Source organism: Sarcophilus harrisii, chromosome 4, assembly GCF_902635505.1.
Source record: "Sarcophilus harrisii chromosome 4, mSarHar1.11, whole genome shotgun sequence".
Taxonomy (NCBI): Eukaryota; Metazoa; Chordata; class Mammalia; order Dasyuromorphia; family Dasyuridae; genus Sarcophilus; species Sarcophilus harrisii.
Genome location: NC_045429.1, coordinates 20,775,547 through 20,847,635, shown reverse-complemented (window position 1 = coordinate 20,847,635; position 72,089 = coordinate 20,775,547).

Here is a 72,089-nt window from a genome sequence, read left to right as displayed (position 1 = left end):
AAGCAAATCATTCTACTCTGCCTCAGTTTCCTCATCTGTAAAATGAGCTACAGAAGGAAATGAAAAGACCACTTCAGGATCTTTGCCAAGAAAACCCCAAATGAGAAGAATTGGAAATGACTGACTCTCTCTCTCTCTCTCTCTCTCTGTGTGTGTATATATATATATATATCTCCAATTATATATTTACTTCACATTCATATATCTACCTCTAGTTATATATTTATTTCATATATACATACATACCTATATTGTGTATATGTGCATATAAGTATACACATGCAATATATACGTTTACATATGTACATACATAAGCATTGTATATATACATATGTATGTGTGTGCAAATATATATATATATATTTGTTGACATAGATGGGTCCTGGGTCTGATATTGATTTCACTAGTTTCCTAGCTCTCTCCTCCGTCATGTGGTACAATGAGCCTGGTAGAAATTTATGCCTTCTTACACAATTCCCAAATCCTCCCCAACAGGTCTTGAACAACCATATATAACTTAGCATTCATCTTGACACAGAGACTAGATGAGTTAAAAATCCTAGTTTTTCCAGTTGTGAGAGCTTAGTGCAACCAGTTTCCTTCTCTTACAGTAGTTGCCCCAAGGATCAAATGAGAGCCGGGCTATCAAGCTAGTGTAAACGTGAGAGTAACACAGACGTTAGCTCTTACTCCCAAGGTGTCATAGGGACTTAATAAATACTCCTTCCACAACCCAACCCCTTTCCACAGATAAAAGAAGAAATCCTCTTCACAGTAAACTAAGGCTGCATGATCCCCGCTGTGCTCACAGCCTCCAGGCAGGGCTCCCAAGAAGCCCCCTGGCCCGGAGCGGACCCTTCCCCCTCTTCTCAGTATTCCTCAATTTTACCTGGTGTGCTAGGCTAGAAGGTGTTTTGTTTCTTTGAATGATTTCAACTAAGGACAACATCCTGTTTTCCAGGAAGAGAGGGCTTTAAGAAGTATTTTTTTGTTTCAGAGAAGCAACAAACTCTTTCAAAATCACATTTTGAAGAGTTAAGTGCAAATGAATCAGAAACAGACGGCTTAAATTTTCCTTGAAATTCACACAGGCTGCGAATGATGGGAGGGGGGCTCTGAAGTGAAGGCGATACGAGTTTTCCAGCCTTTTGGGTTCAATAAAATCTGCACCGAGCGCCAAGCTGCAAGTGGGGCCAGATTCATCCATCCTTTCCAAAAGGCTCCAAGGGGCGGCTGTGTCTTGGAGTGATAGAATCACACAATGTCAGGCTGGGAGGGGGCTTAGAACAGGGCATGTCAGGGCTGGGAATGACCTGAGAATGGAGCATGTCTAAATGGACTGACTTGCCTTATGGATCAATTCATCTCATCCGTGGCATCCTTTTGGGGACTATCAGTTCCAAATATGTGCTGTCTTCCTCTACTGTTATGTAAACTCCTCGAGGACAGGTCTTGCCTCACATTGGTAATTGAAGCACCTAACATAATGCCTGGTATACAGTAAGTGCCTCCTTAATGCTTTTTCATGCACTCATTAAAATGCCACTTTGTCACCTGTGTCCCCTTAGGTCAGTCACCTATAACCCTCATTTCTCATCCACAAAATGAGGTTGGGCAGTCCCTTCTAGCCTACAGCTTTGGTCTCATGATCCCACCATCAGAATCTTTCATGTCTAAAACCCAAAGGATCGGTTTCTTCCCCCTTGCTTCCCATAGTTCAGTTGGCGGAGCTCCCAGACCCACACTCAGAGAGCCTGCATCTCTCGGATCTGGAAACTGGTTTTTTCTTTCTTTCACCCCAGGCCTCAGCCCCCCCTTCCCAAGTTTTCTCCCCTCACCCTCTCTTCCTTCTCCAGAGCCTCCCTGCCTCCTGTCCGATTCCTCCATGGCAGCCTCTGGCCTCTCGCCTTTCCTATCCTGGATCTATCCCGAGCACAGCTGATGAAAGAAGCCCATCGTGGTCCATTGGTCTGATCTCATCCCACTCCTATTCCAAATGCTCCACGTGAAGCTCCTCCAAGCGCTGTGAATATCATTCAGCCTCGCTGAGGTCCCCCTCAGAGCCACCCCTTGTGGCCATGTCTGGCTGGAGCTATCTCAGATTCCAAGTTCCCTTAAAAGACTCCGAGGTCCTTTCCTTTTGCCCCCATTGCCTCCTGCCTTGTATCATCGATACAGACACGGTGTCCCTGTCCCAATGGATGAAGCGTCCCTGCTCCATTAAACTACAAGCTTCTTGAGGGAATTCCTCTCGATATTCAGGGTCCCTCACAGAGGAGAGAGGGGGTCCATGTTCGGGGAGTGCAGACTAGAAGGGACCCTCTAGACACAAAATACAGGGATTTATCCCAGGCCCCTCAGTGGATGGGTCTCAGAGTCAGGAATAGCATCCTCTCCCCCTTCCTGCTGGCAGACTTGAACTGAAAGGAATAAATGTCCCACTTTCACTGCCCCCCTTGAAGCTTCTCCCACCCCCTGTTTCAAAAACCAGTTCAAAGTTAATAAGTTTTGGATTTTTTTTTTATGAAGTCAGCCTTGGAAGTTCCTAAAATGCCAGAAAATAAAAAGTGGGGGCATCTTGTCGGGGAGGGAGAGAGCCTGGATTCTGAAGCTGCTGTATTTGGGGACCCTTCCTTTGTGCCTTTGGTGATGAGGTCTCCCCCTCTCTGCTGATCTCGGTTCCCTTTCTTTCTCTGAGGGACTGTCTGGGGCCTTCCTGGCTCCAGGGGACCATCCTGCTGGCCTTGATTATGTCACTTCCTACAGCCAGAAGAATAAGGACAGTTTGCAAAGGAAAGATGTAATTAAAACCAATTAACTAGCAAGTAATTATTAAAGGTTTACTATATACCAGACACTCTGCTAGGTTCTGGGCATACAAATACCATAAAACTACACACAAACAAAAATCAAAATGCACAACAATCCATCCTCTTCTCTCATGGGATTATGGGATCAAAGATCTGGAGCCAGAAGTGACCGCAGAGATCCTCAACTTTATAACGGGGGATATGGAAGATCTGAGGGCCTTTTGAAGAGGCTTGCCCAAGGTCACACAAGGAGAATCAGAGGTGAAATTTGAACCCAGACCTGATTCCAACCTGAAGTTAGCTCCCTCTTATGCCCTTGGAAGGGAGTCATTCATATGTTGTCAATATGCTGTATAACAAATAAGAATAAGAGGCAGTAGGGGATGATGAAAAGAGAGCTGGACGTGGAGTCAGGTACCCCTGGATTATATCAAATGAAATTTGAAAAATCTACTTTCTACCTTTTCAGGACTTATGGAATGGGATGCAGGGAGAAGTGGGCACCAGTGACTTGGGATCCCATTATTTGCCCCCAAATCAGAGCTTCTCCCAGTCATTCTGCCCAAAGCACCTCCCTATTTAGAGTCACAATCTGATCATCACTTTCACTCCAGCTTTCCCTCATCCCCTTATCCCTAGATCTAATCTATGGCAGTAGCTCCTAATCACTCTCCCTGGTCAGGTCTCCCCACTTATTCCTCCACTCAGTTGCCAAGGTGATTTTTCCTAAAGGTGAGTCTGGCCCCGTCCTTTCCCATCTCATATGCTCCAATGACTCTCTCTGTCCTCGGGAATGGAATATTGTTTCATTTTTATTTCAACCTTTTCAATGCTCTCTTTTACATTGTTTAGCTTTCCTAGTTATGACCAAAGTAATAGGTTCCCATGATTTATAAACCGGTAAATATAAAAAAGAGAAAAAATATATAACAGCCATAATGTGATTCTCCAGCAGCCTTAGGAGAGTCTTGATTTCCCTGTTGAACGGTTTTCCAAGCACTGACCTCAGCTCTCTTGAGCCCTGGGAGCAGGAAGGGTGGGCGTATCCCCAAGGCACTTTTGTGCTCCCACTGAAAACATCCTGCTTTGCCTTAACAAAATCCATTTGTGGACCCTTTTCATGCTCACTAATTCAAAACGCATTTTGATTTTATAAGGAAACTTCTTTGGGAATGGTTGGAAGGAGAGGCTTTCAGGAGCGCCATCTGACTCAGAGCTACATCCCCAGTCTTTGCTCTGCTCTCTGAGCCATCTGGTCCAACTCCTTGTCTTCTTGGACGCCTTCCGTGCTCCTCCCTCCAAAGTTTGGTATAAGTCATTGCCTGCCTCTCGTGCCTTCCTTCCTTCCCACCATAATTATTTCTAAATGGAAATGATAGTGGGATTCAGATGCTTCCTTCTACTCAAAGAAACCCTTTGGCCCAATGAGTCACTTGTATTTACCTAATATCAAAAAATCATTGATTGTAAAATCTTGATGAGTTGCCAGACTATATGTAATAACAACTGGCTCTTTCCTGGGCTATCAACAGCCTTGTGGACATGTCACACTTGATGGCATCACAAATTCAACATATCTAAACCTGAACTCAGTATCATCCTCCCCCTTCTGAAATTCCCTATTCTGAATTCTGAAATTCACGACCTAGGAATCATCCCTGAATCTTCATTTCTATCCCCTCACATCTCCAGTCTATTGTCAAGCATCTACTATGTATGAGCCCATTTCTCCAATCCATCAGCCGCCACCCTAGTCCAGCTCTCATTTCTTTGATTATTACAGTTACCTTCTCATTGGTTTCCCTGACTCTCCTCCAAGGCCCAATTCAAAACCTTCTTCCAAAGTGACTTTGATTAAGCAGAGATCTGATTGGGTCATCTCAAACCCTTAATCTATAAACTCCCATGGCTCCCTATTACCTCAGGAGAAAGTCCTCTGACATTTAAATTTCTTCAGTCTGGGCCCTTCTTACTTTTCTGCAAACACTTTGTGGCCCAGTTATAATGGGCTCTTGCTCCTCCTAGGCCAGGGCATTCTCCCTCCTGTCTGTGTCTCTTCCTAAGCTTCCCTTCAAGCCTCCAAATGCTCTCTTGCCTTAAGTTGGGATCTTCTTTTCTCTCTTTCTTCAATTCTTAGGCCAAATTTCATTTTCTGAAGGAGACATATTCAGGTTCCCTTACCAGTTAGTGCCTTCCCTCCAAATTACCTTTCTGCCCCTTGTATAAATCTATTTATTTTTCCAAATTACCTTTTATCAACTCCACCTCTTTTAAACCTATTTATTTTTCCAAATTACTTTCTTTCAACTCTGCCCTTGTATAGACCTATTTATCTTTCCAAATTACCTTCTATCAGTTCCACCTCTTGTACAGACCTGTTTATATCCCTATCTCCCAAGATTAGACGGTGAGCTCTCTGAGGGCAGGGACTTCTGGTCCCTTCTTTGTATCAATGGCTTGTATATAGGAAGTGTTTGAGAAATGTTTCCCAAATGAGATTAGGAACCTGTTTTCTTACATTGTCCTCTGGGAGACTCCCAGTAGCCTATGAAATAAGACATGGAGAGCCGGCTTCCTGATCTGCAGTGAGGATAATGAGGTACTGAGAAGTGAACAGTCTGTCCGCGGGCACCCAGCTATCCAGGGCGGACTTGGCTTGGCATGTGTCCTCCAGACTTTGCCACAGAGCTTTTCTTTTGTGCCATGATCCCCCTGGGTGCTCAGTCTGGGGAAACCCAGATTTAAACCTGACTTAAAGGCATAAAGTAAAACATGGAGGATGAAAAGGAAACCAATTATGTTGAATCAAAACACCAGAAATAAAACAAATTCATGGACTTCAAGTTAAGGTATCCTGCTCTAAATCCCAGGCATTGCCCATCAAACTATACTAACTACGCAAATCCCATTTATAAATTTTGTAGACAGAATTTTGTAAAGTGTCCCCTTCACATGCCTCACACAACAAATCTGTGAATTGGGTGCAATATTATTTTTCATGTTTATGTTACAGATAAAGGAAATGTATCTCAGAAAGGTTTTGTGTATCCTCTACCAAGTCCAGGGCTTTATTCACTCCCCTCCGTCCTCCAGCTGCCCAATAATTTTCCATGGACTTTTATTAGAAATTCTTGGAGATGGTTTGCCTTGCAGAGCAAATGGGGGTGGGTGGAGGAGGAAAGAATTGGCTCAAAAATATAATTTTCTGATTAATATCACATATTTTAAGTGTGATTTTACAAGGGGAAATATTGCATCATTTTATTATTCTCGCAAATTCGAAAATAAAATTTGTTAGGGTTATTTTAACCATTTTCAATAGCCTCAGATCTTTGGAGGGATATTTACAATATCCCATACACAAACACACACATACACATGTAATTTTATATATTTATACACACACACACACACACACACACACACACACACACACAGATACTAGCATAAAGCTAGCAGCCTGGCATTTAAAGCTCACATGGCTTCTGCCTACTTTTCCAGATTTATTATACACAGTGAATTTGAGACAAGCAGGCTCCCTAGCTATTTCCTGACTTTCTATTCAGTTCAATTCAAAAGAACCCATATTGAATTCAATTTTTTCTTCAAGAATCATTTACTGATGTACCAATCATTGCGTGAGATACTGCTGATACAAAGATAAAAATGAAGGTGTCCCTGCCCTCAAGGAGCTTCCGTTCTACTGAGGGGATGTGAAATATACACAGATCAGTAAATACAAAATAAGCTGAAAAACATGGACATTTTGGGGAGGTGTGGGAAGTGGTAAATAAATGTACAGGGTCACCTTTATGTCGGACCATGAAAGAAAGTACCAAAGTGTATAATGGAAACTGTGATTCCTAATTAAGAAAGGAAAGTGACCAAAGGATGTAGACTTCTCAGAAGTCCCTTTCCCGTCTATCAGGAACTCTTTCTTCAAGAAGAACATGAGAATACTGGGAATATATTGGGTTTGGCAAATTGCAAGCTACAGATACTACCAAGCACATACATACATACATAAATAAGCATTTATTAAGTGCCTATGTCAGTCGCTATGCTAAGCATTTTACAAATATTATCTTATTTGGTCTTTATATTTAAAAATTGTATTGATATCTTTTGTATTAATATCACTTAATATTATCTTTTGCATCCCTTACTCTCTCACTTCTTAGAAAGCTTAGAATAAAGAAAAAAAGAAAAAGAAAAGCCCCAGAGAAACATACAATAGCAATGGCCAGAATTATTTATTTTTTTTATTTTTTTAAATAACTTTTTATTGACAGAACCCATGCCAGGTAATTTTTTACAACATTATCCCTTGCACTCACTTCTGTTCTGATTTTTCCCTTCCCCTCCCTCCACCCTCTCCCCCAGATGGCAAGCAGTCCTATACATGTTAAATTGGTTACAGTAGATCTTGGATACAATCTATGTGTGCAGAACCGAACAGTTCTCTTGTTGCTCAGGGAGAATAGGATTTAGAAGGTATAAATAACCTGGGAGGAAGAACAAAAATGCAAGCAGTTTACATTCATTTCCTAGTGTTCTTTCTTTGGGTGTAGCTGCTTCTGTCCATCCTTGATCAATTGAAACTGAGTTAGATCTTCTCTTTGTTGAAGAAATCCACTTCCATCAGAATGCATCCTCATGCAGTATCGTTGTTGAGGTATATAATAATTTTTTCTTCTGCTCATTTCACTCAGCATCAGTTCATGTAAGTCTCGCCAATCCTCTCTGTATTCATCCTGCTGGTCATTTCTTACAGAACAATAATATTCCATAACATTCATATACCACAATTTACTCAATCATGCTCCAATTGATGGGCATCCATTCATTTTCCAGCTTCTGGCCAGACTTATTTAATGCTTTCAAGTTTGCAAAGCACTTTGCACATATTATTTCAATGTATCCTCACAACAACCATGTGAGAAAGATGCCACTTTCCCCATTTTATATGTGAGGAAACTAAGGCTGACAGATCAAGTGACCTGGGCAGGATTGTACTTCTAGTAAGTTTCTGAGTCCAGATTTAGAGCCCAAGTCTTCCTGACTTCAGACCTGGTGCTCTATCCACTAAACCAGCCACATCAGTGGAAAGGAAGACAAGTATTTATTAAATACCTATCAGATATTAAATACACACTACCAGGTATAATTTTAGAATATGATGTCATTTGATGGAGGAGAAAACATAATGATGAAAAGACAAATCATGCAATTATAGGAATATCTCCTTGATCCACGTAGATAAATTAGTGTCCTCCGGAAAAGGGAAATGGCTACAGGCAATAGCATTGCTTTAAATTGATTAAATTTTTCTAAGAAATGGTGAATATGAATCAAACACTACAAGGAGCTGAAATTCCCTCAGCCAGCAAATCCTTGCTCACTAATCAAGAGACATAATTAATATTAGTATAAAGTGGAGGCTCATTTGTAAAATATAGATCGGGAAGGTAACTGAAGACTCTGAGTCACAGAACAGGAAAAAAAACCAGGAGGAAACCCAGCTTTAGAGAATATGGTATGAAATGAAATTCAGTCTGATCATCTTGACTTTACTGAGCCACTTGGCTCCCCCTTCCCTCAGTCTGATTATCTTAAGAGCAATTCAAGATTAAATTTGAAAAAGGGCAACAAAGTTAGATCCAAATGTGATGTGTTGGTGATAATTGGTTAATTGATCAGTTCTGAGACTACTAGCTCACTCTTGAAATCCTGGTAAGTCAGTTCTTCTTCACATCTGGTAGAATAGATGCACAAGTGAAAAAGACAAGAAATTGGGCAGACATCTCTCTGAGAATGGTGGCATCCTGGTGTGTAATGGCGATGGGCTGTCCCCAAGCTGTAAGAAATAATGAACATGTTGGGAGAAGCTAATGGAAAAACAAATCTACTGCTAATGCTTATGTACAACTAAAATTCTTTAAACGTTAAAAACCACAAAATGCTGTTTAAAAATGATCAAGTTCCTCTCCAATGACATGAGAAGACAATCGTCCCCTTGACTAAGAGTCAAGGAGTGGGGAACTATGGATATAAAATATTGCAACAACATGGGAGTTTTTTGATATTGACTCTGTGATCTTGGGCAAGACACTCAATCTCTGCCTGTTTCCATTTCCCCATCTGTAAAAATGGGGTAAAAATAACACTTTATCTCTCAGGGTTGTTGTGAGGAGGCATTGAAATAATATTTGTAAAGCTCTTTGCAAACTTTAAAGTGTAATATACATGCTATATATTGCTAGTATATTTTTTTTTCTGATTTTTTCTTTCTTTTTTATTCCTTATTCTAAGGAATGGCTTTCTGAGGGGAAATAATAGGGAGAGAAATGTAATGGAGATGTCTGTGATGCAAAACCTAAGATTTCAATATGGTATTTTTTTTTAAATTAACAGGTGGCATGCCCTGAAGTCAGTGATGTGTATACACACACACACACACACACACACACACACACACACACGAGATAGAGAGACAGAGATGGGGGGGAGGGAGGGAGGAAAGGGAAAGGGAAGGAGGGAGAGAAAAAGAGAAGGAGAGAGAGAAGGCATAGAGGAAGGGAGAGAGGGAAAGAAGAGAGAGAGGGAAGAAAAGGAATAAGGAAGCAGGGAGAGAGAAGAAATTTATGTTCAGGTACAAGTTGGGTTTGGATTGTGCTCAGGTGCCATTTATGCAATTAGCTCTTGATTAAGTTCCCATTATATGCCAAGCACTGTGCCAAGGACAAGGGCTGCAATGACAAGAGCAAACCCATCCTCCCCACCAAGGCTCTGCCCAAGCCTCCTGGGGAGAGTCATCAGCTCACAGACACATCTATATAAGGAACAGAGATGAGGATTGTCACTGGCTGACAGAGCCCTTCCGAAGGGAACTCCCCTTGCCAATGTGGCTCAGTAGCAACCATATTTTAAGAGTTGCGTTTAGCACTTGGGAGGTGAAATTATGTGTCACAGACCACAGTCCATACATAGTAGAAGAGAGACTAGAAACTGGATCTTCTGTCTTTAAGGCTATTCCTCTCCCCAGTGTGACACAACCCCTTGTATGTACTAAATACCTCCAAATCAATGCAAGCTAAACTAGGGGGAAAGAAGGCACACGAGGTAAGAGCGAGGGAATCGGGAATGGCAGCTTGAGGTTCTGAGATTCTACAGCTAAAATTAAGATAAAATCACCGTAGTCCAGACAAGATGGTAGGTTTGTAGAATACTTGCTAGAGCAAGAAACATCTACCAAAGAATAAAGACTTAATACGAGCATAATGTGAATATAAGTAGTGAAAATATGAGATTCTACACAAGGCCAAACCAGAAAGATTGGTGCTTAAACCCAAGATCCTTCATTGGACTCAGTTCAATACACTCCATCTTCGGTTTCCATCAGTCGCTCTGTTGCATATAAACGGGAAGCAACAATAACTTATAACGACTGGGCTATTCTCATGGAAGGCTGGTATTTGTGACCTCAAACATGAAACATTTTATGGGACAACTCAATCAGCATTCCCTCTTTGCCTCCATTTTACACGGCTCAACCAAATCCTTCTGGATCCTCTGGAAAACCAGAGTTGGAGCTTGATATGTTATTTTACTGATTGTCTAGAGTTTAAAAAAATAGTGATGGAAAAAAATATCATTAACACAAAAGTCTGGATCTGTATCTTCTGGAAAACCAGAGTTGGAGCTTGATATATTATTTTTACTAATTGTCTAGAGTTAAAAAAAAAAAAAAAGTGATGGAAAAAACATCAATAATGCAAAAGTCCGGATCTGTGTCTCTGGAAAACCAGAGTTGGAGCTTGATATGTTATTTTACTGATTGTATAGAGTTAAAAAAAGTGATGGAAAAAATATCAATAACACAAAGGTGTGTCTTGCATCTGTTTCCTACCCGGGGGAGTCAGTTCTTAAACATTTATCAGAATATCTCTGGGTTTTGCTGTCATGCACTCACAGCTACTGTGCTGCTAATGTGGGGGATCCCACCCTCCCACCCCTTCAGGGAGAAATTCAGAGAGTTCTGAAAAGTTTAACAGACAGGAAGTGAAAGAAGGGGCTTGCTGAGTCACTTCTGCCTAGGTTCCATGAGTGGGCTGCTTCTGGTGGTTTAGTGGTAAGTCCTTTCTGATGAAATTTGGATGCCGCCTCGGCCTTGTCTCCCCCAAAATCTCGGAGCTGTGAAAGCTAATTTCTCCAGGAGTGGCCAAAGCCGGGCTGAGAATGCCGTGGTCGGGGAGAGAACCTCAGGAGCCTGCTGGCCACCCGCCATCACCCTGATCACTGGCCAATCCTGTGGTGGCCCTTGCTGGCCCTTATGCTCATTCCATGAGAGGCAAGACTACATGGTGGACAACTGGCCTTAGCACCAGAAAGCTGCCTCTGACACACACTGAGGGGGATTCCCAGGGCTCTTTAGCAGAGATGTGCCCAAGCTGTGGGCCACTAGATACTCAAGTTTCAAGGAGAAACATTTAAATAAATAAATAAAAATACACTATCATGTTGACAATGTTAATTTGCTGTTTTCTTTCTTTCTTTTTGCTGGGGCAATTGTGATTAAGTTACATCCCAAGGTCACACAGCCAGGAAGTGTTAAGTGTCTGAGACCAGATTTGAACTCCGGTCCTTCTGACTTCAGGGCTGGTGCTCTACCTACCACTGACCCACCCAGCCGACCCCAATTTGTTTTCTAATCAATATTGGGCCTCCAGAATTCAGTTTCTATTTGAGTTTGACTTTACTGTTTTAGGTAACTCTCTAGGACTCTGAAGTACAAAGCAAGTGCCAATTTTCTTGGATTGACTGATAAAATGATGGATCTAGTTCCCCTTAAAAGCTTATTCCATGCCCCTCTCCCATATATATTCTTTTCCATGAGCCAGCCAGGTCTTGATCCTGAGAGAACTTAACCAGGGAATCACCTAGTCTTTTTTTTTTTAATTGGAAAAGAAGCTCCTTCCATTCCATCTCCCCATTCCTCAAGTGTTTCCCAATAACACTTCTCATTTTTTCTTCCCCATTCAGAAAACGTTCAGACATAAGATAGCCATGGGAAATGGCACTTGTAGCCATTCAGTTTGTGTGCCATTTATCACAGATTTGTGTATCATTTATTAAGTATTTCCTATTTCTATTACATTTATGAAGTAATTTTATTTCTTAGGCATTCTTCTAGGAACTGGGGGTGCAGAGATGAAAATAAAACAGCTCCTATCTTCAAGTGACTCATAGTAGGAGAGACAAATATATATATATATATATATATATATATATATATATATATATATATATATATAGTCATCAATCTATTTTTCAGCACCTACTGGATGCTCAGCTCTTTTTTTAGGAATATGATAATCCAGTGGAGGGTATAAAGGATAAATATAAAAAATACAAATCCAGGCCCTAAATATAAGATAGTTTGGGAGGAAAGGCACTAGCAGTTGGGAGAGGGTTGGGAAAATCAGGAAAGACTTTAAAGTAGCACTGTTTACCTTTACTAAACCCTAGCACAGGGCCTGGCACATAGTAGGTACTTAATAAACATTCAGTGATTGAGTGATTGGTGGTAATGCTACTGAGCTTTGTATGCTTACTAATCTTCCCAGGTAGGTTAGTGCAAATATTAGCAGCATGAAGAGAGGCAAGGGTTCCAGGAAAAAAATAATTGTCACTTTCCACTGTGATCTGGAGATCCCGAGTTAAATTCTACGTGCCATAGTTTAAAGAAAGACATTGAAAGAATTGCTAGAGAACATCTAGAGAAAGGCAAACAGTGTAGTTAAAAATGTTAAGACCATCACACAAGAGAAACAAAAAACTAGAGAAGTTGAACTGGGAGAAGAAAAATTTGTCACAAGATCAATTTTTTTTCCAGTTCTTTCGAAGGGGTGTCCTGGAAAAGAGAGACTGGATTTTCTGCTTGCCCTCTTGAGACCCAAGTAGAAAGGATAATGGGAGGTTACACATTCAGACTTGATGATGAAAAACTTTCTAATAATGAGAATCAAATATGAAATGGGCTACTTTAGAAGGCCCCCTCGTTAGAAGCCTTCAGAGAATAGGATATTGTAGAATTCAATCTGGATGTAGGGGGAATATGATTTGAACAAAGAGGGTCACAGAAATCCTGAAATTCTCTAATTATCAGCCCATTCCATATTAGGAAACTGTAGCTCCAAAGAAAGTAAAGATGTATTATGATCTGCAAAAGCACTTGACAAACCTATTAAAATAGATTCACTTTTTGTGCTTTTCTAGAGCTGGGTCAAAACTGTAAAAATCTCCAGGTAGACCAGACATTGCTATCTGAAAATCTGTAGCAATCCGTCTTCTCTGAGGCCGATTTGGCTGTATCGAGGCCCCTGCCCACCCCATTTAAACCACATCCGTTTATCATCTTACCTGTTCCATGGACTGTGACCAACTTGGAGTCCCCTTTGTGGGTCTCTTTCTTTAAATAACACAAGTTGTCAGCTGAGGAGGAGGTGACTGATAGTGTAACCCCAATTGCCTCAGCAAAAAAAGAAAAAAAGAAAAAGAAAAGAAAAAAGAAAAAAAAATACGTCTTGAACTAATTCTTTCATGTGCCTTTTTATCTCATTGGAGTCTCTTAACAACCCTGAGAGCTGGGTGCTTGGATTATACCCATTTTATAGTTGAGCTCCAGCTCCAGGATTATATATATTAAGTGATTTCAGATTCACACAACATGTAAATCTCTACTTTCTTTGAGAGTTTATACCCAGGTTTTTCTGATTCCAAATCCACTATTCTACCCACTATCAGTGCAATCTCTAGGGGAAGCAATGAATTTGGACTGAAAACAGGCCTTCTGACTCCCAAGATAGTGTACTTTCCACCATATCTTTTTTTTTATGTCAGTTTTCCAGGATTTCAACACCTGATCTTATTTCCTCAATATCCAAATGGTCCAGAACACAGTATTAAGCTTGAAAAATAAGGGAACGATAATGGGAACCACAAGAGCTGTCACCTCATCCTGTCACTAACGTCCATATTTATGTTAATCCAATTTTTAGGATACAATCTCTTAAAGATAAAGTTTTATGTTAAGTAAAAAGGCAAATGAATTTAATTATATGGTTTATGAAATCCCAGTCAATCTGAAGTAACAGGTTAGACTAAGGGCAGGAGTTGTTAGAAAAAAGTATATTATTTATAAAAAAAACATGAAAGAGATTTGTCCAGTGACATGACTTAGTCCCAGGGTGCCGTAAGCATTTTCCCCCAGATGCCCAGGTCCATTCTTTGGAAGCAGGAGACGTATCCTGTGGCCAGCCTTTCCTCTGTCGTCCTGCCCTCCCCGGTCACCTTTCCGCCAGACACACCCAAGGTGCTTTTATCCTGGATAACACGCCACAATCACTTGCCCCAGTGCATGACTTCCTAGCTATGGCTCCTGCCGGCTTTTCCATCTTTTGGCTGACCAACACCCCTCGGTCCACAGTTAATTAAGCATCTGTGCAATACTTTCCCCTAAGGCCTTTCAGGCTATAATGGCGCATGGAAGGAAATGACTATGGATTCTCAGAGGGATGCCAGGGCCTTTTCCATTTTTACCACATTGGCTTTCATATAATAGGTGAGATTTGGCTCCTGGGAAGGGAAGATGATTGGGACCCTCCTCTTTTTATACTTTCTCCCGAGCTTCCCCGTAGCTTCCCCTTTTTCCCCCAACCTCCCAGTCCTAGGCTGGAACTGCTGCACAGTCTCACCGATGTAATTATTTCCAATTTCCTGCCAGTAAATGGTAGAAGGTCCCCTGCCTCCCTCCACCCCCCAACACCTTCTGCCTTTCAATCATTTGTCGGCACTAATGGTTTTTTCGGATGTGGGTCCTTCTGCTTTGTGGGTTACATGTGTTTTTAAATTCTACTGGGGAAAGTTAGAACGGCTGCTTGGGCAGCTTCCCCAGGAAATATACCGAAAATAACCAGGTTTTCTCCAATAATAAAGGTGTAGGACCTGTGTTATAATTAGCCCACCTCTCCTTTTCCCTTGGCTCTACTCTTTTCCCTTAACAGGCATTCCAGTTCCAAATGCCAGAATCTTTGGTAGGTATTAGAGCTATAAGACGGAAGGGAATCAATACCTGCCCTCGAGGAGTTTACAATCTGTGTGGGGGAGAAACAGCACATACAGATCCAAGCGTGTACAATGTAGATACACAGAAATTACAAACGAGAGACTGAGTGGGTAGAAAGCCGGCTTTAGATGCTAGAAAACCTGAATTCTCGACTTGTCCTGGACAATACTAACTGGCTGGGGGACCTGGAGAAAGACAGTTAATCCTTCAGGCGTGGACAGGCTATTCTAAAATCATACATCACACATTTTATTTTATACAATCGACCAGTCTGTCTTACTGGAGGCGGTGTTCCGTGGGGAGCTCACCACACCTTTCAAATTATAAGTATATATGGATATAAATTTTTAGCTCCACTGATCTCTTAGTGCCTGATCCAATGGCCTTTCCTCAGTTCTCATTCTCCTTGACCTCTGCAGCCTTTGACCCTGTCAGTCATTCTCTTCTTGATCCCCTCTTCTCTCTAGGATCCCCATCCTCTCCAGGTTCCCTCCCCTCCCCAATCTCTCCAACCACTCTTTCTCCATCCCCTTTCCTGGATTTATAACCAGGTTGCAAAACTCATGGTGAGCTTCTTGAGTAAAGACTGTCGCTTCTTTTACTATTCCCAGAGCCTGGCCCATAGTAGACATCTAATAAATGCTTATTTTCTGACTTGTGAGGATGGTGGTAGTGGGATGATCTCTCACAAGTTGGGGAATCTAGAGAGAGCTCCTCTATCCACATTTTACAGTTGAGTAAATGAAGGCCAGGATCACAGAACTATTAAGGATCTGAGGAAGAATTTGAACTAATGTTGTTCTATCCATTGACCCACCAGGTACTTGATGGAGACAGAGAAGATACATCTGAACATCTTCAACATATCCTCTCGAGTTGTATCAGAGCAACAAGAAGCACTATGCCCACCATGGTATGGCTTTAACTTCTGTAACTTAGTAGGATTAATCATTGCCAGATTTTAGACTTTAGAAATGGGGTAGGAAAAGGCAAGTTTGAATCTGGACCCATCAGTTCGTTAGCTGTGTGGTTTTATTCACATCATTTCACTTATATCATTTTATTTTCCTATTCTGTAAAATGGGGACAATAGTATCACCCAACAATTAAAAAATGAAATTATAAATAAAAATATATATATAAGTATATATGTGTATATTACATATACACATATAATATACACATATATAGCTTTGCAAGTTACTCAGCTATTATTAATTTATTATTAATAGATTAATAATATTATCAAGATTATTAATACAAATGTCAATATTATCAATTATTATCTATTATTAATATCAATAATTTGCCATTAAGTTTACTGTTCTTTATGAATTCTTAGCCTTTGGGAATTCTATTTGATTCACTAAGCAGAGGAAAAGTCTAGGGAGCGAGGAACTTTTGAAGGTGGGAACTCCATTTAAACTCTCCACCCTCCTATTTTATCCAAGGACTGGCCTTTGCCCACAGAGGCTGCAGTTTCAGAGGAAACATGCAGACCTTTTAAGGCCTTTCAAATTCTTCCACTTGGAGCCTTTGGAGAGTTGTCAGCAGGAGAGAAGACTCAGTGAAATGACTCCTACTTTGATAAAATTTAGGGAACTTTCAATGGTTTTATTCATTGCCTTTTAAGTCGATATGAAGTCAACAGAAAAGCTGGTCCTATTCATAGCCATCTCTTTCCGGGAAACTGAGTCACTGATAAGTTGTTGCTTTATTAAGATGAAATAGTGAGTCACCACCAAACTTCGACTCCCTGTTTGCACTGGCTGACTCTATTGTTTTTATTTCAAAATTCTCCCCCTCGTTTCTCTCCCTCCTATTTCCCCCTCTTCCCTCTCATGCCCCGTCATCCCTTTTCCTCTCCCCCTTTTCTTCCTCCCTCAGTGGGCTGAGAGCTGATGAAGGAAGGAGCCAGTGGGAGGAGGTTGATTCCACCATACAGAAATGTTTTTATTCATCCGGCTCTGAGAGTATTGGATGTGGAGCTTGGTCCCATGTAGAGATCATTGCCTTTGGACAGTGATCCAAAGGAGCTGGACGACGACCATCAGGCTGATAATAGCTGTGTAGTCCTAATCTGTTTCATCCCTCTGAGCATCCCCTTACCCATCTGTAAAATGGGGAATATAATGGGGGAAATAACTATCGTATCCCCATCTTATAGACATCTGCCCCCTCTCTCATGCTTCATGATGGTGTGGGGATAACCTTCCGCTCTTGGAAGCTGCAAATTCTTGAACATGGGCCAGAAACAGGTAAGTGGGTCCTTAAATGAGCCAGGAAATGACCCCTCACAAAGAGATTGTCTTCTGGGGAATATATTTTAAGCCACAAAACTCAGGTGGGTCATTGTCCAAGGCAGAGCAAAATCTGCTGGCTACATCAGTGGACGGATCTTCCCTATACGTGGAAAATTTGCTTTTGGAACAGGAATAGGTTTTAGAGATGAAAGGAACCTTAGAACTCTTCCCTTCAGAGGCAGAAACTCGGGATGAGAGAGGAAAATGATTGGCCCACAGTGATATAAATATTAAGGGCCAGAGCCCGGCCACCAACGCGGATCTCTTGATTTGAGGTCCGATGAGAGAGACAGGCGATGGATATGGTGGGAAAAGGGTTAAATCCAGACTTGGGAAGACCTGAATTTGAACACTTCCTCGGGCAGTTATTAGGTGCAAGATCCTGGGCAACTTCTTCAGTTTCCTTTCCCTATATAACTATAAAATGGAAATACTAATGGCAACTCCCTTCCAGGGATGTTGTGAGGATTGAAATGAGGCAGTATTTGTAAAGTGAGCTGCAAACCTTAATATAGTTCTATAAAAGTGGCAGGAAGAGTAGTATAGTGAATAACAAATTGGACAAAAAGTCAAGAAGTACTGGATTCAAGTTCTGCTCCTGATCTCTACTTATTGTGTGACCCTAGAAAGTCATACAGCCTTTTGTTTCCTAGGCCAGTAATATCAAACTCAGAAAGAAAAGGTGATTGTTAAACTTGTACATACAATCTCTGTGAGCCATTCACTTAGAAAACTACATATTATCATCATCTGTGTTCTATTGTGTTTTTATTCTGAGAAATATTTCCCATTTATATTTTAATCTGGTTCTGACTCCAGTGGGTGCTGCTGATAATCTGGTTGAATGTGGATGTTTGGCACCTTTTCTCTAAGTATTTTTTAAAAATTCTGTTAAATATTTCTTAATTATATTTTCACCTGGTTCTGACTACAGTGGATGCTGCTGATAACCTGGTTAAATGTGGGTGTTTGACACATTTTTTCTAAGTAGTTTTATTTATTCTGGTAAATATTTTCCAATGCATTTTAATCTGGTTCTGACTAGAGTGGATAATGATGTTGAATGTGGGTGTTTGGCACCTTTTCTCTAAGTATTATTTTATTCTGTTAAATATTTCTTAATTATATTTTCATCTGGTTCTGACTGCAGTGGATGATGCTGATAACCTGGTTAAATGTGGGTTTTGACACATTTTTTCCTAAGTAGTTTTATTTATTCTGATAAATATTTTCCAATGCATTTTAATCTGGTTCTGAGTAGAGTGGATAGTGATGTTGAATGTGGGTGTTTGACACCTTTTCTCTAAATGATCCTTCAAAGAATGGGGGGAGGTCTCCTCTGGGGTTTCCTCTACCCCTGAAATCAAAGGCCCAGTTGTTATAATTAGCGAGGTTTTTCTCCCTTGTTCAAAGTTTTGTGCATTTCTTCCTCTTCTATGAAATATGAGTTACATTTCCCATGTAAAACCTCAGAAAGAGAGAAAAAGCAAATATAGATACAACTGTAAGGCCGTTGACTCTTCACATAAACAAAAGAAACAAAAATCCCTAACAGAAACTGATTCCGCCATCATTTGCCAAAGAATTGGCCTATTACCAAATGAGTTCAGCGTTGCTGGCTTTTTGCTTTCCCCGTTAAAACCAGCTAAGAACGTTCCTTCTTTTTCAGAACAACTCCCGAGTTACAGTGGGCCCGACTGACCCCACAGCATGTCCTCGTGGAAAGGGCCCTCCTGGTTCCCCTTATTAGCCAACCTTAAGAAAATCAGGAGAACTTCCGTTCTCATGTTTTTGTCCCTTTCAACCAATAACTGTTCAAAGGTCTCAAAGCATCGACCTGGAAGCACAGGCAGCAGACACCACCTTTCTCCGCCAGTCACCATCCTAGAACCCCCAAAGAGGGAGCCCCCCAAAACATGACTGAGATGGGGCTTTTTCTATACAAGAAGGGAAGGATGGACTGGGAGGAGAGTGCAGAGTGACAAGCCTACGTCTTTGATAATGTGAATCCTACCACTTTTAATCTCACTTTGGGGATCACTTTTTCTAGCAGGAGGGCAGCTTAGGGGAGTGGAGGACGCAACTCTGGGCGTCCCAACGCCGAGGCTCCGAGCCTGCTTCTGAGTGTGGGCTGGCCGCTTAATCTGTTTCCTCATGGTTTTGGTGGGTGGGGGTTGGATTAGATGGCCTCCTAGCTGCACATGTATAATCCTGAGGGGTAACCATTTCTTTTAAAAAAAAAAAAAATCACAATACTGTTTATTTTGTTTATTGGTGTGTTTTTTCAGACCTCCAACCAGACAGATACTCGCTGAAGATGCTATGGGGTACCTGAGTTTGTGAGGGCAGAGGAGTGGGGGGGACTCCCACCTCCAGGCCAGAGACCTGCTTTTCCTTTCTTTCCTTTTATATTTTTCTTGCTCCACCACATTTCTTTGATTCAGCCTTTCAGTGCCAGAGGCGGCTTTTGGTCAAGTTTCAACATCTCAACGCTTTCCTCTCTGGTCTGTGCAGCTTCAAGCGGTTTTCAGGGAGCAGGTTTCCAGAAGGCTCTTTCCATCCTCCCTTCCTCCCTTGTTTTTTTAGGGTGCCTGGGAAGTTGGGGGAGGCGAGAGTATCACCTCATTTTGCCTGTCTACAATGTAATAAATAGGCCAGAACACATGGATCGTGAGTTAGAAGGCAAGATGTTCCTGCTCTGGGAGAGGTTTTTATACTGTGTGAAATGGGCCCTAAACCCTCTGTCCTGGGATGACCATAAGGCAGAGGGAGCCCCTGCTCTGCCCGCCTTTGGCCTCCACACCGGGCAAGGGGCACTATGGAGGCTCTGCCCCCATGGCAAGCCCCCTGACCTCCGAGGGGCTTCCTTTGCTGGTGGCCCAGGGGCTGTGCCCTTGGTGTAGGTGCTGCTGGGATTGTTGATCTCACTGGGCTGATTGGGCTGGGAGCAAATCCTGAATAAAACCGTTCCCACAACTACCAAGAAGAGGATGATAAAATGCAGGTTCTGGGGCGCTGGTCCAGTCTGTCTCTGGAAACCTGCCTTTAACTACAAAAAGACAAAGCTTGGGGCCATTTGGCTCATGTAGAAGGAGTGGTTCCTTAGCCTTGTCCTTCTTCTAAGCGCCCAGAGGCATATGTCTCTGTCTGTCTCTGTCTGTCTCTCTCTCTCATTCCATCTCTGTCTCTCTCATTCCGTCTCTGTCTCTCTCATTCCGTCTCTGTCTCTCTCATTCCGTCTCTGTCTCTCTCATTCCATCTCTGTCTCTCTCATTCTGTCTCTGTCTCTCTCTGTTTCTGTCTCTCTCTGTTTCTGTCTGTCTCTGTCTCTCTCTGTTTCTCTCTCTCTCTGTCTGTCTCTCTCTCTCTCTGTCTCTCTCTCTCTGTCTCTCTCTCTCTGTCTCTCTCTCTCTGTCTCTCTCTGTCTCTCTTTCTCTCTGTCTCTGTCTCTGTCTCTCTCTCTCTGTCTCTGTCTCTCTCTCTCTGTCTCTGTCTCTCTGTCTCTCTCTCTCTGTCTCTGTCTCTCTCTCTCTCTCTCTCTGTCTCTGTCTTCGTCTTCTTTTTCTTCCTTCCTTCCTTCAGTGTTGGGTGTTTCCAAGATCTAACCAAAAGATCCCCCTGTGTATGGCCAGGAAGCAGATGATAAAGAAGCCTGGATATTTTATCCTTCTTGGGAATCCACCTTATTCCAGGCGGATCACTCCCCTATGCTCAGTCCCCCAATGAGGTCAGTTTACTGGAGGTAGTGGGATGTCCTATTATCAATGCCAGAATTATCATGCATCGATTGAGCCCCAATAGTGTTGATCCTTCACTAGTAACTTTGAGGAAGTTGCTTTCTCAGTCTAGGCCCCAGTCTCTTCCTATTCTATAAAAAAAAAGGATGGACCAGATGGTCTCTGAGCTTTCTAAATATCATCTTATTTTATCTTCACAACAACCCTGAGAGGGAGGTACTATTATTATTATTCCTATTTTACAAATTAAGAAACCAAGGCAGAGAGAAGTAGTTCATAACATCACATTAGTGTTTTCAAAGTATTTTATAAATATGATCTTATCGCTTTCTCACAATAGCCCTGGAATATAGGGTCTATTATTATACCCATTTTATAGATGAGGAAATTGAAGCAGACAGAAAATCAGGGATTTGCTCAAAGTCACAAAGCTGGGGAGTATCTGAGACAGGACTTGAATTCAGATCCTCCTGACTTCTGATCACTCACTCACCTGTGTAATCATCCCTCCTGGCTCCAATACTGCCTGTCTACATGATTTCAAACAAGTCATTTTTCCTTTATGCTTTTCCTTCCTTGAGGGTCCTTTATGACCTTTCACTGTTAAATTTATACAAAAGGGCCAAAGTGGCAATAGTTCTGAGTTCAGACCCTAGCTCAGATCCTTCTTCCTCTCCCCAGGAAATTGGGTTTCCGGGTCACTGAAACTTAATTTCCTGGGATCTCTGACCAAGGAATAAGGCAGTGTTGGTCTGGCTGGCTCCGTGCTCATCGGAACTATTTCTGGAGCCATAATTGGAGAGGGAACCCAACTAGGCTGATAAAGGACTTTGATAATGATCAGTGGAAGGAACCGAGGGCTTTTAACCTAAAGAAGCAAAAAAGACTCAGGGAGGATGTGACAGTTGTCGTCAAATATTTAAAAGGTTATTATTTGGAAGGGGGGTCGTTTTGTTCTTCTTGGACCCGTAGAGAAGAACGGGGAACAATGGGTAGAAGTTTGCTTCTGGAAGGGATGGGTTCTCCTTCACTGGAAGACCTCATAAAGGTACTGAATGACCTCTTGTTGGACGTGTAAAGTGGGAATTCTATTTTCAGGTATGGATTGAACTAAATGACTTGAATTTTCCTGTAGTCAAGGCGGGGGGGGGGGGGTGCTGAGGGGGGAGAGAAATTGGTACATATACACAGTCTCCTCCCCACAAGAACCATTAATGGCTACTTTGGGGCAAAAAAGCACATGGTAATTATAGCTGATCAGCCACAGCTTTCTTGCCCTCACAGCCCAAAAGAGAATTCCTGAGAGGGAATTTTCCCAGCCTGAGATGGCAGCAGCTGGGGGCAGTGTTGGGATATTAAGGATCCTTGCCGAAGCTCAAGGCAGAAGCAAACATGTGTTTGCCCACATGGCCTGAGGGGGGATTTCATGGACAGTGTCCCGGAAACCCAATTTCCTGTGGAGAGGAAGAAGGATCTAAATTTCCTTGGCAGAGTGATCCTTGGAATCAAACTTCTAGCAGAAAAGGGATGTCTTAGGCAGTGACAGTTTTAGGGGCCTGCTTCAGGAATAACAACCCCAAACTCAAGATCTCCTCCCCGGGGGGGGGGGGGGGGGGAGGGTCTGGCTTTCTAGAGCCTGAGTTTCTTGATCTTTATATTGTGTTATGGAGCCCTTTGGCAATCTGGTGGAGCCCTGGGGACCCCTTCTCTGACTAATACTTTTTAAATCCATTAAATAATATCTGCATGCAAAATATGAAAATTCTTAAAATATAAAGGAAACCAATTTATTAAAATATAAAATAAAATATTTAAAATATTAAAAATTTATTCAGATATTCATCAAACTATAAAAAAGCAAGTTCATAGGCCCCAGGTTAAAAAACCCCTCTTCTAGTTAGCCAATGGCACCTTTGAACTGTGGTGCTAATATTGACAGATATTCCAAGTGAGTTCCGATTAATGCAAAGTACAAAGACACATGATCACAGGAGCATAGATTTGGGGCTAGAAGTGACATTGGAGGCCATCGAGTCCAAACCCCTCATTTGGCAGAACAATGACTCGTAGATCTAATGTGACACTAGAAGGGATCTCGGAGGCCTGCTCATTTTACAAAGGAGGAAACCAAGGTCCATAGCCATGAAATGACTTTGTCATTATATCCTGGAGCTGGAGCTGGCCGGGACCTCAGAAGCTTTCTAGTCACCAGTGCCCCCATTTTATAGATGAGGAAGGGTCAGGGAAGTAGATCATAGAGGTAGAAAGGGGCAGAGCTGGAATTTGAACTTGGATCTTCTGACTTGCTAGTGATCTTTCCACTGTGCTATACTGTCTCCCAAAGAAGAACAGAATTTAGATAAATGATTTGATTTTAATTAAGATAAATCCTTATCTCTGCTCTCAGAGAATCTGCTATCTAATAAGAACATGAATCCTAACTAGATAACTTTAATATTTTAAGTATCTGTAATTTTATGTATGCCCCCTTGATTGACACTGGAGTGCACATTTCTCTGCCTTAGAAAATTGTCTTTCTGAGCTGATAAATCTAAAACTAAATTATTCATCCTCCACTTAAGGTTTAGGGCCATAAATCTGTTTGAACACGGTGAGGCAACTTCTCAGATAACTGAAACTTAGAGCCTTTAGTTTGTATATGGCACAGTCCAATCAACAATCCAACTGTCTGCCAAGCATAGAGCATGGCACGGAGCATGGCACAGAGACGTGCTGGTCTTAGGCTCGTTCCTATCTCACCTTAACTATGTTCCAGCTGTATGGCCCTTGGCGGTTCACTTGATATTTCTTAATCTGTTTCCCTATCCATAAAATTGATAGCCCATCTTCCCAAACGGGTGTGACAATTAAATGAGATTATGTAGGCAATTGTTGGTAAATTGTTTTAGTCATATCCAATTCTTCCTGATCCCATTTGGGATTCTCTTGGCAAAGATTCTGGACTGGTCATCCATTTCCTTCTTCAGTTCACTCTGTTTGCCTCAGTTTCCTTATCTGTAAACTGAAGTGACTTGCCCAGGATCAGACAGCTGCTGAGTGTCTAAGACCAGATTTGAATTCAGACTCTGTCCCTATGGGGGTCTGTGCCACTCCCACTAGCATCTGTCCAGACAATGTCCTCATCTCAGACTTATTAACTTACCTGTACTCTGCTAACTCACCCATATCTAGTGATAAAGAGACTACCTTTGAAAACTGCCGTGACTGAAAAATGCCTCCTGCTTTGGATCACCTGCCGTTCTGCTTCTCAGGACTGGCCAGTCAGCGGGGTCACCACAGCTGTGCTTAGCTTGGCCATCCTGGTGCCAGCCTGTGCTCTGGCCCTTTCTAAGTCTATTTCTGTGCAGAATGTTTCTTAATAGAATAGATATAATTCAGAATAATACATATGTGTACATTATTGTATTTAAAATATGTGTACATTATTGTGTTTAAAATAATGTGTACATTATTGTATTTAGAATAATATATGTACATGTTACTGTATTTAGAATAATACATGTATACATTATTTTATTTAGAGTAATATGTGTATGTTACTGTATTTAGTATAATATATGTGTACATTATTGTATGTATGTTATGATACAGTATAATTCACGGAAAGAGGCCATGGAAAGGGTCTCGAACGTCATGTTGCCAGGAAGAGCCCCGCCAGACCTCAGGAGGACCCTGACCTGACCGGTTGGCCAGTGCCCCCGTCTCCTGGTTTTTCCCAGGCTTGTGCTATGGAGACAAGGGCAGAGTGGGAAATGGGCGCCATTGAGAATCCCACCCCCCCAGTAGCTGTCAGAAGAGTGTTTGGCCGGATGCTAATGCTACCTAATGAGCGTTTGGTGCCATAGATCATGTCAGCTGGCATTCTCTCCAATTTCCTGCCCTCGCACTTGACCCAGAGCCCCGATTCATCCACGGGGGATTCCACGCTCAGGTTCTAAATCACTTGTCATCCCAGGAATGCCGGTGATGGGGAGAGAGATGTGCAGCTGTGGCAGGAGCTCAGACTGGTGCCCGCTTCTCTGGGCATCGGGGGGCCGGGAGGCTGGTGATTGTCCCCAATTCTCTCCGTGGGAAACGCAGGGCCTTATCTGAATGCCCTGGCTCGGGGTCTATCAGCTGGGAAAGCGGCAGCTGCCCACAAACTATCAAACCGGAGAAAGACCCAGCCAAGGGGCCATGAGATCAGAGTTGGCAGCTTGCTGGGGAACGGGGAAGTTTACATTAGTTTCAGGCCCATCAGCCGCGCAGACCAAATTGATTTGACGCTGTTGCTACACAACCCATAGTAGCCTGTTATTAAGTTAATAGATAATTTCCTTCTTTGTAGTAGGAGTTAGTGGCTGAGAATAGTCTCTGCCGCCGGTACCCTCACACACAGGCATTTGGAAATGAAATGTCAATCTGCCTTCTGGAGAATCAGTTCCAGAAGTGCTTATCAACCACCAGCTACTTCTGGCAGAGAACGAGCCAACCTCCATTCGACGAAGGGGCTGTTTGGCCTGGGATGATCCAAAACCCACAGCACCGGGGGCTGGAGGGGCCTTTATGAGATGATGAGAGGAACAATAGAAAGCACTGAGCGTTGGGGCTGGAAGGGGCCTTCAGAAAGGTAAAGCATGGGAAAGAGAATGGCAGAGGAGATAGGGGCCGATCAGCCCCTCCGGGCTTCCAAACCGCCTTGATTCTAAACCTCTTCCATCTGGCTTCCAAGCTCATCCATCATGTGTAAAGCAAAAGGGAAATATTCATCATCAAGCAAAACGGCAACAAACCTTCGAAACACTTAAAAAACTTCAAAGTGCTTTATCATTCTAGCAACAAGTTTTATTAAGTCCCTGCCAGGTGCCTTGGCTTGGCTGAAGATGAAAAAAAAATCAAAAAAACCCCTTTTCCCCAAAACTAGACCCTGCCCTCAAGGAACTTCCATTCTATTGAATGTCTTGTGCATTTTGATTCTGTAGCAGCAGCAGAACCAGGCCTTCGGACTTGTGGACCAGTGATTTTTCTCAGCCCAAGCCAGATGCTCTCATCCCCAGGGAGGTTTCAGGGGTTCTCTCCACTCCCCACTTTCTAATTCCAGAAAAATCAAAATAAAGGCATAGAACAGAAAAGATGCATATAGAGAGAGAGCAATATCCCCCCCTCCTATTTTCCTCCTCTCCTAATAAAAAGGAAAAGAAAACAAAGCCATATAAACACAAAGATATCTTAGCCAAGATCTCGCCAGTGTTGCACAAACTTGGTTTGGTTTACAATGACAGACCACAGAATACAGACACGAGAACTTCTTATTAGAGGGGGCCCAAAAGTTAAGGAGGGTCATGAACTCCACAGAAGCCCGGCCCGGCCATGTGGGTTCTAGGAGAACCAATGACCTGGCTCATATTGCAAATGTATCTCCCAAAACCCGTTGTTACCCTTGCCTGCTGTGTAGACAGAGCACGGGCTTTGGAGGCTGTTCTGCCTCCGATACATCCTAGCTCTGGGGCTTTCAAGACCAGTCTCTCTGCTGATATTCCTCAAATAAGGGGTAGGAATCGCACCTACCAGCAGGGTCTTTGGGAGAATCCAATAAGATGTGAAGCATTTTGCAAACCCTAAAGTACCAAGTCCACCTGGGTTATTATTACTCTATATCTACAAGTAATAATTCCATTCATTTCAGCCTCTAGGGATTTATTAATTGCTTGCCTCATATCAGACACTACACATAACACAAGTTCACAACAAAATAAAACAAAACAAAAAAGGATCGGAAAGATTTTGTAAAGCGCTCGTTATCTCTCTGCCCATTGAATGATTCCCACCCCCCAAAAAATAACAAAAATAAAATTCTTGTTTAAAAAACAGAGTCCAACAAATTCCCTCATGGGCCATGAAGAAGCTCAGCATGAGCATGTGCCCTGATAAGTAATTACAAGATATTCTCCATGACTACAATGGGCCTGTCCTCTCAAACAGTGGAGAACACAGGCTGCTCAATAATGCTGCCTTTTCAAATGCTTTATGTACATTGATTAATTCATTTGATCTTCAGCACCACCCTGGAAGACTGGTACCGTTAACATTCCCATTTCACAGGTGAAAATACTAAGGCAGGTTAAGAGCCACAGAGCTAGTATATAGTCCAGACCCAACATATTGTGCTGTTTATTGTAATTATAATGAATAGAATTAATAAGAATGTGCATTTTTTTCTAGCTGTGTGACCCTGGGCAAGTCACTTAATCCAATTGCCTCAGGGGGAAAAAAGAATATTTATTTATTCTGAAACAACACAGTTTCAGAAATCACTGTAGGTGACCCAGAATCCCTAGTGTTTCCCATTTGATCTCACTAGATCTTCCCTCTGAGGAAGGCCCGTCCCTCTCATTATTGGAAGCTTGCAGATTCACATTTGCAAAGCTCCTTCCTCAGAACAACAGCATACTTGAGGATTAGACCCTGGATTCGGGTCTAATCATGTCTCTTTCTTGGCCTGGAAACTTGGGCTGAAAAGTACCAAAATACCAAGTCTCTCCCCTTAAAGTTCATGAGCCTGTAAGGTACATGGTACAAGCATTCAGCTAAGGCTACAATGTCGGATCGAAGGGAATGGGGGGTCATCCAGCTTCTGGGGCCTTTGAGTAAAGACCCTGCCCACCCCCCTAAACCTAGGCACAGAGGCACAGGTTCCACCATCCAAGGCTCTTCTCTAAGCCCATGTCAGTGAGAAGTGGCTCTGAGCCATCCTCCCATACTCCCCTGATGGCCCATGACTGCTACATAGAGAGACATCATCTCCTTCCTTCCTGGCTAGCTTTGAAACTCCACGAGGATAGGAAGCATGTCTTGTTTTCTCCATCCCAGAATATGACACAGGAAGTAAAGGAAAGGTTCCTTCAAATACAGGGGCAAAGAAATGTAATTTCTATCAAAATATTCTATGTTCTAAGTTTCCTTGAACCCCTTAACAGGCTTAGATTTCTTCCTGATCTAAAATTCTGTTATATCCTTGTTCTGACACTCTCTGTTCTAAGCTCCCTCCTAGCTCTGACATCCCCTGTTCTAGGTCCCTCCCAGCTTTGACATTTAATATTCTATTTCCAAAACTGCTAGTTCTGGGCTGGAGACAAGAAGATCTAAGTTCAAATTTTGCCTCAAATCCTAATAAGCTGAGTGATCTTGGGCAAGTCACTTACCCTGATTGCCTCAGGTTCCTTAGCTATAAATTGGAGATAATAACATTATGATTGTTATGAGGATCAATTAAGATGACAGTCGTAGAGCTTTTAGCACAGTGATCCTGAAGTAACTGACACAGATAATGTCAGAAGGCTCCGTCTGCTTGTTCTGCTCCAAGGAGGACCAGGCTTTGTTTTACACTTGGGTGGTCTCCGTTCCACTAAGCTTGTTGTCACCCACATACCCAGTTTATACCAATGAATCACCAGTGATTGGTCCATTGCCAGGTAGAAGAGGGGAAGAACTAAGTCCTTATATTGAACAGAGCTGGACTGGAAGAAGGCAGCAGTCAGTCTATAAGCATTAATATAAGACATATATATATATATATATGATGGTGGCAGTGATGGAGGAAAAAAGGGGATGTTGGGAAAGAAAGATATTGTAAAGATAGAAACAACAAAGTTTGATAAAGGATTGGATTTGAGGGGAGGGTGAGAGTAAAAATTAGAAGTTAATATTTCTGAGTGAGCCAGGGGTGACTAGGAGGAAGGAACTTTTCTTGACAGTAATGAGGAAGTTGAGAAGAGGGGAAAGTTTGAGGGGAAGTCAACCAGCCTGGGGTTGAAAAGGCTGACCACTAGACCCAGTCACACTGTCCCTTTGCTGCGTAACTCAAGTCAAGCCCCTTATAGGTTTCACCTGAGATAAGCAACTGAGGCCAGGGGACAGGAAGGCCCTTCAGAGATAACAGAGCATCATTTAGAACCTTAGAGATCATTTGTTCCAATCCCCTTAATCTGTATAACAATATTTGAAGGCTTACAGAACCCTTCTCTTATGTTAGCTCACTTAATTCTCACAACCACCCAGTGAAGTAGGTATGCTTATCCCCATTTTACAGATGAAGAAACAGAGGCATGGAGTGATTAGATAGTTTACTTAGGGTCCCACAGCTAAAAAGTGTCTCAGATCCTCTGACTCCAAATTCAGGCTCTCCAGCCTTTCTCACTTTTAGCTGACTAATTTTATATATAAGAAAAGCTTAAGGGTCTTAGCCAACCTCACCCAGTTACTAAACAATGGAGCCAGAATATGAATTCAGGTCTTCTGATTTTAACTCTAATACCATTTGCTCTAAGCCACACTACCCTCAGCTGGACCATTCAGCCCAAAAGTCAGAACTAAGTATATGTGGGCCATTAGGCCAGATTTTAAAATTATACCTCCTTGAACTTCAGTTTCCTTATGTGGACATTTTAGAGGCTTGGACTAGCTGGTTCTGAAGTGTCAGGTCCCTTTCAGCCTTAGATCCATAAGGCTTTGAATGCTTGGGGCCCTGGGAATCCATAGGGCTTGCTCAGGGTCATCCTGTAAGAAGGATGAAGGTAGGATTTGAACCCTTGGCCTCCAGTCTCTGAGGCTGGCTCTTTAATTGACATCACACACATACACATGCATAATATGCACTTATATGTGCATGTGTATATATATATATATATATATGTATATATTATTGTTATATATAATACAATATAATATCATATATAAAATAAAATATTATAATGTGCATGTAAAGGTCTGGGATTTCTGGCTCAGAAATATTCTAGTTCTCATATAATCCAACAGTTTATTTGTTGACTCAAAAACTAAACAAAAACATTTACATTACTAACGTTACCCAACTGGTCTGCTTGTGTAGCGATGAGTAATGTCTAGCAATGGCCCTTGCTGGAAACCTAAACACCCGTGCTTTCAACCCTCAGGCAGGCTGAGAAAATAAGAGAGTTGAGGCTCTGCGTTGTTTATGCTGAAACTTTTGTTGAAATTCGGGCCTTTTTGTTTGTTGATGTGGGGAGAGGTGAAAATGGTGCTTGGCCTTATAGGACGGGTACCAGAAAATACCCAGATGTGCCTCACCAGCCAGTGGGCAGCCCCTCCTCCCTCTTGGATGGGCGGACTTGCCGAGACCCACTCAAGAGATCAACTAAGGTTCAAGCGCAAACCTGGTGGGGGATATCCTGTCTCCTTGGTCACCAGATCTGGATGTCACGAGGCCCCTGGCATCCTCTCAAGTTTTTCCTTAATTCCTCCGGTTGCTTTGACAACTATGGCGCCAACACAAGGGAAACCACGAATTGTGGGAATAAACACATCGACGGTGTGTATGTATCTTGGAGCGGCATTCATAGCCTGTGTAACTTGGGAAGAATTTTGGTAGTGACATCACTGATTTTGGCAACATCTGATGTGAAAACCAAAGGCTAAGACAGCATCTTCTTAAGAATTATGGAGGAGGAACAAGGGAAAGCTTAAGGCTCAGATAAGACAAGAAGACAATATCTTCCTTACGAACACTATTTTCCCCATTTGGAAGGTCTTTTCTGCTTGGCTGAATATTCAGTCTTCTTGCAGTCTATCTGATGACCTATCACCTCTCTGAAACATTGTCCAACTTTTTTATCTGTTCATTATTCTCTGATCCTGTCATCCCCTGCTCAAAAATTTTGATGGCTCCCTATTATCTTAAGTATCTTAAGTTATCTTAAGTATTATCTTAAGTATCAAGCCCCTCCAGTTCTTCCTCCAAGCTATCCAAACATCCATAATTCACAAGGGTCCCCTTTGTGTCCTCCACATTCTTCCCAAATAAACCTGCTAGCTGATTCCCAAGTTCTAATATTCTACCCTCCACCTCCATGAAAGATCTGGCTCTTAAAGGAATGGGACATAGAACAGGAGAATAAGGTGTAGACCAGAAGATGGGCCACATAATAATGATAATGACGATGATGATAGGATTTCAGGTAGGGGTATTCTGGGAATCCAAGAAATGCCATGGAATCCTGGGAAACTGCTTGAAAGGTCTAAAGGACAGAGCAAAAAATACTAAAGAACAACCTTCTTCCTTAGCATTTCATCCAGGGATAATATTCCCCTCCTGGGTTTTATATATAATCTATTCATAGAATCATAGTTTTAGAGATGGAAAAGACCATGGGGAATCAATCTCAACCTTCTCATTTAACAAACAAATAAACTGAGGGACAAATAAATTAAGAGAATTATCCAGGGTTACTCAGCTAGAATCTGAGGAAGAATTTGAAGCCAGGCCTTTTAGTCACTTCAATATTCAATACAGGATAACATCCTGTTGGATATTACAGCTTTGGAGTGTTCGTTTCTTCCCCTATAATTTTGAGTTTAAAAAGTGGAAAAATAAATTTGAATTAAAAAATAATTCATCTTTCTTTATATGGCAAGAAGTGCTCTATAAAAGAGAATTTACATTTTTATGCTGATATATATTATACATATATATCAAAATATATAATATAACAGCACTTACTTCCCAGAATTGTTGTGAGGATCCAACAAGATAAAAACATGTAAAGTCTCTTGTAAAACAAAGTGCTCCATACATTCTAACTATTATTATTAAGTTAGCTGTTGATACTATAAATGAGAGAGCTTTGTTCTCATGATGAATGAATGGAAATATTGCTGGAAAAATTGAATCATATGAAGAGTGACATTTTCTCTATCAGGAAATCTAGAAGAAAGGAATTACAAATAAATGGGGAAAGGGCTTCCTAGATTTCCTGAAAGGGGCAAATAAAGGTTTTGGCAAAGTTGTTTATTTTCTTAAGATACAGTTATTTCATGATGGTCTCTTTGCAAATAATTACGAAATTTCGAATTGTGAAATAAGAACGAAGTGATGGTTTTCGCCTGCATCCAAAGCGTCTACATCTGTTGCAAAGAACGAAGAGATGAGGAAATTCCATGAAGAACTCAGTAAGACCCTCCAAATGAAAGCCACATGCACTTAGATAGTCATTGACTTCCATGCAAAGGTAGGAAGGGGTGAGGACAGAGAAAAATATGTTAGAAAATATTGTTCAACAGTATGGAATGAGTGTGGTCAAGGACTCATGGATTACCCAGAAGCGTTCTGCCTATATGGCGTGAAGACTTTCCTTGAGAAAAGTTCCCCAAAGCACTACAGCTAGAATTTATAACACTTTAAATTTTACCAAGTGTTTTACGAAGATTATCTCATTTTAACCTTACAACAACCCTAGGTGGTAGATTTTACAGGTAGATAGAGGTTAAGTGACTCGGTCACACAGCTTGTGTATGTCTGAGATCACATTTGAACTCAGGATTTGGTGTTTCCAGGTCCAGTATTTGAGCCAGTGTGATACTTAGCAATAAATGGCAAAGGAGAAGAAGGAGGAGGAGAAAGAGAAGGAAGATGAAGAAAAAATCAAGTATATTTTAACAATCAGAAAATGACTTATTTTCTACAGCGAGGTAACTCAATGATTATAGTGACAGGCATGGAATCAGAAAGACTCATCTTCCTGAGTTCAAATCCAGCTTCAGACATTTCCTAACTGTGATTCTGGGCAAGTCATTTCACTCTGTTTGCCTCAGTTTCCTCATTTGTACAATGAGATGGAGAAGGAAATTACAAATCCCTTCAGTATCTCTGCCAAGAAAACCCTGAGTGAGATCAAGGAGAGTTAAACAGGGCTGAAAGAACTAAATAACAACAACAATAACCAAAAAATGACTAATTACTGATGAGGGAATGACTCTAATATCCCTGCTTTGTACAATTAGACTGCTGATTTGTCAGGAAAAAAAGATCAAAATGAATTCAAAGTTAGAAAATAAAAGATCCAGGGAAAAAATAAATAAATAATAAATTATATATAAAATCTGTAACATACGTAATATATAAGAAAATATACATGGCATATATGTAACATATAATATAACAGTATATATAATAATGATTACAATAACTCCAATGTAGTAAAGAGAAGTTGTTGCACAATAATGGGAAATGGATGACCAAAAAGATGTCAGTTCCGCACAAATATTTAACCAATGTAAATCAATCACCACAAAGAGACTAAAAGAGCGTAGAACCAGCTGAGCCAGAAAGTGTTTGCTTTACTTTGTCAAGCAGAAAGAAATAAGTGCCCAGGATAATACCTGTTTAGAATTTAATTTCATTCGTAAGAGCTGACAGACAAATGTGAGGAAGGATTATGATTAGTGTTGCCTCATTAACAGAGAAAAGGTATGAAGAAAACAATGAATTTAAGGTAAGTTTGGTGAGGATTCTAACTAAACAAAACCATGTTGAGAATATCTAAGGATGAAGGAGAAATGGAGAACTTAAAGAGATATAAGATAGAAATGATTTTCAGCAATTTTTGTGACACACTCTTTTCACCATTAAGGATACGGGAGCTGTCCCATTTTGAATTTGACATCACGATGCCAGTTATTCATAGGGACAAAGTAGAAAAAAGACATAATTTGAGACATAATGGGAAATGATCCCATAAAGACTAGCCAGATACATCCTGAGGAGATTTGCTGCTGAAGATGTCCCACTTTTGAGGGCATCGAGGGATTGATTCTCAAAGTATCAGAAGAAAAGGAAGATTTTGAAGATTTGGGGAAAAAAATCTTGGACCTTATGGATTCCCTAAAAAAATGACAGATTCCTATTAAATATGCCTGTTTTCTCATCTGTAGGAACAGACCAGATTTTGACATTTATTTTTGTGAAATAAAAGATGTAGGGAATATACGATTCCATTTTGATTTACTTGGGATAGGGAACTCCTAGTGAGAGATCTCCTTTTTTTGTGAGGCAATTGGGGTTCGGTGTCACAAAGCTAATAAGTATTAAGTGTCTGAGATGGTTTTGAATTCAGTTCCTTCCGACTTTAGAAAGTTACAAGTGATTGATCCAGGGTCACACCGCCAAGATATGTCAGAGGCAGGACTTGAACCCAAATCAAAGGCTTTTTTTTAATTTTCTCTACGATGCTTCTCTTTCTGTTGCTAGACAAATATTCATGAGAGCGATGAGCATAGGCAAGGAGGGTACCATTGATGATTGTATTTAAAGGGAACAAACAGGCTTTTGTGAGTCATATTCCTCCATAGGCCCCACATCTTTACAATCACACAATTGACTGAAAGATATAGAGAACACAAGATTCCACTTGTCCTTGCTGCTGACTAAGAAACTCGGTCGCGCAAACACCACGTTGAAAGGCTCTCTTTCAACAAGACATCTCAAAGGCACATGTGAAAATCATGCAAGATAATTTGAAAGATATTATAGCAGAGAGAAGCTGGGTGGGTGATGGTTAATGTCACTTATGGAATAAACCAGGAAGCTGAGATTGCTTCCCAAAATTCACGGAGGAGACCCAGTATAAAATGGAAGCCAAAGATGGATTGCCCATAGATGCTGAGGATCTCCAGCTGCTTCCGTTTGTGGATGACATACCCATGTTGATGAGATCACAAATCCAGTTGAGTATTTGAGTCCTTAGAGTTGAATTAAGGACAGAGAGGATGCTCCGTTTGGCCAATACACACATTGTCTTCATATTTCTCAGTTCCTAAAATGCTTAGTTCCCCATATTCTTTTGATCTCTTTGACAGTTGCAGGGAGAACTCCCTGCATCCATCCAGTCAACAGTTTCACCACATGGTATGAAAGTTTGCAGAGAACAGGGCCAGAATTTGTACTTTGAGAGCTCCATGTCCATGGTGACCACACATCAAGAGAGAAGACAATTTAATCTGCTAGTTGATGGAGGGAGAAGAAAGGGGAGGATTTGTATGAGTTTTCCTCCTGGAAAGTTGTGTCTAGGGCCAATCGCCATTTCTCACTGCAGCATTTTTGTTTACAACAAGGTTTTTAATGTATTCTACCCCTCTAGCAATCTGGTAAAAACCCGTGGACTTCTTCTCTGAGCAATGTTTTTAAATGCATAAAATATAATATATAAAATTACAAAGGAAGCTAATAATGGTGAAATGTAGTTATGAAAAAAATATAAAAATAAATTCATGAACCTAAGTTTAGCCACCTCTACCACCTATGAGGTGGTCCCTCATATCTGGAACACAGGAAGACTTCACTTCTTAGAATCCCTGGCTGCTTTCAAAGTACAACCCAGATGCTACCTTTTTCTTGATGCCTTTCTTCTTTTAGGGCTTTCTCCCTTTAAAAATTATTTTTGTAACTTTAAGTACTTAAAATTATCTTTTGTATTTACTTACTTGTTTGTATATTATACATTCTCTCAGAATATAAATCCTTTGAGGTCCAGGATTTTTTTTTTTGTCATTCTATCCCCAGTGTCTAACACAGTTCCTGGAACATAACAAGCATTTATATAGCACCTACTATGTGACAAATACTATGCTAAGAACTTTTCAAAAATATTACCTCATTTGATGGAAAGTATTTAATGAATGCTCCAAGAAATCAAATTATAGTGAAGACACAGGACATGCTCAGTTTGGGCAATGAGCACGCTGTCTTCATTTTCCCACTTGCTGAAATGCTTAGTTCCCAAGCTAACTGAAACTATTTGACAGCTGTGAGAACATCCCGTATTCATTTGGTCGTAGCAGCTTTGCCAAATGGTATAAAATTCTGCAGGGAGAGCAGGACCTAAAGCTTGCACTTTGATGATACTGTAGCCATGGCAACTCCCCCCTCCCCATCAGGACCAGTGACAATTTTCATGGGAAAGATGAAGTACAGGGAGAAGAAGCCCTAGAAGGGTAGGAATTTTTATGAATATCCCTCTCAGAAAGTCTGCCCATGAGTCCCTTTCCCTTATACCAATCCCTGACTTGAGGGAAGAAAATGATTTGCTAAGCTCCTAGCCCATGGTTGATTGCCTAGGAAAATGGCATTATCCAATGGACCTCACTATGGGGACTGTCCTATGTGGAGATACACAGGCCTTTGTTGTCAATACAACAACAAAGTTGAATTTTGATGTGTGTGTGTGTGTGTGTGTAGAGACAGAGAGAGAGGAGAGACAGAGACAGAGAGAGAGAGAAGAGAGAGACAGAGAGGAGAGAGACAGAGAGAGAGAGGAGAGAGACAGAGAGAGAGAGAGGAGAGAGACAGAGACAGAGAGAGAGAGGAGAGAGAGAGAGACAGAGAGAGAGAGAGAGAAAAAAAGAGAGAGAGACAGAGAGAGAGACAGAGACAGACAGAGAGAGAAGATCAAAGTGTCTGAAGGGGAAGTTGAACTAGATAACCATGTGATCAGAGGAAATAGCCATGATTGGTAAGTCAGAAAATGTAGGATCCCATTATACTTCTAAGACATACTACCTATGTGATCATGGACAGATAATTAAATCTGTTTCCCCATCTAGCAAAAGAGGGATTGGATCAGATAGTCTATTATCTCTTGCTGTTCTAGCTCAATGATCCTTTGATATGCATGGTCACATTTTGCACTTTTTCCAAGTGAATTAACCAGATCAGACAGGGAAACTAAGCCAGTGTGTTCCTCTCGTCAGAAGGGGCTCTAAAGATAAGCTGATTAGTCCAATCCTTTCATTTTATAGATTAAGGAAACTCCCATGTAGATAAAGTAACTTACCCGAGATATCAAATGACAGCTGTTTGGTCAATCAATCAGTCAAACAAACAAACATTCATTAAGTATCTACCAGGCACCAGGGTACCAGCACTGTGTTAAGTGCGGGGAGTCTGAGGAAAAAGTTGCCTGCTTTCAAAAACTTCCTTTCAAGCCCAATTCCCATTTCACTGCTCCTTCTGCTGCCCCCACTTTACAAACTTGCCTTCTTCCAGGTAAACTTGAAAGAGTCCTATTGGCTCATTGTTAAATCAAGATGGAGGTAACGCCGTCCGACCCTGGCTCTGACCTCACCCATACAGGATGCAATTGGGTTATAAAAAGAGAAAATATTGCACAATCCAGCGTGAATTCAGTTCCCTTTCTTTTTGCCACAAGTCTTTGCTAGATTTCTAAGGAACTTGCAAGTTCTCTTCCATGGCAGAGTCACCGAAGACCTCGTCTCACACACTGCTGCCATTGCCCCAGACAAGGGAACAAAAACTGATGTTTTGAAAGCACTTTGCACGTCTCCTGACATGGGGGGCGGGGGGTGGTCCTATAAGGTAGCCTTCTAAAACAAGTGATGGACAGATAGAATTTACAGATAAGGAAACTGAGGCACTTGGTGGTTCACTTATCTCAAAAATAAGAGTAAGAGAGGGCCATTGAACTGAGCACTTTTTGAATACAAATCTAGCATCTGTACTCTTAGCAAAAGAGGGATTTGAACCCCAGATTTCCTTACCTCCACATAGAAATCTAACAATTACATTAAAATTGACTAAGAATTTTTTGTGCCTCTTTGATCAAGCTTATAGGATTATTGAATCATAGATTTGGAGCGAGGTAAATGTAAGGATCACCTCCCCTAGCTTTTACATTTTACAAATTAGGAAACTGAGGTCAGGGTCTCTAATACGCTTAGCCAAGGTCAGATATAAGCTAGTGAATGGTAAAGTGGGGATTTGAATTCAGGTCCTTTGGGTGCCATATAGCCCGGTCTTCTCCATTGTTTCACACTGACTCCCTAGTGGTTCTTACCCCTCATTTCACAGATGAAGACCCTGTGTCCTGTCCCAGATCGCCTGCTAGGAAGTCTCAAAGCTAGGGTGGGAAAGCAGGTTTCCAGTCCACCCAGTGCATCCCTCAGGGTTGGCTCCATCTCCCAGGACACTATTTCTTTTCCCTAAAGAACATTTCCACCCTCTAGCTTCAGGAAGGTTTGGAGAAGTTGAGGCACGTAGACCTGACATGGGGCTCCCCTGGAGCCTTCTCTTCCCCTAAGTTCTGGGTTTCCAAACGGTCTTTGGCTCCCGGGCTCTAGCACAGCTCCAAAAGGAAATGCCAGCAGTAGTCATTCGTGTGATCAGGCTCACCAGGAGGATGCCGGGGTCGGCACAGCCCTGTCTGGGTCGCCCTGGCCGAGCCAAGGCCCTGGAGCAGGGGCATTTCTAGTGGCAGGGACCCGGACCATGAAATAAACAGCTTCCCCTCAGCTGCCCTTAGCCACGACAGCCAGTTACGTTACATAATTCAGGCTGATAAATAAATACAGGGAACAAAGTGTTTTGCCACATTCCCATGAAAATCCACCCCTTCCTCTTGGCCCTCCACAAATGGGGGAAAGACACATCCTCAGTATCAAGAGCATTTTTCCAAAAAGCCGTGCTCGGCCAGATCTTGGGGCCGGATCCAGCAGATGTATCCGGATTATGGTCGCACCTTATGCAGGCCCCCTACCCCTAACATGCCCACACATCCCTGCCCCGACCAGGTAACGCGGGCATGTGGCCAGGGGAGATACGGCCTTCCATCCAGAATTAAGTATAGTTTATAAAAATAGCAACACGCCCACTGCAGCAAGTCAGTGCAAAAATAAACCCAAGGACTCTGTGCATCTGCCTCGTACCCGGCTGAACGTGGGCAATTCTTATACGTTTCTGTGACTCCCAATAGAACGGACCCTGGCCCAGGCCTTTGCCAGCCCAACCACCATGTTCTGTGCAAACTTGTAGGGCTATTGTTGTTTTACTAATTCACTCGGCTAGGATTCTAACCTGGGTCCCTGAGCTTGTTTGCTGATTTAACCAGGATAATCATTTCAGTGTGTTTGGTTTCTTTTGTAATCCTGTGTATTTTATTTTAGGTATTGGCAAACAGTATTCTGAGAAAGGGGAAGGATGGGAGAGGAACTCAGGGAAGGGAGCTTTTCTTGGAAGTTCCCTCAGTCTTGGAGAAGGTGAGCACAAGGGTGAATGCAGCCTGTGGGCCTGGTCCTTTCTTCCCACAGCTCAGATCAGTGGGTCCCTCTGCTCCTCTGGCTCTGGAGCTGCCCAGTCTTCCCGGACACACTTCTCCGTGATCAGGCCCACAACATCTCTCAAACAAGCCCATTTCCCGTCTTTTTAAAAAGAATATTATTCCCTCTTGGTGTGGCCCAGTCCTTCAGATAGTGTCAGAACAAACTCCCTGTCGCCCCCGATTGAAATGTCTCTGATTCCTGGTGTCCAGGCTTTGTTCACACTTATTTCTGATCACCTAACAAGGGCATTATGACTTTTGAGGAGGGGGACATAATCCATGTGCCCCCCCATACTGGGAGCAGACTAGTCAGGAAGCACTTATTGCCTGCTCCTCGCCGGCACCGTGCCAGCCAGAGAGAAAGGGAAGCCCTAGAAAACTCCGCTTCTCCCCCGGAGCAGAAAGACAAGGCAGGGCAGCCAGGGGGCTATTTCTCCAGGCTGGAGCGTGGCAAGGGGAGCAGCATGGTCTCAGTTTAGTAAGGCAAATTGTCCCCGCTCCCTCCAGCTGAATTAGATTATGTATACATACATACATACATACATGTGTGTACGTATATGTGTTTTGTATATTTATATATATATGCATTAGATTAGGTAATATATATATAAACATTAGATTACCCATGTATGTAGATATATACATTAGATTATATAGATAATGTATATATACATTAGCGTACACATGTAAGTATATCTACTTTAGATAGATAATTATATATATATACACACATTAGATTATATGTATGTTAGTGTATATACATTATATTAGATAATGTATATATATATATATTAGATTACACACACATGTAGGTATGTATACATTAGATTATAAAGATAATGTATATGTACATTAGATTACATACACATGTAAGTATATATACATTAGATAGATAATATATATTAGATTACACATGCATTTAGGTATATATACATTAGATTATATGTGTGTACATTTGATTATACTTGTATGTATGAACAAATTAGATAATATATAAAAAATAAATTACATCTGTATGTAAGTATATATATTAGATTATATAATGTATATGTACATTAGATAACATATGTATATATGTATATATATATGTTGGATATCATATATATACACATTAGATTACACAGACATGTGGGTATATATACATTATATTATATAATATCTATGTATATTTGATTATCATTATATGTAAATATATATAAATTAGATAATATATATAAAAATTAAATTACATCTGCATGTAAGTATATATATATATATACATCAGATTATAGAACATATATGTATATTTGATTACCTATATATGTAAGTATATACATATATTACATTAACTAGAAAATTTATATGTACATTAGATTACATCCAGAGAGAAAGGGAAGCCCCAGAAAACTCCGCTTCTCCCCCAGAGCAGTCAGTACATCCATCCAAATATAATCTACATACAGATACATATTTGCACATATGTAATGAGTATCCATTATACTATTATATGTTATCATATATAATCAACATGTGTGTGTGTGTGTGTGTGTATATATATATATATATATATATATATATATATATATAGGGGGGTATATATGTAGTTATTTTCATATTGCCTCTCCCATTAGAATGCGAGTTCTTGAGGACAAGAAATCATGAATTTGCATAAACACAACCATATACATTTACATACATTAAATATATATATATATATATATCCACACATATACATATACTCATATACATTTACATAAATACTTATATACATATTCACATGCACACATATAGATCTCTCTCATGTATATATAAATATATACACACACATACATATATACATATTTTTCATATTTGATTGAATATCGTGTCCCTCTGTGTTTTGCCTTTCCCTCAGTGCTCAGTGCCTGACGCTGTAAGACTGTGGAGCACTCCCACACGGGCAGGGGAGGAGATGGGTCACAAGGCCCCATTTTCCAAAACTCTTTCAAGCCTCCAGTCTGTTGTTTCTTCTGCAGCCCCTTGAGTTGCCCTGGGTAAGGGCAGAAAATCTCCCCTAGTCCATGACTTGTTTAACAAAGTCTGTGACATTTCGGCCTTCTGCTGGGCGTATTCCATGAGTGACCATTGTCGCGGGGTTCGCCAGACCCTTGGGTGTCAGATTTGATGTTGGATTTCTTATCTGTGAGCTTATTAAAAAACCATTTCGGTAAAAAAATGTTGAAGTCGCCAGTGATGGCCAAGCCTTTATGTTACTTCATAAAGGAAAGAAGCAGCAGGGGGAAAGATCGTTCTGTCCGACAAAACATCCCTCGCTTGGCAGCTGCTCAGGTTTGGGAGAGAGATGACATCACCAGTTGGCCTTTTCCCATCCCAAACAGTAAATCTCAGAATCTGGAGAGATCTTTTATTTGGTTACACAGATTGTACTGCATCAAGGGGTCACAGCACATGTGCTGGGATTATTAAAATCATCTGGAGCCCAATGGCAGACCCAAAGGCCCGGCCCGCTCTCCCCATCAGCGTCCCCGGCTCTGCCGGGCCCAGGCCCGCGACTCCCCGCAGATAGGTTCCTGTGATGGGCCCTTCCTGGCTCTCCGGGGGCTCCTGGGATTTGCCAAAGGAGGCTGCTGACCCCAGGCAGTCACTCCGAAACACTCTGCTCCTAGCTGCTTGGGTTATGCAATCGCCTTGCAGCACGGACTCAGCCCTCCGATTTATTATTCTTTTTGAAGCACCCTGGAGAGCAAATATCTTCCTTTCTCTTCTGGATTGTCCCTTCCCTCCCGCCCCCCCACTACTTATTTCCCTAAAGGACTTCCAAAGGAAGAGGTGATTGGAGCCTCCAGATGAACTGTAGCATTTTCCATATCAGGAAACTGAGGTCCAAGGAGGAAGAATTTTTGAAATTAGATTTCAGAGGCTAACTGGTCCAACGGCCCATGAGCAACCTGGGACCCCGAAATAGCCCACGGTGGGTCACTCAGCGAGGGCTGAGAAGTTACTGGGGAAGAAGTTACTGAGGCAGGATTTGAACTCACTTCTTTCTGAACCTCTGGTTTTGCTACTGACTCAAATTTTACATAATTGTTTGCACTGTTTCCCTCCCAGGGTTGCTAGGATAGAATCCAAAGTTGAGAGGGACCTTAAAGGTCTTCCAGAGCAGCCTTTCATTGTAAGTGAGGGAAAGAAACTTCTTTTGGGAGACACAGGTAACCTTTGTTTAGTAGGTAAAGTGATGAATTTGGGCTCAGGAAGAACTGAGTTCAAATCCCTCTTTTGATACATCCTTAGTGAGCTAGTGTTTGTCACTTAGTGTCTTAGAGCCCTGGCTTCCTCATCTGTAAAAGGAGAATAACAATACCTGGAGCAAGAGGCAGTGCCAGGAGTGGAGGGAGAGCCTGGGATTACAAAGCTCTGGGTTTCAGCCCTACCTTGGTGACCCACTATCAGTATGACCCAAGACTCCAACTCCCACATCCCAGGAACCTCTTGAAAACATTCTAGTTTTTTTGTCATAGGATTCAATGTGAGCACATGTGAAATAATGTGTAGCAAAAACCACTGGGTGAGCTTTAAATGCCTAGAAAAGTGACTACCATTATGATAGAAATCCAATCCTTCTCAGTCTTGATCCAGGAGTCTTTCCATTGTATCCCATCAGCCTGTTACAGAAAGGGAAACTGAGGCAGAGACAAAATTTCCAGTAACTCCTTCCCCTGAGGATTTTGGCAATCCATCCCCTCTGAGGCTCCTGCCAATCTTACCCCCCACCCAAGGTGTCTCCAGCCTCCGTAGAAAGCGCATGAGATCATCTCTCACTTCTGCAGAGCAGGAAGCGGGCAGTTCTGGGCCAAGTCCACAAGCTTCCCACTTCCCTTTCTGGTCACCCAGGGGGGAAATCTGGTGTCAGCCCAGAGGGTAAACGCCGAGACGGTGCTGGATGGTCACTACTGATGTGGCTGTCTTTCTGCCTCTTGGCCTTGGGGCCAAATGGTTTATTAATGGTTAGGAGACTCACTCTGTGAGTGGGGACTGAACCCAGCAGGGAACCCCTAGTCGGAAACTAAACTAGGTTCCCATCAAGGGAAGAGGCAGGGGAAGAACAAACATTTATGGAGTACCTACTATGTGCCAGGCACTGTGCTAAGTGCTCTACAAAAGTTACATTATTTGATCCTCACACAGAAGGTGCTGTTATTACCTCCCTTTTATAGATGAGCCAACTGAAGCAGACAGGGTATAAGTGATCTGCTCAAGGTCACACAACTAGCAAGTGTTTGAAGTTGGATTTGAATTCGGGTCCTCCTGATTGTAGCTCCAGCACTCTAGCCCCTGTGCTTCCAAATGCCATAAATCTCAAGAAATTTGCCTCCTTGTAAATTCTCCCTCTTTTGGTTCCTAGTTCTGCCTTCTGAGTACATGACGAATAAGACTAATCCCCAAATTAACAAAGATGAATATCTCTTGGAATTCGGTTAAAGAAATAAATGGAAGACCTAGGATACTATAGGATGGCTCATAGACAAGATTAACACAATTTACAAAACTTTGAACAATTTGATTTTTTTAAAGGGTAGAAATCAGATGAACAGATGAAAGATGGACAAGATGAAATAATAACAGAGAAGAAATAAAAATAATTTTCAAAATTTACCATATGCGGTTATATCCAAAAGAATTCCCCTGAGAAATCAAAAGAAACAGAGCATTATTAACAAAAAAATCCTATGAAGTATCCAGTTAACCTAACATCAGGGCCACTTTTAGAAAGAAATTAAACTTGTTATAAAGTTCAACAAGGGGCGGCTGGGGTGGGGAGGGGTTGGACATCCAGTCCAGATGCGTTTATAAGAAAATTTTATCTAATGCTTAAAAAACTGAAATGAATTATTTTCCCCAAAAAACACAAAACAAAACAACAACTGTACCAAAAGCCTTTTAGGAGAGAAGTTCTGTCCAAATACCTGACCAGGGAAAGATAAAACAAAGAATGAGAATTATATGCCAATGTCATTAAGAAATATTGTTTTGAAATTTTAAAATAAAATCCTGGCAAAACTACAGCAACTTAGAAAAATATAATTCAATATTATAAAGTTGGAGCCACAGAGACATCAAAGAATGTTCGGCATTAGTGAAATTATTAACATAAAAAATTTTAAAGTATTTATTATATAATTTTATCAGTTGAAGCAATAAAGTTTTTGACAAAGTATAAAACATAATGGAAGGACATTTAATAGGATTAAAAAATATATTAAATCCAAATTTGACATCACAGGCAAGGGGGAAACAAACACTAGAAGTTTTTGCAAGAAATACAGAATTTAAAAAGATGCTCCCTTCTTCCCTATACCATTATTTAATATAGTTTTCAAAATCTTAGCAATGAATAAGAAATTAAAAATTAAGACAATGAAGCAAGCATCCCTATTTGCAATAACATGTTTACTTAGAAAATTAGAGAAAAAAATCTAATCAATACTGTAGCTTCGGTAAGAGATCAAGCTACAAAATAATCACAGTCCCCCCTCCAAAAAAAAAAAAAAAGTGAATAGGATTTCCATAGCAATAACAAAATTCAGGAAGGAATAATAGAAAATCTCATTCCTGGGACACTCCTGAGAATGGAGCCCTGGATCAAGAGGCAGTAAGATTCAAAAGTTTAAAGATGGCCTCAGAGTAACCACACTAGCTGTGACTCTGGACAAGTCATTCTGTCTGTCTAACCTTCTCATCTACAAAATGCAGATAACAGCAGCATCTGCCTCCTAGGGTTGTTGTGAGGGTCTAATTAGATGATATTGGATGGTGCTTAAAGTGCTATAGAAGTGCTAATTGTTATTATTACTATTAGAAGTAATTGTGAGATCCTTCTATTGAGATCAATCTACCAAAGTACGATCAATAACTGTATAGTTACCTTTACAAAATGTTAATTAAAAAATAAAGAGCAATTTAAATAACTGGAAGAATAGTCAGTTGTGTGCCCCTGGCTTTCTTCTTCTATTAGAATAACCTGCTTGAGGGCAGCGAATGGGCTTTGGCCTGTGCCCAGCATTAGTAGAGTGCCTGATAGATTGTTGTTGGTTGTTTTTAGTCCCATCTGACTCTTTGTGACCCCATTTGGAGTTTTCTTGGCTAAGATGCTGAAGTCATTTTCTATTTCCTTCTCTCATGTTTTACAGATGAGGGAACTGAGGCAAACAAAGTTAAGTGACTTACTTAGGGTGACAAAGCCAGAGTCTGAGGTCAGCTTTGAACTTGGGCAATCTATCCACTATGGCCTGCAGTTGAGTGCTGGTTGAATGATAGATAAGCTTTCATTAAACACTTGCAGTGTACCAGCCATTATGCTAAGCACTGGGAATAAAAGGAATGAAACAATTCCTTTTTTCAGAGATTTTACAATCTTGTAGGGGAGATTCCCCAAAAAACAGCTTTAAGGAAATACAGAGTAAATACAAAGGAAATATATACAAAAGTTCAGCAGGTGGAGCCAAGATGATGGGTTAAGGGCAACCATCCAGCTGAGCTTTCCCAACATTCCCCTCCAAACAACTCTAAAGTATGACTTCAGATCACATTTTGGAGCACTAGAACCAACAAAAAATCAGGGAGGGACATTTTTCTGGCATAGGAAAATTTAGGGAGATGCAGGAGTCTGTGACTCTAGGGAGGAGGTATGTCCTGAGCATGCATGGGGACAACAACGGCAATAGCAGCAGCAGTGAGGGGGTGGGATAACTGGTCAAAAAGAGATAACAAGGGGCTCCTTTGCCAACACTCGGTTGGGGTTCTCTTTGATCGGCTACTCTATTGCCCATGTGTAGTTCTGGGTTGTAGTTCTAGGGTGCAGAGAAGCACTGGGGGGTCAATCATAAAGGAACTGAACCCCTGGTTATAGTTTCAAGGCAAAGAGGAACCCAAGTGCTTTTGGCCACATGGGAACAGGGGTCCTTCCTGGTGAGTGCTGACCAACAGAGAAGTGACCACACCTTCCAAGAATATTAAATCCAAATTTCAGAACTCCCAGGTCAAAGAGAAAACACATCAAGCAGTGGGAGAGAAACAATTCAAATGTGGTGAAACCATAGTCAGGATCACACAAGATTTAGCAGCTTCTTCATTAAAAGCAGCAGAGAACTTGAAATGTGATATTGTGAAAGGTAAAAGAGCTAGGATTACAACTAATAATCACCTACTCAGAAAAACAGAGAATCATTCAGGAAGAAAAATGGATATTTAATGAAATAGAAGATTTTCAAGCACTTGGGAAGAAAAGACTAGAGCTGAAACCCTACGTTCTAACACAAGACTGAAGAAAAACATAAAAGGGTAAATATGAAAAAGAAATCATAAGGGATTTAGCATTAATTCTTTATATTTCTATATAGGAAGATGTACATGTAATTCTTTTTTATTTTATTTTATTATTTTTTTATTATAGCTTTTTATTTACAAGTTATATGCATGGGTAATTTTATTACAGCATTGACAATTGCCAAACCTTTTGTTCCAACTTTTCCCCTCCTTCCTCCCATCCCCTCCCCCAGATGACAGGTTGACTAATACATGTTAAATATGTTAAAGTATAAATTAAATACAATATAAGTATACATGGTACATGTAATTCTTAAGACTTTATCATTATTAGAGCAGTTAAAAGAGGGCCCAGATGTGAATTGATTATGTTGGAATGATCTTAAAAACACAAAGGGATAAGAAAGAGGATGCACTGGGAGAAGGGAAGGGAGAAGTGCAATGGGGAAATTATTCTCATGTAAAAGAGGCACAAGAAAGAACTTTTATTATAGGGGAAGGTGGTGAACAATGTTAAACCTTACTTTCATTACTATTGGTTCAAAATGGTACAGTTCAAAAAATTGGTTCAAGAGGAGGAAAAAATATATGTAAATAGATAGATGGATAGAGATACATGCATATATATTAGATACACATATATACATACATACAGATATACATACATACACACTTATTTGTATATAGGAATGTAACTTACCCAATTGGGAAAATAAGATATTCTGGAGATAATAGGGGTAAAATAGATGGAAAGGAAATAATAGAAAGAAGGGGGAAATTTAAAAGTTGGAGTAGATTAAGGAAGGAAATGTCTAGAAACAAGGCAGGTTTTTGAGGGAAAATGGGATAAAAAGAGAGAAAAGAAAGAATAAAAGAAGATGGAATTGAGGGAAATATACAATAATCATAACTATGAATGTGAATAAGATGAGCTCACTCATAAAATGGAAGTGGATATCAGAATGGATTAGAAAGCAGAATCTTGAAATAAATTGTTAATAAGAGACAAACTTGATACAGAACGACACACACAGAGTGAAATAAAAGGCTGGAACAGAATCTAATGTGCTTCTGTTGAAATTTTAAAAAGGCGAGAAGGGCAATCATGATATCAGACAAAGCAAAAGCAAAAGGTGCCATAGACAATGAACACCAAAATATTTTGCAGCAAGTTTCCCTGATTATGCCTTCATTTCTCAAATATATGCTGAGTGTAGAACTGAGTCAGATTTATAAAAAATAAGATCCATTCTCTAAATGATAAATGGTCAAAGAATCTGAGCAGACAATTTTCAGAAAAGATCTAAGTTATCTAAAGTCATATAAAAATGCTTCAAGTCACATTAATTAGAGAAGTGCAAATTAAAACAACTCTGAGGTATTACCTTACATATCTATCAGAAATGACAAATGCTGGAGGAAAATAGGTATATTAATAAGCTATTAGTGGAGTAGTGAATCCACCCATTCTGGAGAAAAATTCAGAGCAAAACCAAAATTGTGCTTACCTTTTGATCTAGCAATACCATTATAGCAAGGTCTATATCCTAAAGGAAACAAAGAAAAAGGGAAAGAATATACAAAAGGATGTATGTATGTATGTACAAAAATAACTACAGCATTTTTCTTTGAGGTGGCAAAGAATTGGAAATCGAGGGAACGCCCATCAATTGGCTGAGCACGTTGTGCCATATGATTGTGATAGAATACCATTGTGTTCCAAGAACTGAAAAAAAGAATGGTTTCAGAAAAACCTAAGAAAAGTTATATGAACTGATGCAGAATGAATTCAGATTGCTGTGTATAGTAACAACGATGTTGTAATGTTGATATACCATGAAAAACCTGGCTACTGTGATTCATAAAATGTTCCAACAATTCCAAAAGACTCAAAATGAATAAAATATGCTATATTTCTCTGGAGATTAAATGCTGATTAACGTATATTTTCTCACTTTGTCTTGTTTTTGAAATGTGAAAATGTTTTGTATAATTGTAAAATTGCTATCCTATTGCTTGCCTTCTTAGTGGGTGGAGAAGGGTTGGGAGGGAGGGAATTTTGAACTCCCAGTTTAAAAGGAAAAGTGTTAAAAATGCTAAATAAAAAAAACAAAGGAGTCAAGTATAAGATACTTTGAGAAGGAGGACATGAGCAGTTAGTGAGATCAGGAAAAGCTTCATGTACAAATTGATTCATGAGCTACTTCTTAAAGAAAAAGAGGGTATTTCCAAGGCAGAGGTGAGGAGGAAGTCTATTCTGAGCAATGGATGTGTCCAATAGAAACATAATGGAGAGAGGACATCAAAAATGATATATGAATAATAACAGAGAGAGAGTCAGTTTGGTTGGCTAAGCTACTACTTTTTAATTTACTGTCTTAGAGGCTGCTTAAAGCATTGAGAGGTTGTATCTTGACCACGATTTTAAAGTCAGCCTGTGTCAGAAGCAGGCCTTGAGTTTGAATCTTTCTGATTGCAAAGTCAGCTCCACGCCTGCTTCTTCTGTTACCTTGTATGCTGCATAAAAGACAAGGAAGGAAAATGTGTCAGGCCTTTTATTAGAATTCCTGAGTGATTGGCGCTAACTTCTGCCATCCTTTTAATTTTAATGATTTTGATAGAAAATTCTCAAGTCCCCTAATTGTTCAGCATCACTGGAGAATTGAGGTAACCCCCAGGCAAGGCACAGTGGAGCTAGGAGAGGGTCAAGGTTTTGCTGCCATAAGATGTACCTGCATCTACAACCCATCAGTTATGTGTGAAATCTGGAAAATTTTGTCTCTGCCTCAGTTTCCCTTTCTGTAACAGACTGATGGGATACAATGGAAAGATTCCTGGATTGAGATTGAGGATTGGATTTCTATGCTAGTGGAAGTTACTTTTCTAGGGATTTAAATTCACCCAATGCTTTATTGCTACACATTATTTCACATGTGCTCACATGGAATCCTGTGACAAAAACCTAGAATGTTTTCAAGAGGTTCCTGGGACGTGGGAGTTGGGGTCTAGGGTCATACTGATAGTGGGTCACCAAGGTAGGGCTGAAACCCAGAGCTTTGTAATCCCAGACTCTCCCTCTGCTCCCAGCACTGCCTCTTAATCCAGGTACCATTATTCTCCTTTTACAGATGAGGAAGCCAGAGCTCCAAGACACTAAGTGACAAACACTAGCTCACTAAGGATGTATCAAAAGGGGGATTTGAACTCAGTTCTTCCTGAGTCCAAATTCATCATTTTACCTACTAAACAAAGGCTACCTGTGTCTCCCAAAAGAAGTTTCTTTCCCTCATTTTTCTCCTTACAATGAAAGGGCTGCTCTGGAAGACTTTTAAGGTCCCTCTCAGCTTTGGATTCTATCCTAGCAACCCTGGGAGGGAAACAATGCAAACAATTATGTAAAATTTGAGTCAGTAGCAAAACCAGAGGTTCAGAAAAAACTGAGTTCAAATCCTGCCTCAGAAACTTCTTTACTGGGACCTTAAACAAGTCTGCCTCCGTTTCCCCATTTGTAAAATGGGCATAATAATACTACCTTCCTCCCAGGCTTGTTGTGAGGATCCAATGAGACAAGTGTGTAAAAGAACTTTTCGATGCTATCATTAAAATGTGTTTTCTTGGTATTATAACCATAATACTTGAACCAAAGCTCTTTATATACTAAAGTCTGTCTCTATAAGCCCCAGCAAAATGACTACTCTCTGGTCCTGGAACTCGACCTCGGATAATAATTCCAACATAACAATATCTCACCATTCTCTGAAGGCCAGCCCGAGGAGGGAGCCAATGAAAGCATTATGAGGTCTGTTTGAAAAAGGAGAAAGCAAAAAATAATAATAATAATAAAAGACAAAGAAAAAGGAGAAAGCTGCTTCAGAAAAAGCCGGTCCACTTTGGTGAAGTCACACAGCCAGTGAGTGCCGGAATCTGGATTTGAACCCGGTTTTCCTGCCTTCAGACTGACACTCTCCCCACCACCCCACTGCTTCTTCTCGCCTGATACCTCACTCCCTGGCAAGATTGAAGTCATAAGAATTTCCACAAGCGAGATGTGAGTTTTCCAGATGACTGAAGTTGACTCCTGACATATTTTATTTTAATAACCTTGGAATGGAAACCTTGCTAAAATGCCACTTCTCTGCGATGGAAAAAGTCCCATGTTTCCTTCTCCCCATGGCTCCCTCCTGGAGAAGCTGAGCCCTGTTTACCAGAGGACCAGGACTCGTTGAGAGCTGGTGTTTTCAGGACCTGTGGCTGCTTAATCTATTTGGTGTCTGGCCCTGCTCCCTCCCCAGTCTTGGAAGGTTTCCTTTTTCAGCTCATTTTTATTTACGCTGTTGAGGTTGGCCCTGTTTGGGGTTAGCTTCATTAGCTGTTTTTCTTGGACTACATTCCCCTAGCCTGGAGGATGTTCTTATTATGCAATTCCATTTTACTGTCCCAGGTTAGGGATAGTTGATTGGTATTTCTTCAGGGCCCTGAGTCATAGAAGTGAGAGTGTATCATATGTGTGTGTATGTGGATGTGTACATAGGAGTATGTATTCACTTAATATGCATATTGATATGCATACAAATATAGTTCCATCTCTATATATCTCTATCTTTGCCACTATATCTCTATCTATATATTTATGTATCTATATCACTATCTATATCTATGTACTTGTATACAAGAATATTTCTCTTAATATAGATAGAGAAAAGCAGAGAGAAAGGAGAGAGAAGACAGAGAAAGAGAAAAAAGAGAGAAAAAAGAAAAGAGAGAAAGAGAGAGAGAGAGAGAGAGAGAGAGAGAGAGAGAGAGAGAGAGAGAGAGAGTGAGTGAGTGTGTTTTATGGGTAATACATTTGAAATCCAAGAACTTGGATTCAGGCCTTAATAATATCCACCTGTATGAGCTTCCCCAAGTCCCTTACTGTCTCTAAATCTTTTTTTATTCATCTTTTAAATGGTGATAATTCTGTCTCGTAGGAGTATCAAATAAGATCATACTTATAGAAGTACTTTGGAAAAAAATTTTATATCAGCTGCTGTTGTGGGCTTGATGGCATAATTATAATAATGTGGAAAATGTTTCTAACATATAATACCTCTCTCAGATAAACCTCAGTTTAGAGTGTTATTTAGATCATCATCTATCCAAAGGAGAGCTCTGAGCCCTCACCAATGTGTGTTGATATCAGACTATGCTAAATGACATAGAATTTAAAGAACAACACATTTCATTAAGGCAGAATAGCGAGAGCCATCAGTTTCAGTACCCATAAGCCAAAACAATGCATTTGCTGAAGAAATTTGCCCTGAAGAAATACGCAACCATCAACAACCTGGGACAGTATCATGTTTACCTTCCATGAGACCAGGGAGCATTATCACCCTCGGATTAATGGCTCACTCTTCTAAATCCCCAACCCAACAGGAACACAGAGTTTAAACTCTTAGCATCGGTACTGAAATTTAGGTAAGGATCTATTGTTCCCTAATCAGCTACAGTATTCTATAACCCATCATAATTATTAAAAGATATTATTCAGAATCGTAAGCTCATAGATTTGAAGAAGGGAACAAGCACTAAGTATGTATTATGTGCCAGATCGCACATTTTTCAAATGTTATCTCATTTGATCTTCACAATACTCTGTGAATAGAGGTTATTCCTACTGAGGAAGTTGAAGCTGAATTTGAACTCAGACTCAGTGCTGTACTTACTGCACCACGGAGCTGTCTCATTTAAGGCTAAAGGGACCTGAGAGACTATTCAAATCAATACCTGCCTTTTACACATGAAGAAACAGGATAAGAGAGGTTAAGTAGCTGGTCTAAACTCATATAGGTAGCAAGTATCAAAGATTGGATTTGAACCCAGGTCCTTTGATTATTCTACTCTGCTTTTTAAAAAGTTGTTTGCTTTGGGTCAGACTACTAAAGCCTCCTGTCATGACACCATAAGCCAAGGTCAGGGTCCAAATCTGAGGCTAGGGATCAGATAGGTTTTATATATAGGCTTTTTCTCTATATGATCATAGCCCTTGCTCACCATCCATGGGTAGGATGAAGGAAAGACCAAGGATGTGCTGATAAATATGTAACAACAATAACAACAGAGTACAAATAATACACTTTTAAATTTAATCTATGTCATTAACAAATATTTTGTCCATTGTCCATCAGTTTCTTAAATCTAAACAATCAACAAAACAATGAATTAAGATTGGATTTGTAACATTGCCACTTTTGTGTTGTAAATATTCACACTGAAAATTTAACAACCAGCTCATTTGCCACTATGTCTCATTTTCTAGTCATCCAGCATTTTGATTGTTCATTTCACTGATACTGCTTCCCTCCTCCACCCTAACAATTTTTTAACTTGCCACATTGGTTGCCTCCTTACCCAAAGGAGGCTTCTAGGAAATATAGTCCAGAGGATTTTCTCCACTAAGTAAAAATATCTTAGCCCTAAAGCTAAATGAAAATTTGATAGTCCTTGGATTCATTTTTTATAAAGACAATGGAATGAATTTCAATATCCTTTTCCGAACTCTGGTGGGAGACAAATTTGCCCATGCCAGGTGTATCCAAATATCCCTGGTTCTTATCTTCTGCCAAGAGCCCCTCTGTTCTCCATAGTTAATAGTCTATCGATGGAATCTGGCAGAAATCCAAGCATTTGTTCCCAAACAGGAAAGTTGGTTCTGGATAGATTTTCTTGGGAAATGAGAACAGCAAATATGAAGCAGGGCTGGCTCGTTAAACAGCACATACAAAGCAGGGCTGCCAGGCTCTATAAGGATGAGCTGTCGAGTTAAAAAATGGACTTCTCACTGAGATGGATCAGACTCATTCCATTTGACCCCAGGGGATCAAAAAGGAAACTTAATGTGACTTTATACCATGCTGAGACTCAGTATCCAAGACTAGAGGGGTCAGAATTCCATTGTACTCTAACCTGGTCAGTTCGGGGGGGATAAATTTTAGGGGGGAGAATTATTGGAGAGCTCCAGAGGAGGAAGCCAAAATGGTGAAAGAGTTGAAGGTTTTAATATATTATTTCTTCCAGGTTAAAAAGGAAAGAACTAGAAACTTGGATTCAAAACTGCAAAGAAGTTTTGAGGTTAGGAAAAAATGCCTAATGATCAGAGCCGTACAAAGGGATGACAAGCTATATTTGGAGATGGTGGTTTTCCTCTCATGATGGACACCAAAAATGGCCAACCACTCCTTGCATTCATTGTAGAGGGGATCATTGTCTTGCTACAAATAGTACCAAAAAGAAAGTCTCAGGTGTTCTTCAACTCAGAGATTAATTCTAAGAGAAAACTATACCAGATAAGTCTTTGGATTGAGTTTTTCTTGGCTGGGACTACGCCTTTAAGGTTATTGAAATGAATTATTGAAGCCATAAGTGGAAACCACCTTTGGAATTTTTTCATGTTTGCTGCTTTTCAGAGAGCTTCTTTTTATATTCTTACTCTAAATCTCCAACATTATGCCTAGAGTTCATATAGCACTTTAAGGTTTGCAGAGCATTTTACAAACATTATCCATTTGATCTTCAGAATAATCCTGAAAAGACAAGCCCCCACAACTGCTATAGAGTGAAGAGTAAGATGGAATCTATTTTCCACTATCTTCCTTTACCACTCCACAATCCTTTCAATTAAAATAACCACCACAACAACTAAAATTTTTAGCAAACAAACATTATCAAGCAAAACATTGGCTTACATTATACTATATATTGGCCATGACTACAATTTAGATTTCAACTTTCCCCTTAACTACCTAACTCTCTTTCAGGCAGTAGTTAACTTGTATAAATAATGTTTTCTGTAACACCTTTGTAGGTGGGTAAGTTCAAGTGTCACTATCCATATTTTACTAATAAGGAAATGAGAGCCTTGAATTGGAAGGTAATTTTTTCTTAATGAAAGACTATTTACAGAGGAGTCCATAATATTCAGCTAATAAGTGTCCAAGGTGGCATCTAATTCCAGGTTCCAGGGTTGATTCCTCGGTACCCCACTCTCTCCATGCCTTTGAAATAAATAAACACAGGCTATAGATGGAATTCCAAGTTCAGGAGACTGGAATCTGTTCTATTCAGCCAGTACCTATAATATAGATATAAAGATAGAGATAGAGATAGATATATATGAAGTAAAATAAATTAAGGCAGAAAAGGTAAAGTGAAGATTTAAGGGTAAGGAGATGAAGATCACCACATAGGAATAACAAAGGACAAAACTATCTTGCTCTTCACAAGAGAAAGAGGAGAGGAGATGACAAAGGAGTCACCTTAGCAGGGAGAGCAGAGAATTTTCCTTAAAATGATAAGTAGCATCTATCTAAAACCATCAGCAAGCACTATATGTAATAGGGATAAACTAGATGCATTTCCAGTAAGAGCAGATGTGAAATAAAGTTGCCCATTATTACCATTACTATTCAATATTGTACTAGAAATGTTAGCTTTGGCAATAAGAGAAGAAAAGTAAATGGAAGGAATTAAAATAGGTAATGAGGAAATAAAATTATTATTCTTTGCTGATGATATGATGGCATACTTAGAGAAGCCTAAAAAATCAACTGAAAAACTGTAAAAAAAAAATTAATAATTTTAGCAAAGTTGCAGAATATAAAATAAACCCAAATAAATCATTGACATTTTTATATGTTACCAATAGCAAGAAATAGAAAGAAAAATCCTATTTAAAATAACTATAGATAATATAAAATATTTGGGAGTCAACCTGCCAGACAAAAGCAGGAACTATTTTAATCCAATTACAAAACACTTTTCATCCAGATAAAGTTAGATCTAAACAATTGGAAGAATATTAATTGTTCATGGGTAGGTCGAGCTAATATAATAAAAATTATAATTATATCTAAATTAATCTACTTATGCCATACCAATCAAACTGCCAAGGAATTACTTTATAGAGTTAGAAAAGAGATTAACAAAATTCATCTGGAAAAACAAAAGGTAAGGAATTTCAAGGGAATTAATGAAAAATGGAAATGAAGATAGTCTAAAACCCCGAGACCTAAAACTATATTATAAAATGGCAGTCATCAAAACCATTTGTTACCGGTTAAGAAACAGAGTAGTGGATCAGTGGAATAGCTTAGGTTTACAAAACACAATAGTCAATGACTATAGTAACCTAGTATTTGATAAACCCAACGATCCCAGATTTTAGGATAAGAATTTTGTATTACTTTATAGTAACCTAGTATTTGACAAAAATTGCTGGGAAAACTGGAAAATAATATGGCAGAAACTAGGCATTGACCAGCACCTAACACTGCATACCAAGATAAAGTTGAAATGGATTCATGATTTATACATAAAGGGTAAAGCAAATTAAGAGAACAAGGGATAGTTTTCTTCTCAGATCTATAGAGAAGGAAAGAATGTATACCCACAGAAGAACTAGAAAACATTATTAAATGTAAAATTGATAACTTTGAAATTGAATTGAATTGAAAAAGGTTTTGTGTTAACAAAACCAATGCAGCCACGATTAAAAGGGAAGCAGAAAACTGAGAGGGGAAATTACATCCAAGGGTTCTGATAAAGGCCTCATTTCTAAAATATATAGAGAATTGACTCAAATTTATAAGAATACAAGCCATTCCCAATTGATAAATGGTCAAAAGATATGAACAGACAATTTTCAGAAGACATTAAAGTCAACTATAATCATATGTAAAAATGCTCTAAATCGCTGTAAATTGGAGAAATGCAAATTAAAACTACTCTGAGGTACCATTTTATACCTCTCAGATTGGGCTAAGATGATAAGAAAAGATAATGATAAATGTTGTAGAGAATGTGGGAAAACTGGAACTTGCATTGTTAATGGAGCTGTGAACTGATCCAACCATTCTGGGGAGCAATTTGTAATTATATATAAAGTGTTATTAAACTATGCTTGCCCTTTGATTCAGAAGTATTTCTGCTGTGTCTGTACACAAAGAGCTCATAAAAAGGGAAAAGGATCTATGTGTGCAAAAATGTTTGTTGCAGCCCTTTTTGTAGAGGCAATGAACTGGAAAGTGAGTGGATGCCCATCAGTTGGGGAATGGCTGAATAAGTTATGCTATGTGACTTTAATGGAATATTATTGTTCTATAAGAAAGGATGACCAGGTTGATTTCAAAAAGTCTGGAAAGACTTGCATGAACTGAGGCTGAGTGAACAGAAGAGAACCAAGAGATCATTGTACACGGCAACAACAAGATCATCAATTTGATGGACTTGGCTTTTTTCAAAAATGAGGTGATTTGAGGCAATTTTGATGGAAAAAGCCATCTGCGTCCAAAGAGAAAGGACTATGGAGACTGAATGTGGATCAAAGAATAATACTTCCACTTTTTGTTGTTTGTTTGCTTGCTTTGTGTTCTTTCTTTTATCTTTTGATCTGAGTTTTTTGTGCAGTATGATAAATATGGGAATATCTTTAGAAGAAGTGTATGTGTTTTTTTAAAAACATATATTGCATTATTTTCTATAAGAGGGGATAGGGCGAAGGAGGAAGAAAAAGTTGGAACATAAGGTGAATGTTGAAAATTATCTTTGCATATATTTGGGAAAATAAATACCCATTCAGAAAAAAGACTTGGAAATATCCTAAAAACTTTGCAAAGGTGTGGAAACCCTTACTGATATCTACTATTTGCTATACTGTCTATGGGGAAATTGAAGGGTTAAAAATTCACCAATGGTCTGCTTCCCTTGTTCTCTGTTATGCTTGCCTGTTACATATGGCCATAGTCATTGCCCAAGAATGAGTGATTGCTCTATTGTTTTTGCAGTAGATAGATGCTGGCCAGCAAGAGTTTTGTTCTTCCCAGGTTGTCTTTGCCCAGTGTTCCCTGTGTAAATATTCCTATGTAGGAATTATGCATATTGGTCCAATCAATATAAAGGAATTTGTATGTCTAAAAGAAATTTCCACTGAGAAACGGGAGTTCAATCTATGACCTGTGATTCAGTCTAAGTCCTTAACACCCAGCTGGAAAATTTTTGTCACCATGTAGATCAGGAACTTTCCTATAACGCAATCTCTTGGAGAGTTTCCTGGGGTACCAAAAGGCCAAGTAATTTGCCCATGATTGGACAGGTAGTATATGTCACAGTTAGCACTTGAACTTGGATTTTACTGATGGTATAATTCTCCCCCATCTTCTCCTCTTCCTCCTTCTCTTCCTCCTCCTCTTCCTCCTCCTCCTATACTACTACTACTACTACACCTACTACTACTATTACTATTATTATTGCACCTACTACTACACCTATTACTACTACTACACCTATTATTATTACTGCTATTACTACTGCTACTACTACTATTACTGCTATTATTACTACTACTATTACTACTGCTATTACTACTATTATTACTAGTACTACACCTACCACTACTACTATTATTGCTATTACTACTACTACTATTACTATTATACCTACTACTACTACTGCTATTACTACTACTACTACTACTACTATCACTACTACTACTACTACTACGACGACGACTACTAGTGCTGTTGCTGCTGCTGCTACTAATACTACTATTACACACTCATCTCCCTAGATATATACATATGTGTATATGTGTATATATATATATATATATATAATACACACTTATAAATAGATAGATGAATTGATAGATATATAGATACATATTTATACATATAAAATCTTAAATATACCATAGAAATTATGTACCATAACCTTCCCCATCTTTTCCCTTCCATTTGAGGGCAGGAACAGTTTGGTTATTTTTGAATCTATATTTGCAACAGTAACGATGGTGGCTGATACCTAATAAACATTTTAAACTGCATATTGAATTGAGTTGATATAGCATTGATGTGATTTGTCATACTGGAAGGTTCACCAACCCATATACATTTTAAAGCTGGCCATGCTCCGGCCAACCTCCTTCTCCCAGCTCACCAAAATACCCGTCATTTGGAGTTACTGCCCCATCCCTTTTCTCCTTGCCTATTACAACCTCTCTGCATCAGTGGCCTGACATAAAGTCACAAAGCTAGGGTCTGCTGAATAAAGCCCCTACTATCATTAACCCCTATGGGTTTCATGAGGTGGCAAACAGTGCCCTGTTTTCAATAAGCCAAATACTTTCCTAACTGAGCAGTCTTTATTACAATTTAATTTTAGACTTTCCCTCTTAAGTGATTTCCTTGATAATCCGGGCTTACCAGCCACCGTTCTGTCGTCACACGGGAACATGCTCCAGGTGTTGACTCAGAAAAGTGAGTCAACTCTGGGAAAATGCCTGCTGGGACGTCATTTCCTGACCAATGACCGTGCCCAGCCTTGGTCTGAATGTCATAGAATGATGTTGTGCTAAATTTGGGGTTGAAAGACCCAGGTTCAAATCTCAGCCCAGACACACTTCCTGTATAACATTGGACAATCAATCAAGAAAGAAACAGCATTTAAAAGGTTACTTCCCACCAGGAACTGTGCTAGCTAGGAGATGAGGATATGAAGAAAAAATAAAGCAATCTTTGCCTTCTCTGGATCTCTGTTTTCTCTGTAAAGAACCTCCTCTTAGGTGCCTCAAAGGTCTTCTAGTTAGAAATCTTGTTATCTTATTGCTTCAGTCTTCTATGTTAGGATCTCTCCCTCCCTTAAATCTTTCCCCACTCCATTGTATCCCTCATTCAACTTTCAACATAACCTTTCTAAAAGTGCAAGTCTGACCATGTCACTCCTCTACTCAGTAAATTCCAGTGGCTATTATTATTCCGTAGGAGTATGATGAAGGAAATAAGAATATGGTATTGATGCTGACACACGCATTTTTGTAGCTGCACTGTCCCTAACTTATAGGACTGCCCTTACAAGATCAAACTAGTTTTTCTAAGCCAAGAAGAAAAATGATAAGGTGGGCCCTTCAGTCAAATCTAGATCATTGCCATTTCATAGCTTTCAGTACTGTTTTCTTGTTACGTTTTGCATCGGCTCCTATGAGACTTATCATGCTGTTCTGTATTCATCATAACTCCTTCTTTCTTACAGTGAATGGAATGTATAATAATTTTTAAAAATTGTTTAATGATTCCCTGAACCGGGGGTATCCATTTTGTTTAGATTTCTTTGCTTCAATAAAAAATTGCTGCTACTTATGTTTTATTATCCAAAGACACTTTCTTTTTGTCATTGACTTCCTTGGGGATTCTAATAAGTCAGAGGGTAAGAACATTTCACCCATTCTCCTTTCAAAATTACAATTTGCTTTCCAGGAATACCAATTCATAGCTCCAGTGAGAATGAATTTATGCAACCCCTTCAATGAGAAATATAAATGATTCCCTTTGGGCATCTTTACTAATTTTCTGGGTGAGAGGTAAAATTTCAGGGTTTGTTTTGATTTGCATTAATCTTTTTATTAATGACTTGGAGAATTCTTTTATATAGTCCTTAATAGTTTCTTCTTTTGAGAACTGATTGCCCATATGCTTTGGCCACATTATTGTGTACTTGATTATGATTTTATAAGTTTTTCTTATTTTGCTATATTTCTTGAATATCAGGCCCTTGTATGGATATTCGATATAAAATTTTTTGTACTGATCAAGTGACTTTCTTTCTTGTTCTAATACCATTTGTTTTTCAAGAAATAGTTATTCTAATTGTGATATGATATATTTCAAGCTTAGCAGACACTAACCAAGCACCCTTTGACCTAACTGAACAGGAATCCATTTTTTATATAATCAAAATCACCAATTTCATTTTTTATAATCCCATATACTCCTTCTTTGTTTAACAAATTACTCCCTGACTAAAGCTATAAAAAATATCCTATTTGATTTGCTGCTAGTCTTTTATTTATGGGCTTTAATATTCAAGTCATATATTTCTTTTGCATTTATTATGTTATATGGTATAAGGTGATGGCATAAATCCATTATCTTCCTATTTTCCAATCTTCCTAGCAATTCTTATTAAATATGGAGTATTTTCCTCAGTAGCTTATATTTTCAGACCTATCAGAAATGTAGTTGGATTATTTCTGATTCTTTCTTTTCTTTACTTAAAAAACTATTTTATTGAAGTTTTTTATTTTTAAAACATATGCAAGGACAATTTTTCTTTATTTTATTTTATTTTTTATTATACTTTTTTATTTACAAGATATATGTATGGGTAATTTTTCAACATTGACTCTTGCAAAACCTTCTGTTCCAACTTTTCCCTTCCTTCCCCCCACCCCCTCCCCTAGATGGCAGGTAGACCAATACATGTTAAATATGTTAAAGTATATTTTAAATACAATATACCTATCCATACAGTTATTTTGCTGCGCAAGAAAAATCAAACTTAGAAATAAGGTAAAAAATAATCTGAGAAGGAAATCAAAAATGCAACCAGACAAAAACAGAGGGAGTGGAAATGCTATGTTGTGATCCACACTCAGTTTCCAGAGTTCTTTCACTGAGTGTAGCTAGTTCTCTTCATTATCGAACAAATGGAACTGATTTGGTTCATCTCATTGTTGAAGAGAGCTACGTCCATCAGAATTGCAAGGATAATTTTTCAACATTGACCCTTGCATAGCTTTGTATTCCAATTTCCCTCTCTTTCCTCCTCACCTCCTCCCCTGGATGACATATGATCTATGTTAAACATGGTAAAAATATATGTTATGATTCTTTCTTTTTTAGATTGTTTCATTGATTTACCTTTTCTGTTCTTTAATCAAGAGCAAAAATGATTACTGCTTTATAATATAGTTTGAATTCTGGAAGTACAATAGCCACTTCTTCAGTCCTACTCCACCCCCATTGTTTCCCTTGATTTTTTAGATATTTTATTTTTCCATATGAATTTTATTATGATTCTCTTTATCTCTGTCTAGCATCCCCTTGGTAGCTCAATTTCGTTGGCAGAAAATCTATAATTTTATTTCAATATGAATGTCATTTTTATTATATTGGCACAGCCCACTCTTAATTAACCCAACTCTAGTCTAAGTTGGTTCTCTTTTACTTAAGGAACATTTTGTAATTGTAACTATATAGGTTATATATGTCCCATGGTAGATTGAATCCCAAGTTTTTATGCATCTTATAATTATTTTGATTGGGACTTTCCTTTCCTTTAAAGCATTTCTTGCTGGGACGATCAGAAAAGTTTCCCTTCAGGAGGTGGGTCTCATCCTCATGGAAATACCCTCTACCAAAGTCCTGTTTTGGCACTTTGTGGTAGAACAGAGTTGGCCCTGGGTCAACAAAAATTATACCATCCAACTTCAAGCAGGTTTTATTAAACCGGGAAGGTTTCAAATGTGCCATGAATAAAATTGCCTCATTTTGGATTATTTGTCTATTGTCCAAGACCCCAGATTACCTCAGTTCAGAGAGAAGTGTCACTGAGTTGGCTACAGAGACATGACCATATTGGCCATTGACATCCTACATTGGGTTATGAGAGGTTGTATCCCTGAATATAACAGGATCATGGAAGTAGAGCTGGATGAAATCTCAGATGTTATATGGTATATAATCCCTTAATTTCACGAAAGGGGAAACTGAGGCCCAGAGAATTGAAGTGACTTCATAAGGTCATCTGGCATGGATTTCAAAGGCTTTTTAAAAAATGAAATAACTTTCCAAATTCAAAAAGGTATCAAAGGGACACAAATCCATGCCCTCTGACTCCAAGCTCGGTTCTTTTTCCACTCTATCTGATGTCAACTGGAAGAAGTACTCGCACCAATTAAACAGTAAACATTTGAAGTATTGAATGAAGAGTAAATTTACAATCTAATAAAGAGGGAAAAAAGTTTTCCAGATGAAGGGAAAATGATGAGCTAAGGTATAGTGAAGGGGGAGAGGAATGAGGGAAATTGGATTAAATTACCTCTTCCTTTTATAGGCCCTGAGAGTAACTCTCCCGTTGTCACACAGATAATAAGGGAAAGAGGAACGATTTCAGGAATATTAAGTAACACTAGAAAGGTTGGCATGTATGCATGTCTGTTTTTGTGTGCCTATCATGATATTCCCAGACTAATATTTCAACACCCTGACAAGGTGTTTAGTTCCCATGGGGCTCAGACATCTGACCTCCCACATTTTCTCCCTATTCCCTGGTCATCAGTTCTGCAATTAGCATGTACCTTTTGGCAAAGCTGGGCTTTCGCTTGTAGAGAAGGAAAACCATTGGTTCCTTCTAGATCTGAGCTGATACTTGGACCCGACTTGAGTCTGTGCTCAATGCCCCTTTTAAACCCTGAACTTGCTCTTGTGGATTATAATTATTGAACAATGACATCATGGAAGATGAATTTTTCCCAGTAAATATTTGGATCTAAATTAGGGTCTGATGGAAGAAATGGAGGGAGTAGAAATCAACTCAATTCAATACACAATCATCCACCTCCCCCAGAAACCTTTGTTCCCTTCTGGGAAAAGGAAAAATATCTAGAGAAGACCCCATCTCGGTCCTCCTGGAGTCTGTAGCCTGTTTATCTCTGGGCAACAGAATTGTGGCATCCCAGGATCTCATTTTGGCTGTGTAGCCCTAAGAATGTCACTGTGGCCCTGTTTGTTTTACAGATGCAGAAACTAATCAATCAAGAAACACCTGTTATGGACCTACTATGTGACAAGCACTGACTGTGTTAAGTGCTAACAGTTCAAATATATGAAGGAAATAGACTTTGACCTCTAGGAGATTATATTTCAAAGACCTTTGAGGTCATCTATTCCACAACAACTTTCTGCATGCGCAACATTATCTCACTAACCCCTTATTATTTGCAGTACTGGAAGTTTTGTGTGTGTGTGTGTGTGTGTGTGTTTTGTTTTGTTTTGTTTTTGGGGAGAGTATTTGCATGATCCATGATTTTACCAGGGTAGAACAAATTCCTTTTATAGATGATCAACACAACTGTAACTCATTTTCCTAAAAAGTTGCTAAGCTTAAGAGAGGTTCAATGATTTGCCCAAACTATTAGTATGTGTCAGAGAGAATTTGAATTCAGGACTTCCTAACTTCAAGGCTGGCCTTCTGTACACTATCTCCACTTCTCAGAATCATAACTTAAGGAACTAATAATTGTAGAGATTAAAGTTGGGTATTAAAAATAATAAACTTCAAATTAGTATCTCTTTATTGGAAGCCCATGTTACACCTTTCTCAGGCTATTGTAATAACTTACCCCCTCTTTGTCTCTATTTTTTTGTCTCTGTCTTTGTATCTCATTGTCTCTGTTTCTGTCTGTCTCTCTCTCTGTCTCTGTCTCTCTATTTCTCTTTGTGTGTATCTCTGTCTCTGTATCTCATTGTCTCTGTCTCTGTCTCTCTGTTTCTCTTTGTGTGTCTCTCTGTCTCTATATCTCATTGTCTCTGTTTCTGTCTGTCTCTCTGTCTCCCTCTCTGTGTTTCTCTCTCTTTGCCTCTGCCTCTGTTTCTCTCTGTCTGTCTCTCTGTCTCTGTATCTCATTATCTCTGCCTCTCTGTGTCTCTGTCTCTGTTTCTTTCCCTTTGCCTTTGCCTCTGTATCTCTCTGTGTCCCTGATTCCTTTCAATCACCCTTTCACATGATTTCCAGCAGCATAATTTGACTAAGACCATTCCCTTGGGGTATCCCATCCCAGCTCCATCCCACCTTCGGAGCCTTATTCGTCCCTCTTTCACACACTCCATTCTGGCCCTGCTGAGACTCTCGCTTGGCTCCTTTTACTTGTGCTCCCCTGCCTTCCTGAATTCCCACAGGCCAGTGAGTTCTAGTAGACCAATCCTTCCTTATTACAACTGGTGAAATCTTTCTCTTCCTTCAAAGTCCACACGTTCCCTTCCTCCACACCCTCCAGGATCCAGCTGTCCTGATCTACCACCTCACACATGGCACTCACATCTCTGACCCGGAGCTTTTGTGCTGACTTGGGACGCCCTCCTTCCCTACGTCTGCCCCCAGTTTTCTTCCAAACTCACATTCTACCGGAGGCCTTCCCTAATGAATTTAATTAGATGATTCTTTCAAAGCAGAGAATGGTGAAAATAGTGAGGAGGATGAAGACAAAGATGCTTTACTAAGCATTAATTACTAAGAGAAAACTTTCTGAAATCTCCTCAGGACATAGAGGTGAGCTGGCCCTGGAAGTCAGGCCTCTTTCTCCACGTGGGGAGGAAGCCTCCAAGTGCTGACTTAATCCCAAACACTTGCTTCTGGCCATGTCACAAATTTGGAAGCAGAAGGGATTTGGGGACCAGAGAGTCCCCTTTCACTTTACACATTCTCAGAGAATGGAACCCAGACACAAAATAATATTTTCTGAGTCCAGATATCAGCTTCTTCCATGGCACTACACCGTAGCAGAGTGAGTAATAATTATAATGATAGGATGGGATCTTGGCCTATGCAGAGAATCCTTAGGTAGCAAAAGTCCTAAAAATGAAGGTCAGTCATTTCTTCTTGGGCACGGAGAGGTTAGTGCCTTGTTTGGGATTGCATGGTTAGTACATATCAGAGGCAGGAGCTGAATCCAGAGCTTCCTGGCTTTGGGGATGGTTTCCTATCTACTATGTTATATTTAATAATATATTACATATTAATATTGACTTAATTTTAACATTAATAAACATATCAATAATAATAACAGTAACAGTAATAAGTTTTCAGTGTCTGTAGAAAATGCCCATCTATATTTTATTTAATCATAAAAATAACTCAATTTAGGATTCTGCCCAATATTCAAGTTGCTCTCAGGCATTTATCAAGCACCTACTATGTGCCAGTCACTGTTTAAATACAGAGAAATAACAGCAGGCTATCACCTTATGTCTGGACCAAAGTTTCCATCTGAATGCTATTAAAAATTAGGAGAACAAATTCTATAAAACAACAGTAAAAACAATAAGAATGAAAACAACTTGAACTTGGCTTTGAGAAATGGAGACTATTCGCATTGGCTAATCTCCAGTGTCCTTTACTACAGCCTCAGTCTAACAACTTCTGTCAGGAGTGACAGCTGTTGTTAAATTCAGCTAGAATGGGATGGTGGGAAACTGAGTGAGATGGTCTTACCCTAAGTACTGAATGCCTTGGGCCATCTAAGCAATGTCAGTCTTATTCTGGGTTAGCATTATGCCATCCAAGCAGCATCTTTAAAGATTTGAGTTTAATGTATAATGATTGGATATAATACTTCCACAAGACATCTAGAACCAATCATCCCACATGCATTTATTAAGTCCCTACTGTTGTATCAGGCTGTGCTAGGAATACAGAAAACAAAATGATGGTCCTCAAGGGGCTTACAATCTACTACATAAAACAAGTGTCCTTTGTCCTCAGAATGCTTTAGGAAAAACTGACATTGTGTCATTGCTGTAGACATTCTGTCTCAGAAAGACGGGGGGGCAATATTTACTTTTCAATGATAACAGGAAAAATCTCAATGATTCCACAAGATGGGGGGTTCAAGTAGCATGATGCTATCACCCCTCATTTACACCTAGGTACACAAGACCAGAGATCTACTTGCTCGAGGTTATACCACTTGCAAATGCAGTCACTAGGCTTGGGATCACAAGCCCTCCCCAAAGCTCCCAGAAGATATCTCTACAGATTTTCTCTCTCTTCTATCACTCCTAGCTCTCTGAGTGAAGCTATTGTCACAATGATATTTGGAAAGAAAGGGAGGATTTCATTGGGGGGAGGGAGTCAGGATTGATTTGTTCAGCTCCTCTGTTAACAACTCCACAAAACAACAAAGCTCTCCTTGACCATGCTGACTCAAGGGCATCTGGTTTGGATTCGTTTACATCTGGAGTAACAATAAATTCCACAGCTGGTGGCCAACTAAGAGGGGTCCATCACGAAGCTAAGGACGGGTGAACACAGTTGTTGTTTTTGGCCGGCTGGGAAGGCCACTGAGGAACGGCTGGACCCAAGGGTGACCTGGGGCATATAAAAGCTAGGCTCCTTAGCTTTTGGATTTCTTTACCCAATATCATTTAAAAAAACTATTTAATTCCACATGAAAGAAATAATCTGACCTGGGGAAGGAGAGGTGGGTTGTGCTGTTCAATGACCCAATAGACAAAAGGAGCTCTCCAGCCAAGTGGGCTTCCTGGAGGAAATATATCCAGAAGAATTGTAGCACTGAGTACTGGTCTTTATATAGTGCTTTAAAGGCTGATTAAAAGACTTTACAATATATATTCACACTGGATTCTCACAACTGTCATGAGAATTTATCTTCAGGTATTATACCCAATTTTTTTTTCATAAGTAATGAGAAACTCAGGTGTTAAGTGATCTTGCTGATGGTCACGCGGCTATAAGGAGCATAAATTTGTATTCTGACCAAAGTTTTCTTTCCACTAACTCATGATGGGACTTGCTACACTCAGCTAGAAATAAAAACCTGCATTTATCCACAAACTAGCTGACAAGGTAAATTTAGATAGTCCCTTCTCTAGGTTAATACTTTTTACTGGCCTGGACTCACACCTTGGTAATTGGGACCTCAAATTTGTGCTCTAACACCTCATTGATTCCTGGTTTTGGCCACAATTCCATTTTGGATCTACTTTGGGTCTCTTTATTAAGCTTCACATGTGCCTTATCTACTGGGTACTCTTGACATATATGTCCTGGAGCCTTGACCTCACTGTAGAATACTTTTGAATGCTCCATCTGTCCCTCCTATTTACTCAAACCAGTAAGATTTCAATCAGTGTCATGCCCTAACTTGGCCATTATCCCTGTTGGGCCTTGGATCCCATATCACACCTGAAGAGAAATGAAAGTAATAGTGCATGTTTTTTTAAATAGGAATAAAACTAAAATCAGAGAAAGAGTAAAGAGTGAGAGATGGGAGAGTATTTTATAAGTTTTTATGTTTAGGTTCTAAACCCACTCTTTGGGTGATGAGATCCAAGGCCAGTTCTGAAAGACTTCTCCTTATAGACTCAGTTTTCATTGGAAGAAGATCTACTGTCCAAAAGGAGGAATTGTCAAATATAGCAAAAAGGAGTACAAGGACCTGGGTTCAACTTCCAGGATTACCATTTAGTACCCGTGTCATGTTGGACAACTCAGATATCTCTGAGTCCAATTTCTGTCTACAAAATGAGTGGATTAAACTAGTTGACCTCTAAAATCCCTTTCAAATTAAATCTCTTATATCTTACCCTTTGAAAATACAAGACACCTGGGAAAAGGTCATGTAAAAATGCACCTGTCTTCTGGATCCCTCCTTACTAATTAGAATGTTAAAGAGGAAACATAAAGACATCTCCCGGAGAATATTTCCTTTGGAACATTTCAAGCATTTTTATGGCCTTTGCAAAACCTGAGAAGCTTTTTCTCAAACAACCCACATCTTAGAAATTCAGAGTTGAAAGGAATCTCAGAACCAATCTAGTTCAAGCCACATCTAACCAAGTATCCCCTCTATAACATCCCTGAGAAATGGCCCTCTAACCTAGCCTGAAACCTTCCAGTGAAAGGAAATTCAGTGCTTCCTAAGATGATGTCTTTTCTTGTTGAATGCTTCTAATTATTAGAATCTTGCTAGCATCAAACTAGATATTCCTCCTGGCAACTCTCATCCTTGGATTGGTACTCTAGGGCCAAGCAAATTAAGGCTAATTCTCCCACAGCTCAGCTCACTAATTATTTAATCAAAGCTCTCACATTCCATTCTCTCCCCGGCTTCCCAAATTTTTTTTTCATCCACGATAAAGAGCAAATAGGAACTTTCCATGTTGTCATCTTAGGAAACATCTGCCCATACATGAGAATTCATTGTACAGCCTCTTAGTATCCCTTCCTCCAATAAAAGTTGACTCAAGGGCCAGCCCATCCGATGCCTTCAATTCTCAGTGCTGCCAAATCCCATAAAATTTTGCATATATTTTACATTTACTTATCTATTTTTGTAGTATCTATTCCTCCCCCAGAATAATGTAAGCTCCTTCAGGGCAGGGACTGATTCACTTTTGTCTTTTCCTCAGAGTTGGGAACATAGACATAAATACTGGTTAAGTTAATGATTAAGTTCAAGGTAGCAAAATGGGGTCACTTAGGTTAAGAACAAAGTCAAGCTAAAAACCATTACATTAAATTCCCAATCCCTATATTTATGCCCACCTGCATTTTTGATTTCCTTCACAAGCTAATTGTACAATAATTCAGAGCCTGATTCTTTTTGTACAGCAAAATAATGTTTTGGTCATGTATACTTATTGTGTATCTAAGTTATATTTTAATATATTTAACATCTACTGGTCATCCTGCCATCTAGGGGAGGGGGTAGGGGGGGGTAAGAGGTGAAAAATTGGAACAAGAGGTTTGGCAATTGTTAATGCTGTAAAGTTACCCATGTATATATCCTGTAAATAAAAGGCTATTAAATTAAAAAAAAATTTAAAAAAAAAAAAAAAGATCAAAGTCAAGGTAGCAGAATAAAGGTAGGGACTCACCCAAATTCTGTTCAATTTCCCTTCAAATTAAGTTAAAAAGACTCCTCAAAATGAGATTTAAAGAAGAACCAATAAAAATGAGGTGAAACAATTTTCAAGACTACTTAGAAGGTCAGTAGGAAAGATCTGTCTCACTGTGGGGAGAGTGGGGTGCAGTCCAAGGCAAGGTGCAACCTGGCAAGCCAGCAAAAGGCCTTGAGAATGATTGAATCAGTAGCAGTGATATTCAGAGCTCTCAAACAGTGAGAGGGTCAGACAACTAATTAGAAAGAGATTACAAAGGACTTTTTGCTGGCACTGAGAGCAGGATTCTGTGGCATTGTCTATACATGGTTCTGGGTCATAGTCCCAGGGTAAGAGGAAGCATTAGCAGGATCCAGGATCCTGGTCGTAGTTCCAAAGTGGAAAAGTGCTTATGATCTCTCAGAGACCAGAGACAGATCAGGACACCATTGACCACACCTCGCTTTAAATCATACCACCTTGGAAGAACTTAAAAGTTCAGAACATTCAGAACCAACTTTGAAAATAACAGCATGAAAAAGCTGAAGCTTCAAATAAAGCCCCTCTAATCTCAGAAGCAGAGTACAACTTTAACATAAAGTTAAACATCAAGAAATGGACTGGAAAAATGAGCAAACAAGAGAAAAAAAACTTGACCATAGAAAGTTATTTTGGTGATAGGGAAGACCAAAACCCAAACTCAGAAGAAGACAATGAAATCAAAGCAGTTATAAACAAAACCTCAAGGAAAAAAATGTGAATTAGTATTAGGCTGTGGAAGAGCTTGAAAAGAGGATTTTAAAAAATTTAATAAGAGATGTAGAGGGAAAAATGGGAAAAGAACTGAGAGTGATGCATGAACACAATGAAAAAAGTCTACAAATTGATATAGAAGAAACAAAAAAAATTAAAGAAAAAAGCACTTTAGAAAGAGTATAGTTCAAATGGTAAAAGGCACAAAAAGCCACTAAAGAGAATAGCTTCTTAAGTTAAATGGAAAAGAGGGCACAAAAGTTCAGGAATAAAATAACTCCTTAAAAATTTGAATTGAACAAGTGGAAGCTAATGAATTTATGAGTTATCAATCAAGAATAAAACAAAATCAAATGAAAAAATAAAAGGAAATGTGAAATATCTCACTGGAAAAACAACTGACTTGAAAAATAAACAGGAGAACTAAGAGGTATTGGACTAGCTGAAAGCTATCATGTTAATAAGATTCTATACATGGTATTTCAAGAAATTATCAAGGAAAACTTCCCTAATGTCTTAGAACCAAAGGGTAAAATAGAAATTGGAAGATCTATTGATCACCTCTTGTAAAATATTCCAAAATGAAAACTTCCAGGAATGTTATCGTTAAATCTGGAACTCTCAGGTCAAGGAGGAAAATATCATAAGCTGCCAGAAAGAAAGAAACAAGTCAAATATGGAGCCACAATGAGGATAACAGAAATTTTAGCAGTTTCCACATTAAAGGAACTTAGAACTTAGAATATGATTTTCTGGAAGTACTCCTAGGAGATAGGAGCACAACCATAATCACTTACCCAGAAAAACTGGGTATAATAATTCAGGGGAAAAAATCAAAACTTAATGAAATAAAGAATTTTTAAGCATTCCTGATGAAAAGAGGAGAGCTGAATAGAAAATTTGACTTTAAATACAAGACTCAAGAGAAGCATAAAAAGATAAATGTGAAAGTGAAATCATAAGGAATTCAATAGTTAAAATGTTTACATTCCTATGGGGAAATGATACTTGTAAGCATTAAGAATTTTGTTATTATTAGGGCAGTTTACAAAGTATACATGCAGATGTGATTGGATTGTTATGGGATGATATCCAAAAAAATAAAATTAAGTGGTGAGAAAGAAGGATACATTGGGAGAAGTAGGGAGAGAGAGGTAGAATGGGATAAATTATCTCACATAAAAGAGGTGTGAAAGAGATTTTACAGGGAAGGGGAAGATGGGGGATAGGCAACTCTTGGATATTATTCTCATGAGAATTGGCTGGAAGGGAACAGCATACACATTCCATTGGGTATAGAAATCTATCTTACCTGACAGGGAAATAGAAGCAGAAAGAGATAAAAGAAGGGGGAAGGTTGATATAAGGGAGGACAGATTGGGTTAAGTAGTGATCAAAGGCAAAATTCTGGTGAGGGGGAGCAGAGTAAAAGGAGAGAGAAGTTAAGGATAAATGAGAGGGTAGGATGGAGAAAATTCACAGTTATTAATCATAACTGTGAATGGGATAAATTGACCCATAAAATGGAAGTGGATAGTGAGTAGCTTACATGCTTTAGACATAAAAAGTGATACCATAAGCGAATTTAGGGGAGCATGGAATAGTTATCTGTCAGAACTATGAATAAGAGAAGAATTTATGACCAAACGAGATAGAGAGCAGTACTGGATATGGGGGATAATTTTTGTTACATTAAATTAAAAAGTGTTTGCACAAAGAAAACTGATGCAGTCAAGATTAGAAAAAAACATAAAACTGACAGGGTGAGAACAAGTTTCTTTGAGAAAAGGTTCATTTCTCAAATATATGGATAACTGAGTCAAATTTATAAGAATAAAAGTCATTCCCCAGTCAAAGGATATAAGCAGGCAGTTTTCAGATGAAGAAAGCAAAGCTATCTATAGTCATATAAAAAAAGTGCTTTAAATCACTACTTGTTAGAGAAATGCAAATTAAAAAACACTCCAAGGTACCACCTCATATCTATCAGATTGGTTAATATGACAGAAAAGAAAAATGTCCAGTGTTAGGGAGAATGTGGGAGAATTGGGATCCTAAGGCATTGATGGTGTAGTTTGGGCCTTGAACCAATCATTCTGAAGAACACTTTAGAACCATACCCAAAAGGCTAAAAAACCATATAAAATTGTAAATACTTTTTAACCCAGAAATAGCACTACTAAATCTGTATCCAGAAGAGATTTTTTTTTTAAAGGAAAAGGACTTAGATGTACAAATATGTTTGTAACAGTACTTTTTTGTAATGCCAAAATATTGAAAATTGAGAGGATTGAATCATCAGTGGGGCAATGGCCAAACAAGTTGTGGCATATGATTGTGATGGAATAGAAGCAGGATGTTTTTAGAAAAACCTGGAAAATCATATATGAACTTATGCAAAGTTAAGTGAGAAGAACCAAGAGAATGTTGTACATAGTAACAGCTATGTTCTATGATGATCGGTTGTGAATGACTTAGCTATTCTCAACAATATAATGATCTAAGACAATTCCAAAGGATTTAAAATGGAAAATACTATCCATCCACAAAAAGAACTCATGGAGTCTGAATGTAACATACTTAAAAAGCATTTTTCCCTTGGGTCTTTTCTTTCACAAAATGACTCATAAAGAAATATGTTTT